The following is a 72,089-nucleotide window of genomic DNA, read 5'->3' as shown; positions in this document are numbered from 1 at the left end:
CAGGGTAGGGAGGGGTGTTTGTTTTCATGAGTCTTCTGGCACTTCTTGTTGTTCCATCTTGCTGAGCGTGTCTGCCAGACCTTTCCTTTCCTGTTCTGATACTTTGTGATCTGGAAAACAAACAGTAATTGCAGAAGCATTTGATTAAAAAAAAAAAAAAAAAAAAAAAAAAAAAGATACTAAATTTTATTTACTTATTTATTTATTTGTTTGCTTTTTTATTTCCAAATTTTTAGTGTTGTTTGGGCTAAATCTGAGAGCTGGCTGATGAACCCCATGCCAGAGTGATATTATTCCTATTTTTTGGCACCAGGTACTTGTTCCAATTGCTTTCAACTATTTCCAGACTTGAAAATAAAATATTTGTGCTGATTTTGGTAATCAGCTTGTTTCTGCACACCTTCTTAACTGTGATATTGCTAAGGGTAACCTTTTTACCCTTTCAAATACCATAAGAGAATGTTACAGTTAGTGACTTTGCATTAAATTGGACAATCTGTCCAGAAACTGTGGAGGTATTCTCTATTGGCTTGTATTTAGTTTATGTTTTTCATATTTTTCCTTGCTTCAGTCCTGATTGTTAACATTAGGAAAATGAGCAATGCTACAATTACAAGGGCTGCTCTGAAATTAATGCCTCCTATTTTATTATGTCAGCCCACAGTATCAGAGGTGGATGTTGGTGGTATGGAAGTAGAGGATGAGATTTTCCACCAATATCCCATTACAAGCTGTTGCCATGTTATAGACGGCAGCAGAGAGGCAGTCTGACAAAATGGCGACTGACATGAAAGTGCATATGAAGCAAAGGTGTAGAACTGAATTCACCCATTGACATTCATCAACACTTGCTGAACTTTTATGGAGATCAGACAGTGGATGTCAGCTCAGGGAGGGATGGGTGGTGTATTTCAGCAGTGGCAGCAGTGACATGAAGGACAAACTACGTTCCAGATGGCAGTGCACATTTTTACAAGCGCATTCTTGTTCATTGCTGTCAAAAATGCATAACTAATAGTGGTGACTATGTTGAGTAATAGCATTTTGTATCTGAGAATTTGCTCTATCAAACAATGTTCTTGTGCTCTTTGTATCTGTTGTAGTTTCCATGGAAAGAAATAGGAGGAATTACTTTGAGAGCAATCTGTGTATCATGTTTAAAGAGTCATTTTAGGCAAAAGTAGTGGTTTAAAGTCATGCTAGCAGGTCATATGGTAATAGGAGTATAACTCATTTTTTAATCGTGTAACACATTTGTACTAAGATCCACTCAAACCCTTTTCTGTAGCTGCCATTCACTTTAATAAGGAGCCTTCCCTTGGTCCATCAGCCAGAGAGGCTGTAGCAATAACAATTTTAATTATTAATACATAATTTCTTTTGTGTAGTTTCTCCTTAACTTTAAGGTTTCTCTGGCACATCTTTCCAAATACAAAATCTGAACAAATGGGACTAATGATTTTCTTAAACTTTGTTTTTTGTTGTGCTGTAAGTAAGGAATGGAAGTCATTCTGAGACTTGAAAAGTCTGGGTACTGTACAGACCTGCAACGTACTAGCTATTGGGTTTTTACTTGGCATGACTGAGGGAAAACACTCTTCCAACATATTCTGTACATTTCTCTGAGTGCCTCATGTCTGAATGCAATTTTTGTTGGATTCATGTCTCCAACATTCATTTGCAGAGATATACAAAGCAATCAGCCTGATGTCTCTGGTCTCTATTTCTCCAATTTCATCGAGGGCATTGAGACTGGTGTATAAGGAAAGGTCTTGGCCTCTTGAAAAGCAATATGAGAAACTTTTTACTAGGGCATGTAGTCATGTAGACAAGGATTAATGACTTTCAACTGAAAGAGAGTAGATTTAGATTAGATACAAGAAAGACATTCTTCACTATCAAAGTGGTGAGCCTCTGAAACAGGTTGCACAGAGAAGCTGTGGGTGCCCCATCCCTGGAAATATTTAAGTCCAGGTGGATAGGGCTTTGGGCAACCTGGTCTAATGGGAGATATTTCTGCCTATGGCAGGGGGATTGTGACTAAATGACCTCTGAGGTCTCTTCCAACATAAGATTCTATTTCTATAATGTTATGATTGCAATGAATACTGTATTAGCATTTTCTTTCAGAGAAATTTTCAACAACCTTAGTCCGAATCTAGTTTTGATCCTGGACAGAGACTTCCTGCATTTTCAGAGAGGAATATGACTGGAGTAAAATAGATAAGCAAGAATCATATGGTGCTGGGCCTCATGCTAATCATACTAGTTCTTAAGTTCTGTTCATCAATTCATTTGTAAAAAATAAAAATAAAAATCCCAAATCTTAATTAAACTGCAGTGTTTTTCCAAAACAGCATGTTGCCATGTAAATCTCCAGACCCAATGACAGTTACACAGGCTATGTAACACTTCCGTGTGAAGACAACCATGGAATTAAAAATGGGATTAACCCTCACATGGTGTACATGACCCTCTCATGTATAATGAATCACATTTGTTTTGCCTGAATGACCGTAACCCCTTGATTCATTATTACTCTTGATATTTCACCTTCTGATACCTTCTGAGTGTATCAGAGTACAAAAATAAGGCTCCTTTACGTACTATGTATAAACAGAATCGATTCAAATGTGCCATTTCACTCTCACAGACCCAAAAAGTCCCTTAAGATTTAGGTTTATCACATCTGTTAACTTTACCCAAGACCAAAGGTGCTGACATCTCTGTATGATTCATAAAGAAACGTTCTGTTTACACATCAGCGTGAGTCTCAAGAAGGAGTTCAGAAGAGGCTTGAAATATAGGACAGAAATTGAATGTCATATAGAAAAGCATTTGATTTTCCCATAATGGTAGCAGATACAAGGTCAGCATGTGAAACATGAATATGTTTATTACTAGCAGTGCCTCAGTCAAGTTCCTAATCCAAGACTTTTCTTTAGAGGCGTGTGACTCATCTACAAAAATTTACTAAGGTGGCAAATTTGGCACGAGAGTGCTTGTACTTTAAAGCGGAAGTTTTTCTATATAATTTATTAGAAGAATAGATGTTCTACCTTTAACTTCTGCAATTATGTAGGAATTTTCTACTCTGAAGTATCCGGATGCCAAAAATCCATACAATATACACAACAAAGCCAAAAAAGGACACTTTTGTATATTATTATTAGTAGTAGTAGTAGTAGTATTACAATCTTTTAGTCAAAACAGATTTCAGAAGAAAAAATAAATGGCTTTCAAATACTTAAGAATAATTAAAGCATAATAATCTTTATTTTTTAGTAAGAAAAAATGTGTTATAATGAATCTTGGAACCATATTTCACTTGTAAACACATTTGAAAGAACCATACATTCTCAGAAGTGTAGTCACATTGGAAGTAGTTCATTAAAATGGTTGTGACTTTTTGCATCATGTTCAGTTTGTGGTATTTGCTCCTGTGAGGTAAAACTGTAGACATTTGATAGTACAGAAGTTACTGATTTACAGTCAGTCTTTTCTGTGCATAAATGATAGGGTGGGGAAGGGTGAAAGGGAAGCCAATATCTATCTTTTCTCTAGGGCTAATTCGAAGGAACATTAACAGATGAATGAGAAAAGATATTTACCTCTTTTAGGGCAGGTCCTCTGAGTTCAGCTGCTAAAGCTTTCTGTTTTTCAAGATGTTTGGTAACATGGACCTCCACTGATGTAAAGCACTATGGAAGATATTGCACTTCATAGAGGCAGCATGCTCCTATACTGAAAAAGAACCCAAGATTTCCAAACCACTTCAGATGCTGTCTGGGGACAGAATCCTGCCTCTCCCCTCTCTGCCTCCCATGTCAACTGCTCAACTGCTCTTGTTCTAGCAATTCTAATGAACACTAATGGACCTTAATGGTAAGAAAGTTCTGCTCAAACCAAAGGTATAAACGGAGCAGAATCACTTCTCTCCACAGCAGGACAACAACCAGAATTGATGCGCAGATAGCCACTGGCAGATGCTTGCTAAAGATGGATGATTTTCCTTTTTTTAACCTTTTCTTGTGTTTTTTATTCTTTTTAATTTTAGTTTTCATTTTTGGCAGTCTTTGGTGAACTTTTAATTTAGATGACAAATTGAAAATAGGAAAATAATCCTCTAATTGTAGGGCTATGTGTCTATAATTCTCACTTAAAAAAAAAAAAAAAAGAGCATGGCCGATAATTCTGAATATCGAAACCACCACTTTGTTTAGGTGTCTCTTTCTGGGAAGCTATTAGAATGTTATTCAATTTATCATGATCTGTACAGCAGAATTCAGGACCTGCTGCAACATTTCAATTCTTTTTTTTTCATCAACACTTTATTATTGAACTGCTGTGGAGCATTTGGTCATATAGTAAGATAATATTTACATTTCAGCAGTGACCTGTCAAGGATTAGGCCAGAATGATATTTTTTTGCAATTTTTTTTTTTTTTTTTTAATTATCAAGAAAAAGACTGTTTTGATCCAGCAAGTTTATAACCAAAGTGTACAAGAGGATATAACAAGGGTCTGAGATAAGTGAATGGGCTGTAAATATGTCAAGAGAAGGAGGAGAAGATAGGAAAAAAAGGAGGAGGGGAAAAAAGATATTTTTTCCATACAAAATAGCAGTTCCCATTCTTTTCTTGCTTGGTCTTTATTTTTTTTCAGGGATATAGATTCCAGAAAAGATTATTTGCAAGTTAATAGACTTTCATCCTGCAAACACACATGCAGGTAGTTAATTTCATACATTTACTTTAGAGAATTGAGGCTCATGGGCTTAAAATTTTTCTGAGTTCAACTCCATGTTTGGTTCTGGTTTGCTTTTTTTATGTGTGTGTGTTTTTTATTACCTTCTTGTCTTATGTCACAATGACAAAATGGCAATCAGACACTTCTGCTTGTATATTTACAGTAACTTTGAGTGATCATATGGGGACTCACACAGGAAAGCATAACTTACTTTGAACCTCCTACCCTTTCCTCATGTATGGCTTAAAATAAGTAGGCACAGTTATCAAACTCTTGTCAGGACTTGTAACTTGTCTGCAATAACAAGGTTAACCAGCAATAGCAGTCTATGCTCTGTGGTTACATGCCAGTAAAACACTGACAAATTGAAAACTGTAATGAGAGTAAACACTTTATGAATGTACCAAGTGTAGTGACACTTTTGCATCTAGAGCTGTGGTCATGCTGAGTGGCCTTGTCCTGACCAGCCCCTATCTTTTGAAATAAAGCCCTATTTATAACTCATCCTGTGTTTTGAACAATGGTAATAAACTTCTACCCTACTTTTCAGGACATGTTTTAAAATGATTTGCTTTTGTGGTGTATTCCTACTTCCCCAGTAAACTAGACTGAAAGTTAATAACCAGAATGGTTTCATAACTGAAAACATAAATTGTCATGGAGCTGAATAGGGTTGTAATTTATAGGCAATCAGAATCTTCAAGCAATAATTGTTCTATTATTTTTGTTTGGGTTTATTTTAGTACTTTTTTTTTTTTTTCCTGCAGATATGATTTGACATGTGTTGATTAATAAAACATTCACTGCAAATCATTTTCCAGCAATGAATTCTCCTAAAATGAGCTCTGTGATGTTTTATAAATCACATAGAGGATTCTACACACAGAAAATTGTGACTTCCTGCTTTCATATACAGCACGTATACACACAGCAAAGATGCAAAAGTGTGGGTTATTTGGAGATACAGGTCTGAATTTGGATGTTTGCACTTAAAAGTGGAGAGAAAGATGTTTGCTTCCCCTCCACCACACGCATTGTTTGGGAGCAGGGAGCAGTTCAGTCGTATGCACGGTGCGGTGGGCAGCCCTGGCACAGGGATGCACAGCTCTCAGCAAGCAGGTGTGTCACAGTCAGGAGCGAGCTGCATTGGCACTGCTGTGCGGGGAAGTTTGCACAGTTACTGCCAGTGCTGGCTGGAGTAGTCATTATCTTTCTGCTTTCCGTGAGTCTTCTTAACATCTGCCTAATTTCCTCATCCTTTCTGCCCCTCTGAAAGGGGATGTTTGGCAGGTACCCATAAGAGACATGTTGGACACGAGAGGGACAGCAGGATAGGCAGAAACCTTTGGACCCTGGCATAATTCAGGTAACCCAGGGTGTTGCTGCTGGTGGCTGGAAATGAAAGCGAGTGATTTTGAGTCTTGAAAGTTGTTTGTGCTGTGAGGTTCTCCTCCCAGTCAAGCCCTGGCATCCACGCAGGACCTGACAGGCTGCCTGGTGGGTGTCCTAGGCAGCTCAAGAACTCCTGCATTCGGCTTTGTTGTCACTCATATTTAGGGAGAAGGATGTCAAAAAGGCAAGTGAAGGAGGTGGGGCCATAGACCTATTATCCTTCCTTATCAGCCCATGGAGCTGGGCCAGTACCTGAGGGAACAGCATGGAGCCTGATTGCTCACCTCCCATGGAGAGAAGGTACATGCCTTGAGAATGTAGCTGGGTGGTTTTACTCTCCTGCCAAAAATTCAGAAATTTCCCTTCTTATATCAGGATGAAACAAGTGTTCTAAGGTAACTCTGGAGAAGCCAATAACCTAGAGGTTATTAGGACACTTTTCTGGAGGATAGAGAGCCATGCTGCAAGATCTGATTCTGCTTCTTTCAAACCAAACCAACCAGATACCATGTATGGCAGGTGTCCCTTTTTTTTAACACCATAGAATTTTTCCAAGAGTGGGAGGTTCTCCACCTCTCTGCACAAATCTCTCTTCCTCCCTGTGTGAATTCTTCAAGTTGTCAGAGAGAGGTCAAGTAGAAGAGTTAAAAGAGATCAAGTTGTCATTGGCCTACTTTAGTCAGTTATGACACTAGTGATGCTTTTAGCAAATGACGATAATGACTTAGGAAGAACGAGTGATAGCAAAGGGAAAAGGACTGCACCATTTCCCAAAAGAAGACTCAATCTGTCTTGGCCTTGATGGCAGGGGTGACAGGTCACTAACACGGAGAAGAATGCATCTATACAAGGGTGAGCAGACAAGGCTGCCTGTCTTTGGAGATACTTTGTGGGCTGCAATCAATCACGCTGTCTTAAGTTCAACACCCTGAATAAACCAATTAAAGTGCTTATTTTTTCCTGTGGGCTATACAGAGAAGTTACGATCTCGTATCAGCTATCGGAATGAAGGAGTTCAGCACCATTTGAGATACTCTTGTATCTCCTGCCTGGCTTGCAGTTTCTGCTTCAGAAGGACAAAGATCTCCTGTGCTTGTGATATACCTGTCAGCCTTTGGCTGGTATCTGGACAATCCAAAATTATTTGATACTTAATTCTGAACAAAGTAATAGAATTCTGGGCTCCCATTCTGAAATAATTTGAATTATAACTGGTCTAGATGCCTGGAGTAAAGTGTGCCTATATAGGCGGTCTGAAAATTCCTTTTCTCTCCTGAGTCTGAACAGATAATTGCAGAGGCATAATTTTGCAGTCTTGGTGCACCCAGAAAGAAAACAAACTCGGTTTGGAAAGCTTATGCAGAAGATCCCATCTATGCTGTGCTTTGCTGGTGGAGATCAGATGGCAGGACTTATTTCGTGTTTCCATCTAATCTCTCTTCACTGTCTTATTTTATTTTCTCTTCTCTCCCTGGTGATTGATGGCTAGACTCATCTGTGATTCTGGGCTGAATCCTACATTAACGCAATTTCTTGGATCACCTTCAGATTTGGCTTCTTCAATAGAAATACAGTATTTGCTCCTTTTCCAATCAACAGACTTAATGCCTTCCATTTCAGTAATTTACAAATTCAGATGGCATTGAACTGTCTGTTGGAAAATACTAAATACAACAGATGAAAGGGTAGAAGTAACAGTATTAACTTATTCATTTTGCCTTCCCAAGAGGTTAAATATAGAAACGATGCTCCAAAATAATTTTCTCTTGAGTGAGCTGATGTTTGAGCTTTTTCCCTAGGAATGACCTTCCTACAGCTGAACTTTAGAAACTTTATAAATAGTTTTAGCTACCTGTTCTGCCAGGTCAACTGCCATGTTGTGTCTGGCATACATGTAATCTTCAGTGGAGCTAAAGGCACATTTTTCAGCAGCTCTCTGCCTTTCTGAAGCACTGACTTTGCCTACTCTTTGTAGCTAAACTCAGGGTAAACCTGTGTTGCATTTAGCAGCATCCCATGGAACTGTGAAATAGAGCAGAGCTTCATGAAGGTTCATATACTCTGCCAAATAGACTTTGGCTGAACTTGCCAATAGCCACCATCTCCTATTGAAATGTATGTGATTTAGTCCAAAACCGACTGTCAGTCACAGTTGGAGCTGTGTTACTAAACTATCAGTGCACTGTCAAGCACAAACTGCTTCAGGTGCACAGCGAAGTGGTACCCACTCAGTGCTTTGCTATAATTATATGGATGTAACTAACGAGGGAAAAGGTGTTGTAAATCTTCTCTTTCATCAAGCCTTTCACTGTCCTCTTGTCTTTCTCCAGACTGTAATAATGGCCACAAAATGCTTGGAACACAAATTAAAAATAACAGGTGTTAAAATGGAACGTTTGAAAAGAACTGGAGTACAACAGAAAACCAAAAGAAAAATCGACCCTGTGTAATTTGTTCCTTTATTTGGTGTTTCCTTCTCAGTGGTTCAGATTATATTAGCATTTTGTAAAGATTTTTCATAGGTATGGATGTGGGAAAGAAATACTGCCAAGGTATCTGCCACTTAGATCCATGTAAGTAATCACACAAGCAGAAGAAATACACTACCTGGCACAGAAGCAGAGAGTTTGCAGAAGATAGGAGTACTCTAATCTTGGTTCAATTTTTTTTTTTTTTTAATTTAAATATTATTTTATTCGTGTTAAATTAGACCTTGAAAGTTACAGCTGAGAACAAGACTAATGAATATGTGTGAGTAAAATGATACACTGAAGAAAAAGTTATATTAGAGCTCAGCAATTTTGAAATGACACTAACATTTTTGAAAGAAAACATTTCTGATCCAGAAAATGATGAACAGTCATAATCTTAAACAGTGAAGTATCTTAGTCATTGTATTGCCTCTTAGAGAAGCTGCTCACCAGTCCTCTTTTCCTCTGAACTCTGACAGACTTATAAAATTTCCTGCAATCTAGAAGGCTTTGATAAATCCAGGCTTTTTTTTTTTTTTTTTTTTTTTTTTTTTTTTTTTTTTTTTTTTCCCTGTCTTTTTCTCTTTTAAAATCTCTCTAGAATATTATGAAGCTTTTCCCACCAATAGTTTTCTGCAGTCAGAGAAGTCTTGAGTACTTACCACATGGAAAGAGGCTCTAAAACATAACGAAGCTACTGCTGCACCATCTGATAGTGCTGCAGCTGAAAGAGATGGTTGGAAATGAACAGGAGGAATGTTGCTTCAACTAGAGCACAGGAGAGAAAGTTGTCCAAACAAGGTAGGTGAAATGAAGAGGCAGATGAGAAAATGATGCTAAATCTTCCTCTCTGCAGGAATCAAAATGAAATTTCCTAAAATAGGTGTTTTGAAACTGAGCTCTATAGTCCAGGAAATGGTGAGAACAAAAACAGAAAGTTGCAACACTCAGGTTAAGGGCCAAAAACTCCTCTGAGACTTCATTTTCTATCAGAGGCACTGATAAAGGCAAACACTTTATGATTTATTCTGCCAACGTCTGATCACTTTGTCTTCTGCAGACAGCTCTTTAACAAAGTGTTTTAGCTCAAACAGCATGATACGCACTTTGTGAAAGTAACAGAGTTACAATACAGTGCATGTTATACAAATACTTTAGCAACCAAAATACCACTGACCTTCCATCTATTCTTTTTTTTTTTTTCCTCAACATTGAGAATTGACTTTCACAGTTATTCTTGCAAAGCACTTAGATAGACATTTGTTAGTAGGTAATCTGCTTATTTCCCTGATGCCCACTTCACGTGTATACAATCAACATTTTCTCATATCTATTATTCAGCAGTTTTTTGAACAATCTATTTAAACTGAGTAGAAATAGCTTTTGCAAGCAGTAGTAATATATAAATTGAATAAACATATCTTTCAAAAACTTACACTTTGTCCTGTGTGTTTTCTTATTGTTAAGGCTCTTTCTCTTTCTGAAATAACCACACTTACATTTTTATATATCTTGCCAATGTAGATGTAAGTTTAGGGGGTCAATTTTTCTTTCACACACAAAATCCAGTTCATTTTCCTCCATGAACTTGAAATCATCTTCATAATGTTTAGTCCCTTTTGACTGAAAAAAAATCTTTGCATTGAGAAAGGCACAATGAACCTCTTTGTAATGTTTGACTACTGTTTTTCTGATAAGACAAACATTTTTGTCTTACTTATTTTAAATAAAATAAGCAGAAAAATTGGTCTCCATGAGATCTACGAGAATAATACTTCAGCTCCAAGACAGTTGGATGGACAGTTTTTACATGGATTATTCCAGGGATCTGGTGGCTTATTTCATAGCCCAACATGTAGCTGAGGGAGGGAAATAGTGAAGTAGGGAATAGGAAGGAGGAAACATTTTTTTCATTGCTGACTTTTTTGTATCATTTAATGATGACTTAATCACATCTCTCTCTACTATCTTTAGGCCAAAAACCCTCTGCTTCAAAACAAGCAGCCCTTTTCACAAGAAGGCCAGCTGGGTTAACCTCGGTGGCAGGTCTGAGCCTGGGCTCTACTCTCATTAACCTTCCTGCAGACAGGATGCAGGCTGTACCACAAGTGGTACGTGCTTTCTCAGAGCTCTCCCCACGCATCCAGAAGGTCAGATAAAGTTTTTCTTTTTTAACTAGAAACAAATCAGAAGGCAGGAGATAGCTAGCTCATCATCATGCTGTAACTCTTTCTCTATGTAACATTTTCCATACAAACACGAAGGAAAGAACGTTTGATTCTGTGTTGTTTTGAGACAAGGTTCTCAGAAAAGCATAGTTTAATCTGAGTTGTTGAGGTATTGGTCACCAAGACTATTTTGATGTGGCCTCAGGGTTTCCACTACTCAAAGGTACTGATTTAATTACTATTTGCCCTTCACAGACATTTGGAGGAGAAATTTCAGAGTAATACACATAAGAATAGTTTAACAAACAACATGTAGGGTACCAGTGATGAGCAGTGTAGAAAAATCTGTGAAACAGATGAAATTATGTGCTAATGGATTCATTCTTTTTGCACATAGTTGGGCACAAACAGCTGGATGTTATACTGCTGGGTTTTTTTGTTTTGTTTTGTTTTGTTTTTTTTTTTGTTCTGTGTTTTTTTTTTGTTTGTTTGTTTTTGGTGGGTTTTTTTTTTTTTTTCCAGTTGTTTTTTTTCTTTTAAATTCCATGACTTAAAAACTTTGGGTATGGAAAAAAAACCTTCTATTACCACTGCTTACATATGAGAAGCTCAGGACAGAAAGATATTTTTACAAAGTGACAACGTATTTCCTGCAGAAGAAAAAGCAAACATTGATATTCAAAGAATCTGCAGGATGGCTCTTAAATGAAGATAAAAAGCACAGGATGAATTTAATTTTATCATTTACTGATGACACTTGCAACTTCTTGTAGCAGGCAGGAAGATGATATGGTCTTTCTGTTTCTCCATGAAAATAATGTATAAATATGCAGATAGTTTATTATTTTTAAGAGGCAGACTTAGATAGTTTAGAAAACTAAGCAGCTCCTCACAAATGCATGAACATTCATGCATTTTCTTAACTTTCTGCAAGTATTCCTGAGTTCATAATTATTTTACAGCCTCTTTAAATAAAAGGAGAGGAGATCTTAACAAGTTTTTTTTTTTTTTTTAAATCCAAGGGCTTTCTTTTGTAAAACATCACCACACTTTTATTTAGAATCAAGTAATTATTAGACTCAACTGTGAATATTTCCTCCTTATTTTTATTACTCATATGTATATTTTTTTATTCTGACCTCAAGGAAATGAATGTTGGTAATTCATTGTTGCAGCTCTGTTACCGACCACTTCAATGCTGAGAAATGCTGGCCAACACGTGGTTCATTGTGAAAATTATTCAGAGACATTTCCCATAACTGTCATAAGCTAGCAATGTCATCACAAAAACAGCTGGGGCTTTTGTAGTTCCTATTGTTACAGTATATATGTGTACCATATACAGATACACTGCCTGATATTTCCAGTGTAGTGTGACATAAATGTTTCAAGCAGATTTATGTTCTTCTATGGAAGGTAATGTACGTTGCACTAAATTATTTTCATTTACTGACAACTGGCAACAAGGGATATGGGCATGTGGCATACCGTGAAAGAATATTCTCTTCTTACATTCCCTGAAGAAAAACATGCCTGGGACCTCCATTCCCCAGTCCACAGGGCAGATCTTTGGGAATGTGAGGTGAACACTGACAAAAACAACTGCAGGCCCTGGATAAGAGGCAGAGTTGAGAAGTGCAGCCTACTCAAGGTAAGACTGCTACCAAGGGCTGCTACCAAGGGCTGCTACCAAGATTACATCATTTGTCCTCATAAAATTAACAAGCTCATCTCTGACACATGCTGTTGAGAACAGCTTTGTAATTCCTTTCAGATTAAAACTATGTGATGTATTTTTGCAAATGGTTATAATTCTTCAGAAACTGTAGTTGAAATTTGATCCTAAACACATATGTGTAGAAATGCTTTTTTGTGGTTTTGCATTGTGCCTTTAATCAAGTTTAGCATGCTATATTAATATTACTTTACTAATGATCAAGTACTTCCCATTCCTGTCTGAAACTGCATATTGATCCACAGTTTACTGAAATCGTGGAATCATAGAATGGCCGGGGTTGAAAAAAACCTCGATCATCTAATTTCTACCCCCCTGCCATGTGCAGGATTGCCAATCACTAGACCAGGCTGCCCAGAGCCACATACAGGTCAGTTAGAGCCTTTCCCTGGCATCAGAGGGCTTTGAATTACTTGTGCCAGTTCCTTAAGACAAAGGCCCTATCCTTGAAATCACTGATTCAGGGGAAACTAAGTGTCTTGCCACGTCAGGGACAAACTGCTCTAAGTTCATAACTACTTTGTTGCTCAGGGGGAGCATGGTTCTAGGAATACTGAGAACAATATGTGAAAATCAAACTTTGAAACTTTGTAATTAATTTTCATTCTGGTGAACTAAGAGAACCCAGAAAAGTGGATTCTCAAGTACTGAGGTGACCAACATTTCTAAAATTCATCAGCAAGCAAGCTTTTGCTGAGTAAACTATAAACTTCCACTCTATTGCAGAATGACTGTTGGTTTCTGCCTCATGAAATCTAAATGTAGCTTTTTTTTTTTTTTTTTTTTTTCAAAGAGTTAATCAAAGTACATCACCAAGAATAAGTCATTTCAAGAGTTATCATCAATGAACTTGTTTGAACCCAGCCCAGCTACTGCGTGTAGCTTCAAACAGATGCTACACTCTCCCTCCCTTGTCCATCACAACTTTCCAGAAAATAGAAGAGTAACTGTTGCAGCTACAGAGAATTCTGCAGAAAAGTTGGCACCAGATGTATATTTGCCATTTTCAATGGGCTTTCTTTTTACTTCTACAGCCAGTGGCATATATACATTCTGGCAGATTTTTTTTTTTTTTTTTTTTTTTTGTATGTTTTACATGGTTTATGCCACTTTTAGACAGTTTCCTCCAAATTTTGAATCACTTGTGATTAAAGGCTGTGGATATTACAATGGAAGAGTTTTCATTTATTTACTACATCTGTTATTGTTTTTTTTTTTTTTTTTTTTTTTTTTTTCTTTGTGCATTAAATGAAAATCTCTACAGTTGAGCTGCAGTTATTTTCAATGGGAAAGTAACTATCTTTAAGTAGTATCTGAAAGTCTTCACTTTAAATTAAACAAATAATAAAAAGTACTGCAAAGCACCCCAGCGCTTGCAATACTCTAAAAAAAAGAAATTGTAATTGATTCATAGAACAGAGTAACAATTTGTTAATATTTGAATTATTCACTAGGAGAATGTTAATGTAACAACACCACATCGCGTAAATCACATCATACCATTATCAGAGTTTTTATAGCAAAATGGATTAAAGGGGGAGGATTCATGTAATAGGGCAAGAATGTAACTCACACATTAGTCAAAGACTGTGAATCAAAAGTGATTAATTAAGTCTGAATGTGCTTAAGTACATCAAAAGAAAACAAAGACAGTATAAAATAACCTGAGGTTAAAGAAAGCAAAAATCACTAGAATTTGACCCAGTGACTTTTAAGGGACAGTACCATGTAAATCCATAAAGTCATCTATAACAGGCTCTCAGTTTGTTGAATGTTTTAATTAAGGAGATTCTATCACGGTATTCTTACTATTAAGAAAATATTGTGTGCAAAAAACTTGGGATGGTGAACTCAACTTATTTCATCATAAGCATATTCAAAGATTGTTTCTAATCCTGAAATTTTATTGCCATCTTTTTCTTTTTAGAAGACCATCACAAACAGTAATATCAAATGATAAGGAATGTAGCAAGGAAGAAAGTGGCATGGGAAAAGAGATATGAATGTAATGTGAAGAATGGATTAGATAATGCAGACAGAAGTTCTGAAAGGGATACTAGTATTACCTTCAACACGTGGTCCAAGAAAATGTTCAGCGCATTAGGTAGTTGTGTGTTTTCTCCTGCCTGCTGAATTACAGTACAGTTCTAATTCTTACTTGAAAAAACAAAAAGTTTAAATTACATCAAAGTCTGCAGAGTCAATCAAGCTCTGAAAAATCTGTGGACCATAAAAAAATGTAAGATGTTCACAGGCATTGAGTTTGCTCAAGCCTAATGATAATCCCTTGTGAAATGCAAACTGAAATTTGTTTGCCTACCAAAACAAGGCCTTTTTCTTATCCCTTTTCCCATTTAGAGACTCAGGCATGTGTAGGCTTGTTACTGTACTTTATGAATGTTGGCCTTTATTTCTGTGAAATTAGTGTTATCAACTTAATTTGACAAAATGTAAATTCATATGTAAAGCTGACAGACTTGGAAAAAGTAATAGAAATTGAAAGAAGATAAACATAGCATTATGAGGCTGTGTTCTTTTAAATAGTTCTTTCAATCTGAAGGGCTACATAATTATACCAAGCCATATGTGTGTCTTTTTTTTCCTTAATATATATTCTCAAAACTGGACAAGTGCTAATAGCACTGCTAAGGAGAATGACATCTATCATCCAAAAAATTCTCATTATAGCTTACTTTATCAGTTTGATGATGAAAAAAAAAAAAATCAGCTATAAATTAGAATAAATAAATTATAATATTTTAGTTGAACTTAAAATAATATTCTAAAATCTGATCATAAAAGCATGAAATCAGCCAAAATCCAGCCACATTAGATTTCACTTCCATCTCTACCTCAAGGCCAACATGATGAATCAAGTTTTTCACACATGACAGGACAGGTATAATTTGAAAAATACATTCTATAACACATAAATGATATAGTATAAACTAAACACTCCATAGGTCATGGTTTTTAGTGTTCTGGAATCAGGATTTCTTACGTCAGTTGCGACATTTTTAATGTTCCTCATTGGTGCTTTAATAACAAGCTATTTGATCTATCTAATTGCTCTCACGTTAATAATTACATAGGGCTGGGAAAGCTCTAATTCTTTACTGTGCATATGGGAGGATGTATAGTTATGACATCCCTGTAAAATCTTCATGAGAAAGATGTGACCCAGGGCATTGAGGAAACTCTCTCGGAAGAGCTTATGAGCTGGGCACCGTGCCATGCTGACGTGGCTGCCCTGTGCCAGCTTGCTGTGCCGGCCTGGGTGGCCGCCGTCCCTCAGAGCCAGAAATTCTCCCCAGAGCCATTTGCCTGAGGGTGTCAGGTGAATTTCTGTCTCCTATGTTTTTAAGCACTCTGTCTTAACTATGTCAGAGTGTGTCATGGATTTTGGCCGTGTTCTGTCTCAAACAGAGAAACTGGTTTTGGGAGGTGGAGGGGAGTGTTCAGGACTGCCTAGGAGTCACTATAACAGGGATTTGAAACCCATATCTGCACTGCATACAAGAATAATAGCAACATCTTCCTATTTACTGTGGTACTGATGATATCACAGAGTGGAGACAAGCCAACACATTATCAAGGGATAGCTGGCTGCAAAGTGCTGTGTCTCATGAGAGGCAGTCCTGAAGGAGAAGTTTGTCCAGAGAGGCTAGACATTCCTCAAGAAGGAAATGCTAAAGGCACAGGAGCAGTCTGTCACCATGTGCCATAAGACGAGCCATCAGGGAAGAAGGCCTGGCTGAACTTTTGTGGGGAACTCTGGGGAAAAAAAAGCATTCGGAAGAAGGGGCAGGCAACTCAGTAAGAGTATAAGGATGTTGCTAGGATATGCAGAGAGAAAATTAGAAAGGCAGAAGTCCATCTAGAACTTAATCTGACCACTGTTGGAAAAGATAGCAAAAAGTGTTTTTACCAATACATTAACAAAAGGAATGAGATCACACGGTGTTGTGCGGGATAACTGGGGAATCAGGTCTAGCCCATATGGATTCATGAAAGGCAGGTCCTGCTAGACCAACCTGATCTCCTTCTATGACCATGTGACCTGCCTAGTGGATGAGGGAAAGGCTGTAGTCTACTTAGACTTCAGTAAAGCTTTTGATACTGTTTCCCACAGTATTCTCTCAAGGTCTGGTGGCTTAGGTACTTGTACTCTCTGCTGGATAAAAAGCTGGCTGGAGGACTGGGACCACGAAGTTGTGGTGGATGGAGTTAAATCCAGTCACTGGTGGTGTTTCCAAGGGTTAAGTATTAGGGCCAGTCCTGTTAAATGTTTTTATTGATGATTTGGACAAGGAGATTGAGTTCACCGTCAATAAATTTGCAGATCACACCAAACTGGGAGGAAGTGTTCATCAGCCTGAGGTTAGAAAGGCTCTACAGAAAGTCTTGGGCAGGCTGGGTTGATGGTCTGAGGCCAATTTGTATGAGGTTCGACAATACCAAGTGCTGGGTCCTGCATTTTGATCACAATAACCCAAGGGAATGCTGCAGGCTTGAAGCAGAGTGGCTGGAAAACTGCAGCAGAAAAAGATCTGGATGTGCTAGTCAACAGCCAGCTGAACATGAGACAGTGGTTTGCCCAGATGGCCAAGAAGGCCAATGGCATCTTGGCTTGTATCAGAAGTAGTGTAGTTGTAGTCAGCAGGACTAGGAACATCTTTGTCCCAGTGTACTCATCATTGATAAGGCTCATCTTAAGTACTGCATTCAGTTTTGGTTGTAGTGAGGGGAGTCAGCCTCTTCTCCCAGGTAACAGTGATAGGATAAGGAATAATAGCCTAAAGTTGTGCTGGGGAGGTTCAGTTTGGATATTAGGAGAAATTTATTCTCTGAAAGATTGGTGAGGCATTCAAACAAGCTGCCTAGAGGAGTGGAATCGCTGTCTCTGGAGGTGTTCAAGAAATGTGTAGATGTGGCACAAATAATTTAGTGGGCAGTGGTGATAGATTAATGATTGGACTAGATGACTTAGAGATCTTTTCAAACCTTAAAGATTGTGGATACTATGATACTGTTTCTATGATTCCTTTGCTCTCTTAATTTCCTTCTGCTTATTCCAGCAACTCCATGTGGTACTGCAGTGGATACAAGTGTTTTGTGGGTCTTTATTCTTTGTGTTTGAAGCATTTTTTCAGTCTGGACTGTTTCTCTTTCTCTCATCCCCTCCACACACCCACTGCTTGAGTCATATTAATGACTTATTTCCTTAAATTCCTGATGGGGTAAAAAAAAAAAAAAAAAAAAAAAAAAAAAGCCAAACATTTCCAGCAGATTGAACTCCTTTTGATTAAAGCTTATCATTCTTGAGCTGATATTCCCCTTGCAGTTAATGCTTGTCAGCGTGATGGCTACTAACTCTCCCAGACCAGTGCTCTTGTCTGAGAGAAGTTTAAATCAGGGGACATACAGGTGTGTGGATCTGTGTAAGTGCAGAAAAGACAGCACTGGATTGAATTATCATGTCTCCTTGAGAAGGTGAGAGAGAGTAGATGGCAAGTGTAAGGTGCAAGTGCATGAGGGAGCGTACAGATGTGAATATTGATGACGTGGCCCTGCTGCTTACCAGTCTAATTGTGGACCATGAGACAACACAGGTGACCCAGCACCCACCAAACCCCAGAAGCCACACCAGGTGAGAAAGCAAATCCAACAAATCCACATTTCTTGTTCTGTCACATTTTAAAGACACTTGCTCATCTCCAGGTCTGCCTGAGGACAGGCACACCCCTTCATGTACTTGGGAAAGGGAAAGGCAGCCTTGGCATCCCCAGGAAGATGGAGGCTTGAGAGCAGCCTGAAAGCACCTGATCCCTGGGGGGACATGAAATGATGCCAGCTTCCACTCACCTGTGTGTCAGGCAGCGGCTGGGCAGCTGATTTTCCATGGAGAATGTACTTACATCCTAGTCAGAAATGTAAATGGTTTTTATGTAGGAAATGGGTGGGGTGACTAAGTAGGTAAGGGTGAGACTGAAATTTCAAAGACTTCTTGGGCTTTAAAGTTGGAACAGAAGTTTTTTTTTGCCTTCCTTACTCCTCTGAGGTAGGCTATTTCTATGAAGAAAATTCTGCTCACATTACAAAAAGGGGATGTCAGGGGGTTTGACTGTCATTGAGGTTGAAATGAACTTTGTCACCCTGTTTAAATATTTAAGTCTCCTGATACAGGCAAATACATCATGAAGTGCTAAAAAATATATTTAAAAATACAGCTGCCTTTGAGATTAAGCATTCCTATTCCCACTGTATCAGTTCACTTTGCTAAAGCAACCCTGATGTATAGAGTACAGCAAGAAATTTTGGGCCAGAGGAGCAACTCCTTTATCACAGTCTGCCTATTTGCACATTGGAAATGACAACACTTTTGGTTAGGCTGATAGTTTCAGACACTCTGTTGATTTTACTGATTTCTGAGAGGTTAAACATTGTATTGATATGCATGTGCTAGTTTTCTTTCTGCATGTAGTCATACTAATGTCCTGTTCCCTTAAATAGCTCTGTTTTTATTATGGTTTCATAGCATTTTGAATACTAGTGTTTTCAGGGGATTTGTTTTGGCTTTTGTCTTACCAGTTTTACTTTTTCTGCAAAAGTATAGAGTTTCCACTGCCACCTTGCAACTTTAGTTGCATTAAAAAGGGCTAATTTTGCATATTAGAGAGAAAATGGCTGTCTAAATCTACTCTGTAACACCGTCACTGGTTTCGAAAAAAACATTAAGAAAAGTACTGTATGCCCTTTTTTTTTTTATTTCTTCCAAATAAAAAAATTGGGGAAGTAACTGCAATGAGGTTTATGGCAGAAACTAGTTTTATGTCACTACATTTTGATCAAGATGATTTCAAAGGACAATAACCTCTTGGGCAACTCTAAATATGAAAGGCTGAAGGTGGAGGTGTGTGGGTAAGAGCCATGAAATATAGTCATTATGTAAAGCCTTACTCCAAGTATGAACTCCAGGCTCTGTATCAACAACCAAGGTAGGCTTTCTGTTTAGATTCACCTCAATCCATAGAGGTGTAGGGACTTGGGCTCATCACACTGTTTTCCTCTCTTTTGGGCCTCACAAACTTCCCTTTTGAGACTGAGACTGGGAGCTGGAGTGATAAAGTGATAAAGAACTGAGTGAGTCCTTACCTCAGACACAATGCTGGAAAAGATATGGAAAAGGTAACACAGCCCAGTGTGAGCAGCAAACTGTCATCTTGCTGATGGTTTTTCAACCTCCAGCTCTGACTCCGTGTAGGCTTGATTGTAGTGGACTTAATCAGTAATAGCTTCCAAAATTTGAATGCATGGAGGATGCCTCAGAATCCCACAGCTGATGAGAAACAAGTTATTTATTTATACATCTTTGTAGATTGCTTTGTTCATTTCTTGAAGGCAGAAAACATGTTGGGTGTTTTGTTCGCAAATATGTCCTGTAAATCCTTCAATATCCAAAGAAGGAAACTTCTCAGGTTGTTTATGGCCTCACAGGATCAGTGATAGGAGTTTGATTCTGAAAAGTGTGCACACATACAGTTCTGCTGAGAATAAAGGGGGCTGAAATGTCTCAAAGGTATTGAAGATATAATCACTCAGTTTTTCCTGAAGTGCTTTTTTTGGATCTGTGACTCTATCAAACCATATATCACATATTGGCATTTATGTCCTTCAGCTGTATGACATCATTTATGAGTTAATATGAATTTCATTAATGTGGTTCAAGCTAGACTAAAGCCAAAGCAGGTCCTGTGTCTGAAATCTGAGCTCCTAGTTACAAAGGAACAAACTCTTACTGACTGACTCAGTTTTTTTTTTTCCTTTTATGCTCAAGTTAGTGAAAAGAAAAAAAAAAAGAATATGAGACCAGGAATTAGGAGTTGTGGAGCAGTTAGCAGTGGAAACTCTATACTTTTGCAGAAAAAGTAAAACTGGTAAGACAAAAAGCCAAAACAGAACAAGTTAAAACCTGTGTAAGAGAAATAGAAAACAAACTGCAAATTTAAGTCCAGATCCCACCACTTTCAGTCACAGAAGTGATCAGTGTGTAAATATGCACTGTCAATGAGCACAAAGGAATGGGGACACCTTCACCGTGTCACTGACATATTTCACCTCTGATTGGCCTCTTATTTTCCCATTTGTGGGCAGTGTTGAGTACTGCCTGAATGACAAAGCACATGCATGACAAACATTTTGGGCCAACGGTTTAAGCAACATAGCAATATGGTTTGGGTCTGTGTGTTTGTTAAAGCCTTATCCTTTGTGAATAAAACAACTTACGTTTATAGTCTGCCATTTATACTTGCAAAGATGTTTGGACTTCTACCTGTCCATCCATTTTCTGGCTGGCTTTGGTTTCACATTGCTTTCTTATGAGGTGTTGCTGTAGCAATGTGTGGTGAGATGTATGCGGTGGGATATGTGCTGTGCTGGAGGTGATGAGTCTGTGGTCCTCCTGTGCATACTGGATATGAATTCCTTTCCAGCTATGTGGACCAGCTGCCAGCCAAGTTCTGTCTCCTGCACTAACAAGTTTCTGCACTGAGAGAGACACTTTTTTCACATCTGGAGAATAACTGATGCAAAGTGTGATGATCACAGAGGATGAAGCAATCCAAACATAAATCAGACTGGTCATATACTTATCAGAGTAGTCATATTCATGAATTTGAAAATACAGGCTAAAATCTTGAATGACCTATGGTTGCAAGGAAACACAATTATGGCTTTCCTGACTTCTGTCTGAGACTAATTTCTTGGTTAAATTACTGCACACTATCATGATATTTTATATTTAATTTTGATTTTAAAATAAAAAAAGGAAAAGATCTGAAAATGTTTTCTAAAGAATGTGTTTGGATTAAATCACATCCCTAGAGAATGTAAATTACTACTGAGAACAGTCATAGAAACATAGAATGGCTTAGGTTGAAAAGGACCATAATTATCATCTAGTTTCAAACTTCCTGCTATGTGCAGCGACACCAACATCTAGATCAGGCTGCCCAGAGCCACATCTAGCCTGGCTTTGAATGCCTCCAGGAATGGGGCATCCACAACCTCCTTGGGCAACCTGTTCCAGTGTGTCACCCACCTCTAAGTGAAAAACTTCCTCCTAATATCTAACCTAAACCTCCCCTGTCTTAGTTTAAAATCATTACCCCTTGAGAAATGCTTAAATTCCTGATGATCCAAATGGTTAAAATTTTGCAAATTTCTGCAAGTGTCCCTTGGAACCCCCAGAGGTCGGAACTGGTACCAGTACTCTTCAACATCTTCATCAATGACATAGGCGATGGCATCAAGTGCACCTTCAGCAAGTGTGCAGATGACACCAAGCTGAGTGGTGCAGTCAACACATTTGAGGAAACGGAAGGCATCCAGAGGGACCTGGACAGGCAGGAGAAGTGGGCCCATGAGAACCTAATGAGGTTCAGCAAGGCCAAATGCAAGGTGCTGCACTTGGACCGTGGCAATCCCAGTTATTTATACAGACTGGGAGAAGATGAGAAGAACCCCTTGAGAGCAGCCCTACTGAGAATCCCCACTGCAGAAACAGGCTGAATGTCGGAAACCATCAGAGAAACGTAAGTATAAAACAAAACATTTGAAAGTGCAGGGGAGGAGAAAGAGGTCATTCCTGACAACGGACAACCCCTTTGACATTGAAAATACCAAAGATATGGTCGCAATACCGAGGAAGGTGATGAAACAAACTTTGCACTGTGGCTCCTTGCCTACCAAAACTCTACAAGCAGAAGTTGCACAAGCAGCTGCAGCAGCCTCCCTTGCTACTGACCCCACAGCTTGCCATACAGCAGGTGGAGAGTGGGGGACCAGCCCATGCCACCCAAGGCCTGCTCCATCCCATCTAACAAGAACCTGGGCAAGAGTCTGCCTGGGGTGCGAGTAGGGGTTCTGCATTGCCCTGCACTTTAAGATGTCCTGCCTTGCTAAAACAAAGTGTGTCTCTCTCAGCAAACGCAAAACTGTCTCTTGCTCTCAGACGTGGTGAGGAGACTGTTATGCAACTTCCCCTATGTGGAAGCCATCACCATCATAGATGCAGAGTTTTACAAACAGGCTTCTCTCAGCCAATTGCTCTCTTGTACTATGGACCTTGAAGTGTTTAACACAGAAAGCAAAACGTTTTTGGACTTGGTAGAGCTTACAAGTGAACTTCAGACTTTGCTGGGCTCCTCACTTCGCTGCTGGCATCCACATGAGGACCTTCCCTGTTTAAGCTGTTTAAGGCTTTTAGATGTTAATGTTAATAGTTTAATGTTGTTTCGTTATAGTAATGTTTGTACTTACAGAGTTACTTCTTTGGGTATATGTGTTCCAATGCAAGCATTTCTGTAAATAAAAGACACTATTATATATGAAAATATCTTTCCTTTAGATAATAAATCTGAAATTCAGTTGGATGGATTCTCTTTTTCCAGTCAGTTTTTACAAAATTGCTATGTGTTTCTTTAAATGCACACAGGCTTTAGTATAAGTTTGTGATTACTTGAATTAATTAATTAATTAATTAATTAATTTAGTAGAACACATCCACATCTACACATGGACTTTGTTTCATACAAAGCACAGGTTACACAGAACATACTTTTTGTAGGTGATGGAAACAAAGCCACATGGTTTATTTGAGAGTTAGGATTTGGTGAGGCACTTGATTATATTATTACTGTTCTCAGTAAAATAAAATAATTAAAAATAAGATGGTTGGATCAGATGTTCTCAGTGGTCTTTTCCTACCTTAATAAGTCTATGATTCTTAATGATTATACAATCAACAAGAAGTGTCCAAAGAAGCCTCTCAGATGTGGGAGATGATGCTTTTAAGAAAAGATGAAAGAGAGCTTCCTGGGAAAAGATTAGGATAAAAAATGACCGATGATGAACATATAGGACTTCAGAGTAAAATCCAGAAACAAATCCAGGAAGCTGCAAAGCTGCAGAGCTGTGACAGGACATACGCTGAGATCACATGTCTGCACTCACACTGTGTGGCCACATTGGAAGACATCACTCATGTCTAGGTAGGCACGAATAAATGTCATCTTTGCCAGGAGAAAGTAAGAGGGAACTCTTTACAGAGTTTCTACTCAGCCCTCCTATATTCTAAATATCCTCTGAACTGGCATGCTGCTAACTGCCTCTTCTGGCCAGTATTTTGTTTTGCTGAAAAGCTTTAAAAATTTTAAAATATTAATTGTTACACGTTTGCTTTACAAGTTGTTAAGATTCAGCCTTTCTGACTTTGTTGAAAACTTCGCCTAAATTAAAAATAAAAATAAAAAAAAGGAAAAAAAATCATCTGTCTGATATTCAGAGACCTAAGCAACTTTTCTGGATCAATAAGAAGCAATGAACCATCCCTCAGTCCTTTCTGGGACTTCTCCCTTGTGGCAGATCCAGAGCTTTAACACTCCAGGTGGAGTGGATCTGGCTGCAGGTAGAGTCTGTCAGTATTTTTATCAGAGTATGTATCTTTCATAAACATGAAAAAGACAGGTTTAGAAGTACCCACGAACTCTTATAATCAGATTTCATTTTATCAAGTTCTTTGCCTAAACCAACAAAACAAGCTTTCCTTAAACTCCTGAAAATACACTGGGAAACACTTTTATTTCTCTGTTGTAATGCTCTACAAGAAATTGTATTATTTTCCGTTTTTTAAATACTGTATGTGTGCCATTTCCCTTGAAATGTAGTTAAAAAAAATTAAAGAAACTTAAAATCACAATGAAATTTCTGTTTCAGGTTGCATTAAATATTTTGTATAGTTCAAGTGTTCAAAAATGATTTATTGGCTGAATTTTTTTATTTTTGTCACATCATCCTGTGACTGGAACCATTAGCATTCATTCAGCTTTAGTCACTGTTTAATTTAAATCTCTACCTGGAAAAAATTGTTTTCAGTGCAGGGTAACCCCTGGGCTCCTCCCACAGTGCCCCTGCACCTCTGACCTGCTACCAAAACCTTGCCAAAAACACCAATTGCAATGGGTTCCCCAATGGGCTCATCCTTTCCTGTTCCTTTGTTTATTGCAGACTGTCAGAACACTGAAATGAAGACTAGTAGAGCTTGCAATGATGTCAGCAACATATATAGAGAGAGAAGTGGGGAGAGACATTCATTTTACATGGCCAAAACTTAAAAGGTGTCTGTCCAGGTCTAAGAAAGTTATAAGATGCCCAAATCACCTCATATTGAAAAAATCTTGTTCACTAACGGCAGTAACAACTGTGTCATGTTCTTTATGCGCAAGGACGCTTCTAGTATATTGAAAGAGAAAAGACCAGAAATGTATTATTGCTGGATGGATAAAATATTTAATGCTTATAGACAGATGAACTACAGAAGTAGTAATCTAATATGTATACATACACTGTGCATTTTTATACTGGAGTATAAATGACCCTATTAAATCCTGTTATTTTCCTAGTGCTTAATCTCATTGCAAGCATTCGTTCTTTACTATGAGAGTGGTGAGGTGCTGGAACAGGCTGCTCAGAGAGGTTGTGGATGCCCCGCCACTGGAGGTGTTCAAGGCCAGATTGTATGAGGCCCTGGGCAGCCTGGTCTAGTACTAAATGTGGAGGTTGGTGGTGCTGCCTGTGGCAGGAGGATTGGAGCTTGGTAAGGTCTCTTCCAACCCAGGCCATTCCATGATTCATTGGAAATAATTATTCATTTATACACTTGTTTTTGCCACAGTCCTTGATGTCAACAAGGAGTGTGCCTTTGAGTAATCAGTTGAAACAGCTGGTGGATAAAGTAGTGAAAGAGAATCAATAATGTGCTTTTCCAAGGAAGTTTGGTGAATTTTGTTTGGTCTGAGATGTTATTGTTTCTGTAAAGAAGAATAAGGAAAGAGAAAACCTTTTGTAGAATAGGCTCTACTCTCTGTTGATAACAACTAGAAGGAGGGTGAATAGTAAAAATATTTGTGGTTCTTAGACTTCCCCAGTCTGATACCCTACTTGCCTCTAAGTGCAATTTTACCTGTGGATAGGTGGTAGGATTCTGCTCTTTTTCAGCTCATTCTTATTTTGAGTCCCTCCCCAGTGTCTGTCATAATGAAATGAGCAAAGGAGGCTATGTAAAAGCCAGATACATCAGTTTTGCTGGTTGACAACTCCCTTCCAAAAGAGGAAACTATCATAAACAATAGTGTAAAGAGAACCTTGTTCTTTTGTGCACCCGCATAAGCTTAAGTAGACAGATTAAGTCTGTCCTACTCTCCAAGCACCTTTTGATGATCAAATATCTCTAAATTTATTCAGCTCAGTTCTTCTCCACTGTTGTCCAGGCAATTCCTTCAGAACCCTGGTTTACATGTTGCTGCCTGATAAACTTGAACACATTCAGCCTCACAAAGTTGTGCCAGACTTGCTCCACTGTTACTGTGGGAAAGATTTCTCTCCCCCAGCTCTCTCCTTACAGGAGGTGTATGAGAAACTGAGGCAAAGATCTTGTTGAGTACTTCAGCATTCTCCATATCTGTTATCCCTTCTCATCTGTCAGACATTATCTGATGTCATGGGCCAACATAATAAAGCAGGATGCATTACTTTCAGAGCAATCCTCGTAGATGCAACTGTTTCTCGCTGTATAGAGATGTTATTCTTTTTTAGAAGAAAAAGAGAAAAATATGCTTTTACTGAGACAGTCGTGGTCTGGAACATAATGCAAGTATTAAAGCATCAAGGCAAGAAAGGAAACATTTTAAAGGTTAAGGAATACCTCATAGTGAATAAGCTTGAAGTTATTTTTAACACAGGTGTTTCTGTAATGGTGCCATATCATATGAGGAAACTTCACAGCTCTCCATGACACTCACACTATGTGTTACACCTTTGCAGAGTGTTGGCTTAGTAACTTTGGCTGTAACACAATAGGATGAGGAACACCTGCAAAATCTACTCCTGCTGAAGATATTTCCTTCTTCACAATCTGTGCTTTGCACATAGGTGTTCATTACTGTATTTGAGTTTAAAACCTCTCTTATAAAAGGGATATACTAAATTTGAGACTTTGAGGAGCTCCCTGCCTCTTCTCAAATAGCTCCACTGAAAATGTTAAGAATAGAAAATCAATATGTTCATTGTAAATAATGTGTTCAAAGATATGTTCGTTAAGGCAAAATAGCTGCAAGACTTCCTACTGAATCAGTTCCATCATGTCTAACCAAGATGTATAAGAAAAGATTTAAACCTTATCTAACATCTAGAAATATTACTACCATCAATGACTATGTTAGAAGTGTTGTTGACAGAAAGACACTCATAGCTGTCAAGATCAATAGTGACAGTAGAATACAGGTAATTATGAGAAAAGCTGATGAAAATTTCAATAAATGCTAGCAGAATTTCAGTAAAAATTAACAGAGTTCTTTCGTCTTTGAGTAGGAAAGCTGTTCTTATTGATTCTATAGAGTATTCCACCATGTTTAAATAATGTTTCTAGAATGAATGCTGAGCAAAATGATAGATTGTCTTATTCCCCTGCCTTCTGCCCATTTTAATGCATCATCAGAAAAGGAAAAAGTAATGACTGTGACCCTTCCTAGAATTTATAATTTGTTGTAGACTTTCTTCTTACAAATCAGTAAAATGACAGAATGCATAACAAAGGCTACATCTCCAGAAAAAAGTTGATTGCACTGAAAACTAGGGAAATGCTTTGTTGAATTGCACATGCTCTGTGTGCACAAGTATCTGTTGCCAGAATGCAACAGATACTGTTGTTGTCACAGAAGAATATTGAAGTAACATCGCAAACTGTTGAAAGATTTTGCCCAAACCTTAATATTTTCAAGTGTTTGAAAAATGTCTTTGTTTACTTTGTAGCCATGAGTGATGTGTTTAGTCAGAATAAGCAAATAGAGGACCAGTTTGGGGTCTTGGACTGGTGAAAAAATGAGAAATTTGATCTTAGCTTGTCCAGAGTGAATCCTCTCTCAGTGGTTTAATCAAGATTATTGGACTTTGTGTCAGGCAGTATTAAAATGCAAAATTGGAAAAGTATTTGTTTGATTGTTTAATCTACTGAACAACACTGCCTCACATTAGTAAGGTTGGTATCCTGAGTGTGGCCTCAGAAAACTAAGTCTCTGTTTCCAACCCTGACTTTCATCTGCTGGATGACTTTGAATGTGCGGCATTGCCCAGTGTTTGGGGTTTTCCATTAAAAATGACAGTAATATTTCCTCACCTTTGCAAAACTTCACTAAAATCAATGATCTGTAGCTGCAGAACAGTCTAAGGTTGGATTAGCAATAGCTATTGATTTTCACAAGTCTTAAAAGCTGCTTCTGGATGACAGTAGCAAGAAAGACCATGAATATACCAAGGAAAAATTGGTGTCACACTTTCCACATAATTGGTTTGCATCAGGCAGAACATCTGTGAAACACAAAGGTCAGGCAACTTATTTAAAAACACCCTATGTGAATCTAAGATTAGCCTTGACATTTTCAAAACCTCAGAAAATTAGGGGAAGGGCTACAGCCCTGAGGATTGTGGTCCCTTAGGCTGACTGGAGGAGAGATTATATTAAACATTTTGAGACCTGAATGATCCGTTCTGTATTAAAGAGGATTTACAAGATCCTCAGAGTATGCTTGAAACATCTGACTGAGACAGAGTCTGTGGACTTTCTGCTTTCTTGGTAGGAATTCTCAAGGGCACTATTAAAGAATCAACTGTGGTGATTGATGGAAAAATAAAGAAATTGAAGAAGAAATGAAGACAAACTATAATGTGGACTTTTTCCTGCAGTCCCATGATATCTTCAACATTAAGTGATTTTGGCAGATAATTTCTACTATGAAGCATGTGGATAGCCAGAAGGCTATTAAGAGAGAATGATGCTATAATATAAGCATGGAGGATTCTTATAAAGTGTATCTTTCTCTCATTCAAAGTACATGATGAAAAATGATGTGTCCAGAGTGCTAACAAATTATAACAAAGTATGAACTCTCCCTATATATATATAATACGAAACCATCTTTATTATTATAAGCCACTATTCTACCCTACCCGCCCTGCTATTTATTTCCTATTTCTAAAAATAATTTCAATGGTATCTTTTAGCTAATCATGGCTAGCTCCTTATGCAGGATCATAATATGCCTGGGGTGATAATGTGTCTGGACAGTTAGACCAGTGTGTGGTAGATGTAAAATGCTCAAATTGGAAAGCAGAATTCTGGTGGAGAATCCTGTGGTCACTTTGCATGGATGAAAATGATTTCATCATGTGCAAGATGATGAGGGATATGACTCCTCCTTTCTTCCAGGTGCAGATTAGGGTTGAGTGACATAATGAATATATCCATGCAGCTAGAGGAAATCTTTCTTTCCCACCCATGTGTATGGTTTATGGATTCTTATTATTAGTTGGCCTTTCCCTTATTCTACAAATTATTTGTGAGTAGATTAATCAATTATTTTAAATTAACAATTGTGTGTGATTAAACCTTTCTGAAGAATGATTGCAAGCCCTTGGATTACTTGTTGGGCTGTTATCGGTCACTACAGAGAAGTGGTACTGGTTCTATTTTCAGCCTGAACAACTGTGCAAGTGTAATGTAAAACTTAGAGCTTCTATTTCTGTATTAAAAGGGGTTTGTACACACAAAACAGTTTTTTATTTCAATACTATCATAGGTTTAATGAAAGACTCTTCTTTCTGTTAACTGTGTTGAGTTTCTACACATTGACTGTGATCATTATGAGAATATATCGTACTCAAAACTGTGTTCATTTTCCACTTCTTTGTTTTGCCCAGGAAAAGAATACAAGAGTAGTCTGTGCAGCTAGATGGTGCAGAATGGCATTCAAAATGCCATTTTATTTGTGCTTATTTTAACGTTGTTCTTCCTGGGCCAAATCGGCTAGACTTCAGTCTGTAAGCAGTTCCTTTCAAGGTGTATCTGCTTGCATCTCTGCCAGTACTGGGCAGGAGGATTATATGGTGCTAGCTGCAGTAATGTCAATACTGGTGCCAATATTTTTATCTCAGTAATGCCAACACTTTGGCCTTATATTTATAAAGCAAAAACCAAAACCCAAATCTTCCTCATGGCAGAGATGACGTCAAGAAATCTGTAGGAATATTTTGAGTGCCTTTTACTGAGTCTACTGGTACAGTTTTTGATTCTGTCACCATTGTAGTACACATACTGAGGACATACATATATTACCATCAATGAACAAATACCTAATGTGTATATTTGGGACTCCTGCATAGTAAGTAAAGGTATGTGTAAGACCCACTAATTGTGAGCAAACAGGGAATCTGGGTGAATATGAGGGAATATTATTTCAGTTATCCCTGTGTTTAAATCAACCTTGTCTGCTTTATTCTGTGTATCTTGCTTTTCTTGACAACTATACACACAAGAAAAGTACAAGTTTAAAGGAGAAAAAGAAAAAACACACCTCTATTTGCTTTCACAGAAGGAAGATGTTAAGTGCACACATAGCTGGGATAGGTTCCTATCGTGACAGAATAAAACTGGCATTTCAGCTGGTGCCTTACCATTGCAATCTGCTTCAAAGGAACAACTGTCATTTTTGATAAGGATAGTGAGAATTACTGTCATCTGGAGAGATCGCTATGCCTCTGGGTTGTATAGTACATTATAACAGAAGGATTTATTCCTTAAAAGAGGAATAATTATTCAACTTCCAGTGCAGCATTTTGTTGCTGTTTTAGTGAAGGTATAGTTTGTGCTCTACAAGATTTTTATGTGGCGTTTTAGTTAGCTGTTTTTGTATATAACCTTGTAATATATTTTTTTTTTCTTTCTTTTCCTATTTTCTGTCTTTTTTTTTTTTCTAGTGTATAGTACAACAGAAAATATAGTGAACTACTGGAATCCTTCATATGACAAATGGATTTAAGGTGTGCACTTGCATGTGTTCATTCGTGTTTGTGCGCATGCGCATGTCTTGTCTCAGCCAAGACCCAAGGCAGAACCTCGTAGAAGCTGCAAGTTATTATGGAGAGTTTCTCTGTGATTGAGCCAGTAAGAGATGGGTGCTAAACTTGTTTCCGCTTGAAGCTGCTCTTTGCATACTTGTTAAGGCAGAATGTTCTACCTTTTCACCTCTGCAGTACTGGGTGTGAAACATGAGCCTCTAGGTGTTTCCTGGCTGGCAAGAATTCAATGGTAATAAAATTACTAGTAGAATAAATGTTTCAGAGGCAGTTATCCTCTCTCACCTGTTTGTAATTTTTTATTAATTATTACAAATGTGTTTAAGTACACTACCTGATTTTAATCTGCTGTATTCCCAGGATTTACATATAAAGGTCTTTTTCCCACAGAATAATGAATAATCACTTATGTCAGGGTGTGGTGTTAAAATACTGAAGGTTGGTGATACACCTATTAGCAATCGTTCATTTTGTAAAAGGCTGGATTCTGAAAGGAATTTGCTTTTTATGGCCCTGATCCAAAACTCTGTTGAAATCAGACTACTATTGAGTTTAAAAAGCTACAGATCTAGTCCCAAGTGTTCTTTTATGGGAGGTGTTTGTGGTGCCATTGTTAACAATATATGCAGCATTGGGTGTGTGAACTGTATAAGTGGAAATTTTACTTTCCCCAAAGCTCTTGCTCACTTTTATGCGTTCTTTACTCAAGCAAACAGCAGGTTGCTAACATGAATAGAGGGGTTAATGAGACTACTTAAGTGAGCAACTCTTTATCAGAGCAAGAGTGAAAAAAATCACAAACTGGTCCTCAATATTGGAGAATTTAGGACTTGTCAGATAGCACTGAGAACTATAAAGAATTAATACCATTAAATAGTGAAAGAAAACTAGACTGGGACAGTAGTGGCAGAGGGGAGGAGGGATTGTTTTTCCAAGAGCAGTAGAGCTAATGAGATCTAATGCTTTTGTTTCTTAATCCCTGAACTGAATTAATCTCTCTCTCTTCCCATGTGACATCGTCCCTTAGGTGCAGGAGAGCCCCAGGGCAAGATACATGCTACCTGGCCAGCCAAGAGAAGGAGAAGTAAGCTGAATGGCACTTTCTGTTAGTAGAGACAGTAACCTTGTTCCTGTTCTCCTTTAAGTGTCATTAGTTATAGAGGAACTTATCTGTCTTCAACATTACAGGTTAGATTGAGATAGGACTATTTGTTCCGAAATTATCTGAGATAAGGGAAGGAAAAATAATCCTGAACTCCGCTTGGAAAGAGAGGAACTATTACCTTATAGTTCTCCATTTGAACCCAAATCAACATGTATTCCTCACCAGTTTTTCTACATTTTACTTTCAGAATAATTTAACCAAAGAATAAATAGCCTTAGTAAGATAATAAACTAAGAATAATTTGTATTAGGAAGTGGTCATACAGATTATTTTAGCAATATCTCATTATGTCAATTAGCGTGTTACTTTGGCTACTGTCAAACTGAGAGACTGAAAATGGAATATTTTGTATGGTTTTATGGCTTGCTCTTCATTTTACTTTCATCCTTCCATTTTTACATTACAGACTTGACAAAAAAAACCACAAACAGAAATACCAAAGTAATGTAAGAGATACTTTACACTAGCTATATAGTTCTGGTGAAGGAAAGATTTTGCACTAACCAAAGTCTCAACAAACTTTGAAAAGATTGATCCAGTGCTTGACTATTTATATAGTTAGAAGAGAAAAGTGCCTGCTCTAATGCAGTCCTTGTAGTATTATTCGCTGGTGGAGAGAACTTTTCTGTATGTCATTTTACTGATGTTTTGAATTTTGAATGTTGATGGATTTCAAACTGCAGCTACACAGCTGGGCACTTGTGTTATCTGGGCAAGTGTCAGGAAGGATTTCACATCATAATAGCTACCCAAGAAATACCTATCACTTGTCTAGGAGACAAGATTTATAAATATTAGCAGTTGGTGTTTGAAAGATAAGGAACTCACAAAGACTTAGCAACAAAGAAATCCAACACAAGATTCTTCTTCTCACTTTCAAACTCAAAAAATGATTTCTCTGAAGCAAAAGTGACATCAAATGCTTTTTTTTTTTAGATAAAAGAAACTACAAATAAGAAAGATCCTCCAGGAGAGACTTTAAAGAGTCTTTCAAAATTAGCAAGCACAAAAAGCCCATAGGTCAAGAATCAAGTCCTCTCCTGTAATCCGTATTCACTCAGCATTTCAAACTTAGGCTCCTGGAATTGACCTTTAAAAAGTCATTTCTTCATGATATGTGTGTTATACCATTGACACTATTCATCCCCCTCTAAATACCCGGAATCAGCTGAAGTTCAAAGGAATCAAACAATGAACTGACCCCTTGAGGGAAAAAAAGTAACAGCAGAGCTGGGGCCAGTCTGAGTGCTGGAAAATGGGCAGTGATATATGAGGCAAGCAGTATTGTGTAGTCAGTGATCTTGACAATTTTAATGTAGGAAATAAACTGTATTATAGAAATTAAATTAATAGAATGTGTAATATATATATAAGACTAAACATTCTCTTGCTGATTTGTCTTGCACATTTCTAGAAATTAAGTGATATAGGAATTAGGAGAAATTTCATCTGTAACAGTGTTGCCTTCCAATTTTGTTCTTGAAATATACAATACAAATAACTTGTAAAAATTACTGACTTTCAGAAGAGAACACATAACAGGGTTGATTTCTGACTTTTATTTCTTGCATCTTTGCAATGTGAATTACTGTTTCCTCTTACTGAGACTTTTCTGACGCACAACAATGGAATCTCAAGTAATGTGAGCCTGGTGAAGTCCTGACAACATTTTCTGAAAATCTCACAGGCTTTCTAGCTTCAGTTAACAATGATGACAGCTCTGATCTTCCCTACAATAGTATACTTAAATGTTTGGTAGCTGTTAATGTGAAATTGATAAGATGCTAGTTACTGAAATTGTCATACATGCAGGGTTTGAAAGTTTTGGGTCAGGATGAATAAAGATGGCAAGGGAGTTGCGATAAACTCCAGAAACAAATAAAAATTGTCATGGGAGCAATTTTATTTTCTTTGCAACTGAAAACTTGTAGAAATCAAATTCATGAGCATTCAAAGACACGAAGGGCGGAAATTAGACTTTACTTCAAGGCTATTAAGATGCTGAAGATGGATAATCCTGAGCTCCTTGATGGGCACTGAGCCTTAGGAAGAAGTGCAGTCAGTTAAAATCAGAGCAACGTGTTGTTTGTGTGGCTCTTCAAACAGGCATAGAAATTACAATTTAACTTATGGACTTTTGAGATACAGTAACAGTTACAACCATGATTTATGCTGTGTTTAGAAGAAGCTTTTCACACCATTGGACTTGTGAACTTGTGAACTTATGGACCTAGAAGAAAGGATCCCATTTTAAACCATATCCCTTTTATGCCCAACCACCACAAGAACTGACTTTCCTAGAGGGGAGTTACCTGTTAACGTAAAAATAACTGGTATCTCCTGTATTGACGACTCTCCTACAGAAGGACTGCACTGAGGATAACATTGGTGTGTTAGAATGGTGGAACATGCAACTTATAGGATGCTATGGCAGATTAGAGTTCTGCTGTATTTTCACTCTGCTGGCAAAGCCTTTGGTAAGCATCTGTGCAAGGAGCCAAATAAAAACAGCTAATTGGCTGCTCTCCATCTTGCCTGGCATGGGGTAGGTGGATCCAAAGACAGGAGGCTTATGTGTTCTTACAGTCTTACTCATCAAAAGCATACCTGGAGCTGCAGAATAGAATGTAACTTGGAATATTAAAATAAGTTGCTGGCTGCCAGATTTGTCTTCCCCTAACTACACACTTGATGTCCTTTATAGGAACGTCTACAGAACCAATCTGTTAATAAAAAGAGTCCTGTTAGGCTTTCAAAAAAAATCTTATGCTTACTAATTTATCTCAAGAAGGATTTAAAGGAGATTTTTTTTCAGTGGTGTAAATGGCATTTTGGTGCCTATACACCCCACTGAGTAATGTATCTGGATTTCCTATCATTTATTGAGAAATTAATGGCTTCAAAGTGTTGAAGTAGTAAATGTGTCAAAACAATGAAGTTGAACAGAGATCAATAACTTTTATGGACATCAGGTATCTTCAGATACAGACTGTGCATTACTGTAACCCCATGAAGTGTGAGTTAGGTGATTTCACTCAAACTGATCTGTGAAAAACAACAAGGAAAGTACACAGAAAAAGAAAATAACCAGAAGTAGAATTTTGGATACAGATTTACACACAGGTTGAAACTGCCATGCTCAGTGAAGTTGCTGAAGATTCATTTGGATGTAAGTGGAATCAGAGTCTGTCTCTAAGAGTGACTTAACAGTGACTCAACATGCTGAATTGTTGCTCCAAATAGTAGCTATCAAAGACATCTTGCCTTTGCGTAAATGACTAATATAATTAGCTTATAACATCACCATAGGCATTGGCAAAAGTAATCATCATTACTATCCATTGTGTTCACAACATCTGAACCATTCATTTGGAAGCCTGTGAAACAGAAAGTTCTCTCCATCTCAGGAGAACTTTATTTTCACCCTCACACATTTTCTGCAGGGGCCTGTTTTCCATGCCTCCCCATCCTCCTGCTCGTTCTTAAACTGCTTATAAAATGTAATTAGCATTGTTCCTTCTTTCTTCATCTTTTTTTTTTTTTTTTTTTTTTTTTTTAAAGGATCAAGACGGAGATGGGAAAAAATGTGTATTTACAATTAAAAAAAATTCTTTGTACACAAAACCTTGTCTTGCTTGGCTAGCTCAATTAAACACATGCAGAAATAGGCTCACAAAGTAAGTCTTATTTCACAGTTAGTTTCATTCATACAATTCTGAAGTTATATGGGTGTAACCAAGTGCACAATTTAGTCCATTGTATGCTTAGAAAGAAAAAGAAAGTATAGAGAGAATTTAATGCTTCACTTTTCCAACAAAGCGGATGTTATTCCATAACCATGAAAATAAGAACATGACTTGAATGGGTTATCAGCACTGTGATACTAAGATAACATATGTGACACCAAATGATTCTCTCTCTCAAAATAATAATAATAATAGTAATAGTAATAATAATAATAGCATCATGGTAGCACTATTATTTTGCTATGCAATATTCTTTTTATATGAGTACATGTTTGTGAAATTACAATTAAAATTTGTCTTTATTTGATAATATTCTCTTTTCTCTAGTTAAGGAAGTCTTGTTTTCAAAATTTGCCTCTTTTTTGAACAGGTTCAAATGTGGTGTTTAGAAAAAGAGGCTCCTGTTTCTAAGCCACTAAAAAGTGGAAGTTACATCTGATCTAAGACCAAATTGCTCAGCACCTTGAAGGATTAAGCATAGTCACACTGTCTTGTTTCAAGTTTCAGTAACATGCAGTGAAATAACTGCAGTAATAACTGAAAAAAGTGTTTCTTCAAATATCCAGGTTGTAATTCAGGTCTGTCAACTCTGCCAGGGTTGACAGCAGAACTACTGCCACTGGCTTTCTGCAGTTACATTCTGCCTACTGCGTTGGGTGGTGATCTTTCATTCTGCTTGCATTCAGTTCAGGCTGTGGGCAGTACAGAAAACTATCTACTGTCTTTGCGTAGGTCACACAAAGTAGATCTGATTGAGCAATTTAACTGAGTAGTTTGTAGATCAGTCTTTGTGTGTGGGTGTGTTTGGGATATTCTTGGGTAGTTATTAATGAACAGTGTTGTCTGATATATCTTGTTAGACTACCTGTAAGCATCTGTGAAGTTGGTCCTAGTTGTCTTCTCTCAGACCCACTTTTACAGATTTGTGAAGTCCTATCTGCTCTGTACTCTCTTTTCAACAGCAGGTCTGGCTCCCTTCTGTCCTGTTTCATCATTTTTTTGTGCCTTCCAGGAAAGGAAGGTGTGATGGATTTCTATGACACAAGAAACTCCTCTCAGATTTGCCTCTTTCCCTAGCATTGATTAATCAGCCACAGTAAACTCTGCATGTATTTTCCTGTCTTTCAGTAGACTCCATCAGTTAGAAAGTAAGCTTTATTTGAGGTCAGGAGATGTCCTTCTTTCCATTATTTATAGTACATATGTTTTGATTAGACAAACAACCACTGAGGTGATGCTTCTTTTATTAATAATGCAAACTGTACAAACTTATTGTTTTGTTCATAATCTGATATATTTTTTAAAAAGTGAAATAAAAAAAAAGAAAAAAACCAGTTTTGATAAGTTTCTGAAAGTTCAGAATGATAAGTAAAAGGCAGATATCAAATGTCAGGTTCAGTTTTACAGAGTCATCAAGAAACCTCCACTCCCCTCTTCCCTCAAGCCCTCTACACTCAAAAGACTACAGTAAGTACCTGGTGCTTTTATAACACAGATACTTAAAAGAAAGACTTTACTTCTAGATTTACACAAAAATGTTAAGAATCCACAGTTTGAGTAATTCTGAAAATAGCTCAGCAGTCTTTAGAAACCCTACAAAACCTGAAAAATTAAAAAATTGTTTTTTGCATATACACAATAGAAGCTTTGGACGCAGAGCTTCCTATACTCTTGTTTTGGTGTTCCATCCACATTTCCATTAACTCATGGTCAAGATTTTAAAATAGTATTTAATTTTTCATCATGCAGCTAAGCTCATATATATGATCTGATGGTGGTCAGCCAGCAAAACCAATTCTGGGAGATCCCACCATTTTCAGGCTTGCTTGGTGGTGAGAATTGTTGCACCTGTTTTCTCAACCAGCGCATTCCTCTGACAAACAATTGAATTTAAAGCAACCTGAGATAACGGTACAGAGATATTGGTGTGGCTCTCAGTTGAAGTCAGGAAGTGGCGCTGGAGAAGGATATACACAGAAGAGGTACATTTTTAATCTTGCTATTCTGCTGAATTTTTGAATGCAGAATTTTATCCTACATATAAAATTGACTGTGCAAGTGCAACATAGTAGCATTTAAAAAAAGGTGACCACCAAGAAGCAAGTTAACACAGAGGAAAACTGTTTGGAAGTGTTTGGTAATGCTTCTCAGCAGGCAGGACACGCACAGTTTTCATATACAGTAGCCTAGCATTTCCAAAGGGCAGAGAGAGATGAAGGATAAAGGATAATCTTTTGTACCTTCAAGGCATGTGAGCTCTATGGATGTTCATCCGCAGTTGGGATGCCCAAGAAATTTCAGTCAGGTTTTGCTTTACTGAGAGTTTTCTTTAAAGTGTCATGGCAGAAAATTGACAGCATTAAGAACATTCCTATTTATGTGCTTCTTTTAAAAGAAAGAAATTAAAATCTCATTTCATATTAAGATTTTGTAACGCTGTTTATGGCTTTGTCAAATATTGCAATAACTTGAAACATGCCCAAAACATGTTTGAGAGCTGCACTGCTATATATTAATGTATTTGTAACATATTTTATTTGGATTTATCTCTGCTCATATGGAATGATGTATTTTTCCCCAAGAACAATATAGATAAAAGCTAAAGATTACAGTTTGTGTTAGAGTGGGTAAGAGCAGATAAGGGCATTTCTCTTTGTGGAAGATTAAACAACTAGAAGAAGAGCTGAAGAACAACAAAGACGTTCTTTCACAGCAGGGGATACATTTGATGACCTACAGTAAATATTATAAATGCCTGAAAGTGCTTTTATATACAAGTACTACTTTGTAGTAGGCACTTTGTAGTATGTATTTGCTATTCTCTTCCAACACAAATAAATATCAGGCTAGAAGAGAGTTATATAAGTGCAAGATTAGGAAGATGATGAAAATGTAGCATTGTCATTAGTTACTATCAAAGAAAGCAGACACCATTTGTCTTGCAGGGGGCTGCAAACTCTTCACTGATTTATTTCTTACACTTCTGTTTAGGATTAACATAAATATTGTAATAGGTAGGTTGATTTGAGCAGAAAATTTTAATTACTGGGTATATGTTACTGTGGAAAAGAAAGCCACACAGCAATGCTGTATTTTACAGCCATCCCATTTAAAACACAAGTGGGAGCTCAAAAGTAAACCACGAAATATGGAATAAGCTTCTACATCTGAAGTCATATAGAAAGTTAAGATTAGAACCAATAATTCAGGATTCTATCATTAGTTTTGAAGTCTATTGGCCATTTCTAGGGACCAGCTTGAAGACATTTAACCTTTGGCCTGAACAAGAAGTAAAAGCCAACAGTATCATTTTGAAGCTCTTAGAGTGCATTCAAGCACCTTCCTCTGTGAGGTAGGATAGGCTTGCAGATGAAAAAGAGCCTCTTAGTAATTTCACCTCCAGGACACCCCATGTCTCAGCTGTGTGACAAAACAAGCTTACTCCTGAATTCACTGCAGAGATACTGTTCACAGGTGAGATACTTCAAGCAATCTAGAAAAAGGGAGCAGGGCAAGGTGTGTAGACATCAAAGGGGGTGTTGATTTATCACACTCAGGGAGCTCTTCCTTTCAACCAATAGATCCTATACCTTCATTGGGAACTGCACAACTGTATGGATCAAAGTCTTAATAAAAAAATCACAAAGTTCTCAAAGACCTGGGATACTCTATTTTTCAGATTCCCAGCTGTAGTAGGAAACCCATTATCAGGGCTCCAACCTGGTAGTTCTAGATAGATGTTGAAATCCTGGCAAATGAGCACGACAGGGAATTGAGTCATTTCTATTGGCATGTATTTTTTTTTATCTGATTCACCTATGACCTTTTATCCTGCTTCTCAGATAGTGATGCTGTGCTCATCATATCCAGACATGCTTCAAGTGATAGGGAACCTTGTGTTCAGAATCTCAGTGCATTCTCCCCTAGCATCCTGGGAAGAAGTCAGAGGTCAGCTTCCTTTCTATCCCCTAGGACAGGGTGGGAAACAAGTTGAAAGCAGTGAGAAGATGGCAGGATGAAAGTGTGAGGAAATGGGAATAAGTGCCCAGTGCTTGGAGCCTTTACACTTGTGGTTTCTCTTCCCAGAAATCAGCAACAACCCATTCTGTCTGTCTTCTGAGGCAGTGGCAGCAATTTGTGTGTTGCTTTTATATTTCTCTCCCCAAAACAGAAGGTGAATCATTCCCCAGAAGGCCTTCATTGGTTATAGTACTGTGAACAAATACAGCTGTGAACAAATGGGGAAACAGCCAAGGAAACTCTTCTCAGGTTGGGGAATCAGAACCAAAAACTCAGTAGGAATTTTGGATGCCTCCATGGGACTTGCTCCAGCAAGCAGACTCTGGTGAAGGAACTTCACAGAAGTCTAGAAGTAGTTGCCCATGAATATAATAGAGGTGCCACAAATTAATCTGCTGCTTAATTTGTCTTCTGAAATTAGCATCACAGTACAGAACATAATGTGGTATTAGACCTGTATGAAAGATATTTAAAAATGTAGTAAATCTTAATTATAGACTGAACTCTCTCTCTCTCTCTCTCTCTTTCTCTCTCTCTCTCTTTTTTAATTGATTGGCTTGAAGTATAGGAATAAATGTGACTTTTGCTGGTAGTCTGAAAAAGCTTGCAGTTTGTTTTCTAAATTTTAATGAGATCTAAATGGGCAACAGCCAAAAAATTTCATTTTAACAGTTTTTAATTTTTGCTTTAAAAGTTGCATTTCTTATTGAACTAAACCTGATCAATGTACACAGTGCTTTTTGCCAAACTTAAAAACCAATATTTCATTTAAAGTTGTCAAGATTTTCATTCAAATAATTTGGAAAAAAAGTGTATTTGGCTTTTCCTCAGATTCAGGAAGGTTTTTCTCCATTTTCTCACTTCTCTTTTTTCTTCTTTTATTCCCGTTCTTCTGATGCATCCTGACTCCAGCTCTCCATTTAAATGCTCAGAGCATCTCAGAGAGCTGGAAGCACACTGGGTCTGCTGCAGCGCAGCACAGTGCACAGCTCTGCAACTGTTTCCTTCTCCACCCACCCATTGCACACCACAGGCTCGTGGCCTTCTCCTGAAAAGCACTGAGACCCTGCCAGCTCCAGCCTGGGAGATGGGTCTATTTAGTACCTCTGAATACTAACTAGGTTGTTTTTACCCAACAGTAATATGTGACAAATTAAACAATATAAATTTTATCTTGATCTTAATTAAGGCAACAGCAATATTCCCATTAACTTCAGTGGGACCAGGATTATATCAAATATTATTTAAACATTTATAATAGCATTAGATAATGGATTTAGAATAATTAAGAGTCTATTGAAGAAATTTAGCTTGATAGTGGAAAGGCAAATTATGTCAAATGAACGGGAACTGTCGTTTATGGAGGCCTATTGAGATAGTCTTGTTTATTGAGAGAAGGAAACGAAGCTCATAGGAATCTTTCAGGGGCAGAGTCTGGAGGTCTTTCTGGGACCAAGGAAGAGGAGTGGGAATACTAAACAGATGCGTGAGGTGGAAACAGTGCTTTTCACTGTCACACGAACACAGCAGTCAGGAGTATCCAAAAATTAAATTTCGATTGGTAAAATGAGATATTAGATTCAGTGTAGGCTGTTTCAATTAGGTCTGTGCAGATATGCAGAATTAATGGGTCAAATAAGTAATTAATGGTGTTAATATATCAATCACTTTTCTAATAAAAGTGTCTGAAACGAGTCAAGGGAAAAATCTAATAATTAATTTGAAAACTGCTATGATGCTTCAATTGATTTGGGACTGGGAAAAAAAAAAAAGATAATAATTAGTAAGAATCAAAAAACAGTATCACTTTTTGTCCTCCAAATGGAGAAGAAAATTAAACAGAGATGTGATTGAAATATCATTTTTTATCCTTGTAAAGCAAATGGAAATGTCAACCAGGAGCCTATTTTTAATTATAAAAATCTACATTTGCTCCATCCTTTTTCACATTTATTCATGTGCACAGTCCTTCAGTTCTTATTTCTGTGGAACGTCATGCCAACTCTGTAAGGGAGCAAGTGACTGTTCCAGATTTATTCATTAATCGAGAACTTTAGCATTGTAAGCAACACCTTTCTCAGTGTACTGCTGTATTATAGTGTGATGCTGAAATAATAAATGACATCCATATTTTTTTTATTATTTTTTTAACAAAGCATGTGTATTTCAACACAAAATGAAGGTATTAATCAAATTGATTTCTGCTAGACTGCTTACTGGAGAGCAAATGAAATAAAAGGGGCACTGCATGAAACAGTCTATTACTCAAACATAGCTTGTGTGGTTCTTTAATTTTTGATGGAAATTGTTGAAATTTGTGTGTTCATTTTTCAAATAAAATGCACTGAAGGAATACATTGGTAGAGACACAAAAAATGTGAATTTGAAGGTACAAATTGCAGCATTTCCTTTTAGAATCCCTTTGAAGGACTGCAGTGCTTTTGGGCTTTGCCTGATCAACCTCTGCCTTACTGTACTAAGGTGCAATGCCATTGTCATGAAAGACAATTCACCACCATTATTTAACCTTCTTGTTCCTGCCTTTTCCCTTTCATTGTCAATACGCAAATCAGCAAATAAAAAGCACCCCAAAACTATTAACATAACTTGGCTTGCTTCGGCTGTTATCATAAATACATTCATGAAAGGAAGATGTTGAAATTACTTAAGGTAAAAGGAAATTTAAATCACATATGAGCAAAATAAATTTCAAAATATGATTCTTAGATAGAATGTGACTAAATCCATTACAAAGGCTGCTCCAAAAGTAATGTCTTCCATATTATTATGTTGGCCCATGTCATCAGAGACAGATATTGGTGGTACAGCAGTAGAGGTTGAACCTTCCTGACAATATTCTGTAACATTTTGCCACTGTGTAACAGATGGCAGCAAAGGGGCAGTCTGACAAAAAAGCGTCTGACATAGGAGTGCATGAAGTAAAGGTATGTCACTAAACTCCTCCCCATGTGGAAAAAAATGGCACCGCTGACTTTAATCAACGCTTATTGAACATTTCTGGAGACCAACAATGGATGTGAGGACAGTGGGGTGGTGAGTGGCATGTTCTAGCAGTGGCAACAGGAGCATGAAAGAAAAGCCACAGTCTGAATAGCCATGCACAGGTGTTACACCGTGAAATGAAGAATATTATCATCACTTCCTCCATGTAAACTGGTGAATTATAACCAGGGAACTGGGTACAGAGCTGAATATCTGCTTCAATGCATTGGAAACAAAGGTGGTGATGTTGAAATATGGGAAAGTTTGTACCGTGTGAGTCCTCACAAATGCTCACTCAGAAAGAGAGAGAGAACAACATAAACAAGTTTGTCAAGAACTATTGAGTCAATACGAAACTGAAAGTGATCGTTACCTTGATTGCATCATTAGTGGTGATGAGTTGTGGTGTCACTGCTACGAGCCAGAGTAAAAACAGCAGTTCATGGAGTGGTAACATATGCATTCCTCACTGAACAAAAAATTCAAGGTGCAACCCTCAGCAGGTAAAGGGATGTGTACTGTCATTTGGGATAGGAAAGGGGTGATTCTTCTGGATTTCCTGGTACTCAAACAACCAACAACTCAAACAACTCTGACCTCTACATCACAATGCTGACTAAGCTGAAGGCTCAAACTCTCTGAGCCAAAGGATAAAACAACCTTTCTCTTGCCATAACACCAGCCCCCATACCAACGTAAAGACTGGAGCAGATGGCCAGTCTTGGTTCGATTGTCATACCACACCACTGTGTAGTCCGGATTTGACACCTTCTGACTTCCATATGTTTAGGCTGATGAAAGATGGACCATGTGGGCAACATTTTCCAATGATATCATCATAGCAGCTGTGAAATAATTGGTCAGCTCCGCTGGTGTATAAATGTGGCATGCAGGCTCTTGTTTATCACTGGCAAAAATGCATAGCTAATAGTGATGATTATGTTGAAAAATAGTTCTGTAGCTGAGAATTTACTCTAAAAGGTGTCACTTGGAAAGGTGAGTTGTAGACATTGGTGTAAAAAATATTAAATAACTAGGAAATGTTCAAAGAATGGAACATAAAACATCAGATAACTGCAGATTCAAATTATGGTTGCTCAACAAGCTTCTGAGGGATTCAGTTCTGAAAAAGCTTTTTAACTTTTCCTTGCATTAGAAGTAGCTGTCCTCTCTATATTTTACTTGCAGCCATTTTTTTTTCTCCCCTCTTCCTGAAAATTTTTATTTTAATGAAACGTGCACCTATATTGATGATGTTTCTGGTTTCTATTGTATCAAAATTTTCCTCATCTTTGTTCCAGGCCACGTTGCTGGATATGATATGACAAGCATACTAGTTACAAGGTCATTTTAGATGTGAAAGAATGATTTTATTCAAACAAGTTGTTAGTTAGGCATTTTATTAAGAATGTAGATACTTGTTGCTGTCTGACATTTTAAAATTCATAAAGTACCTCTAAGACTACATCCAGAAAGGTGAACCAATAAATTGGAAAATACATTTTCATGCCTTAGTAAAAATGTACTAAACAAGCCGGAATGGAAAAAAAGTCCATAAGATTTCAAATAACATGTTAGTGTGACGTTTAATAATTTACCATTTTTGAACCATGTATTTATCACTAAGCTTTCTTATTCTCTTCTGTATGTATACATGACTTAAAAAAAATATATAAATATCTTCTCAGGCTTGACAGTGTTTTTTGTAGAACCTTCCCACAGTAACACTAGTTTGTGTTCTTTTGCAGTCCTGTGGATAGCAAATAGTGAAGAGCTTTCACTTTATGTTGTGGTGACATCCATCAGTATCAGTACGTAAACAGACATGCTTTAGCACGATTATGTACTTCACAAGCTGAATTTCTAGTTGTTAAGCAAATATGGCTGTGGTCATTTCAACTCCATTTAACACACATTGGAAAATATTGATGTCAGGCCTAAGAGGAAGTGCTACAAAAAAGTGTAGGAAAAAAAAACTTGAAAAAGAAAGCAATGAAACTTTAGACCATTCTTTTTTGCAGCTCAGTGAAGTTTTCTTTAATGGTTCACTAAATTTTGCCAAATACAAACTCAGCTCTTGCTGCAATATTCAAGGTGTACGACAAGCTTCTATGGCCAGCTTTGTAAACCATGATGTAATATATCACAACTACTTGTGTAGAAACAGCCAAGATGGCTCATTCAACATGACTACATCTAACATCTAACATCTAACCTCTAGGTCTCTGTTACCCCTATTCAGCAGTATGATGTTTTGCAGGCATGTTCATATGCAGCTCCTCAACTCAGTGTATATCTCATCTTTGTGGCTGAGTTGCACTAGGACATCTGAAAGTCCAAGTAGTAACTTGATTTTTGGCATAAAGTAAGGACCATTATACAGTCCTTTATCTAAAATGGATTATAGACAAATATGACCTACAATCTATAATGTTCAAAAATGAAAGAAAATAGAAAAGCCCTGTAGGACAGAAGAGTGGCTCATCTAGTCCAAGACTGTTTCCAGCAATGGCAGTAGATGTTGTGCAGAGAAGTATGTGTGCCTGATCTCTCTCTGCAATCTGTTGATTTTACTAGTAACTGTGATCAAGGATTTGAGGGAAAATGTCCTCTGTTGTATCTGCTGATGGACTTGTTAGCCATGAATTTCATACCAGTGCTGAAATCTGCCTCCTGTAGCAACAAATTCAAGAAGTTAATCACCCACACTGTAAGAAAATATTTCTTTATTTCTTTTCACCTGTTTCAAGCTCATTTGCTACTATTTTCACTCTGTGCTTTCTGTTGCTAGTACTGCAGGTCTTGGAGAAGGAAAACTATATATTAACCCTCATCTACTAGTTTAATGATTTTGTGAATCTCAATAATATCCTTTAAGCCATATTGTCTCAAACTGCAATGATATTTAGTTTTATAACATTTACAAATGTTTTAACTTCAAAGTTAATCTCATTGAAACACAACTGTTTTTCTGTGAAAAACTACCTATTTCTTCCCCAGGTCCCAGTGTTATCAAACCGACTAAGGAAAGATTTGCAAATTTGCAAACAAAATTTGACTTTAGTACAAAGTGAAACAGCAAGCATCTGTCTCCTTGTGTCTCAGACTGTGCATAGTGTGACATTGCCTTGTCATAGCAACAGGAGAAATATCAAAGAGATTCATTTGAGAGTGCCCCTATTGCCTGGAGTAAAGAGAGCACCTGTCCAGTATGTTACTTGTTGATTGTCATTATTCTACGATTATATCAAACACTCTCTTGGATCCATTCTTCCTTGGAAAATGGCAGTCTGTTAATGATATTTCCAGAGCATACCTGAGCCCAGTGATTTAGTGAAGAAATATCCAAATAAGGTCATTTAACTATGTGTTTACACATTAGGTGATACCATCCAAAGAGGAGGAAATCTGAGTTGCTGCTTAGTTGTGTAATAAAAGGTATGTCAAGACACAAGATGCTCTTGAACCACAAAGCATGTTTGCCTCCAGGTATACTAACATCTTTGCACCTTCCTTCACAAGCAGGTTAGTGTGCTGAATAGGCCTCCATACCTGGTCACTAAGGTCTCGGTCTCCTTGACAACTAAACTTTTCAAAGATTACATGAAAAATGTCTTCTTCAGCCCTCAAGCTGTTTTAATGCTTTAAAATGTCAGAGAAAAGATCCTTTAGTCTCAAGAGTAAGGAAGAGAATGTTTAAAAACATGTTTACAGAGTTATTCAGCACTACAAGACAGCCCAGTAAGGATACTCCCCCCTTCCCCCCCCCCCCCCCCAAAAAAAAAAAAAAAAGGTGGGGTGGATCTGAATTCAAAGTTATTAATAAGTATTGCTTCAGAATATATTGGAATTTGATCTGAAAAAATAAAGCATTCCACCACTAATTTATCTTCCCTGAATCCAACTAAGTTTGATGAATGAAATGGCATTTTAGGATGATTTTTGGCTGCTACTAAAAGATGAAATTCACAGGTACTGTGCTTCTGCTTTGTTTTCTTCTAGACATTTTTTTATTAGAAACTTGTGATTGCGTTAGTTGGGAAGTGGAATCCCTATTTGTGTCTGGGTTAAGGGTACATTTGGCTCTGAGATATACTAATTTAGGTATTACTCAAATGATGATATAATTGTAATGTCAGTCTCTGTGTTTCATAATAAGCTAAATAGCCCTACACTCACTGTTTGGAGTAAGGATTTTGCATTCAGAAGCAGCTCTGCCTTCAAGAAGTGGCCCTTTCCTTCAGACCATTTTTCTCACCAAAGAAGACATTTGCAATGATGCAGAAGGAGACAAAAAAAGCAAAATGTCACTTGAAGTGAAGCAACAAAGCTGTTTAGAAAGTGAAAATAAACAGAGGTATAAACAGAGGTGACTGAAGGAACTGGGGCTGTTTAGTCTGGGGAAAAGGAGGCTGAGGGGAGACATTATTGCTCTTTCCAATATTTGAAAGGTACTTAAAGCGAGAATGAGGTTGATCTCTTCTTACTGGTGACAGATGACAGGACAAGGGGAAGTGGCCTTAAATTGCACCAGGGTAAATTTAGATTGCATGTCAGGAAAAATGTATTTACAGAAAGGTTTGTTAAGCGCTGGAATAGGCTCCCAAGGGAGGTGGTTGAGTCACCGTCACTGAATGTGTTTAAAAACCGTTTGGATGTGGTGTTCAGGGACATGATTTAGTGGAGGGTTGTTAGTTAGGATAATGTGATTAGGTTGTGGCTGGATTTGATGATCTTTAAAGTCTTTTCCAACCCGAGCAATTCTATGATTCTATGAGGTACGTCCTGGTCTGAAGTTGGAAGCATGGAGCATTTCTTCTGATAGGCAGTGGATCCTTCAGTAAGTATATATATTCAGTGGATCCTTTCCAGTAAGTATAACCATCCTGAGCGGTGACATGTAGAAGTGGAAAGAAAGGTCATGGCTTTTTCCTATGGTTCAAAGACAGAAGAAACAAAAGTGCAGTCTACAAAGGAAGCTGCACAGAGGGAATAATGCGCACATGAGCTCTGGGCTTCTTTTTCATCAGGGCTTGCATACTGTCAAGGGATGTTTCTGGTAGCCTCTGTTTAATATGTGCTGCTGCCTCCAGTGGCCTTCACCTATACTTGTATTTACAGAAGTAATTGAAGAGAAGGTGGGGAAGAAAACAGCTGAAGAAAAATCTTTGCCATGGGAGGAGTATTTACAGATTGAGAATAAGATTCATCTATAACCAACAGAAATTTCATTTGTGGGAGCAGTACATCATCTCCCTGTTACTTTTCTATATTTACTTCTAAACTGGTTTATCTCGCAGTGTTATTAAAATTTTTCTTTGTTTTTGCTCATTTTCAAATATTCTGAAAGAAATGTAATTATTTCTTACATTTTTAAATTAAAACAAAGCTCTGAGCTCAGAATATCTGGGAATAGGAAGGCAGGTGGATATAAATTTCTGTAATTATTGTGAATTTGCTCACAAATCCCTTTTTCAGTTGCTTTTTTTCTTCTCACATGTGTTACAGACTAGCATAATTTCACTGACAGTTGCAGTCAACCCTCTGAAAGCAGTTTACTGTAATTTTAGACTGGTTTATTGGCTCCCTAACTCACCCAGCTTCCATGATTCAGATTTATGGAGTGCCACCCACTGGGTAAACAGTAAAGTCATGTAGTAATGTGTCATATTACTCAGCATTTGTGATTGACTGATGGCAACTAATTCATTTATGAGAGAATGGGTGGATTTTCAATCACGGTATCCTTTGTTGATAATTCTTCATTTAGAAAACCTTACTCTGACCAGACACCTAGTCTTGGTTGGGGACAATGCATAGCATAATCATGAATTTTATGAATCTCAGTTGAATTCTGGATTTCACTTGCCTAACTTGTGCAACTTTGTACTCAATTCAAATGACAATAGATTCAAGTAATGGGTCTCCAGTCTTGCACCTATTAAAGTTGAAATCTGTATTTCTTCATTCACCATTCACTGCCATAATAAATCATTACATTTTGAATTGTTGCATTCTGGATATTATCTCATAATGCCCAGCAATGGTGGGTTGATCCACTGGTCTTTCTACAGAATATCATTCAGTTGAGTTTATTGTTGTTGGGTTTAGCTTGAACATCATATTTGTGAGAGTCCATCATGACCACAGATGCCCCAAACTAGAGCCACAAGCTGATTACAGACTTAATGCCTGTGAAATATTAGAGTATTTGTGATGCCTTTCACAAGGGAGCACGGATGATCTGCCTGTTACTCTCTGCCCTAAATCAATGTTTGCTTTGGCTCTAGAAGATATTTGTTCCCTGTCTCAGAACCTGGGTATGTATGGAACTACCTCAGTGAAAGAATTTCCAAATAATTTTCACCTATTGATATCTTAAGTGGATGGCTGTGACTTACCAAATAAAACTCTTGTCTCCTGCAGCTTTGAGTCTAACCACACTTGGGAACTATTAGCCTCTGCATTGTTAATAAACTATTTAAAATGCTTAAACAAATGTGCCTTTTCAGGGAGTATAAACTCATCTGACAGTGCTGAGCACAGATCTACAGATCTCTTTCTGCAGCTAATACAGGTAAATCCTGTCCTATTCCTTCCCTCTTTAAAGCTCTAGTAACATTCCAGCATTTTATTTACAACATTTACAGGAAGATGTTAGATGAAGATGTAGCAGCATGTCTGATTGACACCCACATTTATTTTGGGAACCCAGAAACAACACAGTTGGCATGTTCAACTTGTCCTCAGATGCCTCCACCATAATAACCTGTTTGCTAAGCTGGAAAAATGCAAATGTGATCAGATGGTTGTGGAATCTGTGGGCTATGAAATTGCCTTTGGGGATGAACTGGGGAAGGTTCTTTGTGAGGTTGCTGCTGTGGTCAGCTGAGCTTCCCCGAGGAATATGTGGAGGATATCATGACTGTGGTTCAAGGCCTTAGATAAATTTCACACACATTCACCCAAAATGCAAATATTTCAGGAGTATTACATTCACTGAGAATACAGAGACTGGATACTAGTCTTATTAGTTCCCCTGTTTAGGGTGGGGCAAACATTTTTATTTTTAATTTTTAAAGATAATTTCAAGATTCAAATCCGTAGAGAACAAAAAATAATGATTTTTGTCTTCCATCGAACCGCTTATTTTTTCAATGCTTTCCACATCTTCCTCTGTGCCGTAGAAGATAAAGACAAAAATTGTGATGGGGTCCACAGAGGAAAAGTAGTAGCAGAGATGCTGTTGTCTCATGTGCTTTCCTTGTGGTGGAAATACAGAGCATCAAGTTTTTGGGCATTCTGGCTCAACATATAAAACACCTATAATATCTGAATGGTCAGAGAGTTCAATATATGAGAGATTCTAGAACAAGCAATGAGTAGTGAGGAAAATTCAGAATTAGACTTCCTTATTTTCCTTCATCGTGATTCTTGCTCCACTACTTATTTTTCAGAATATTTCCTCCATTTCATCTTTCATTTGAAAGCCAAAGGAGATGAATGCACACACATTTTACCAGTATTTTGTCTCCTTCTTAGCAGCGCTTCATTGAAAAATGTTGCCATTCTCTATCTTTTAGGGCATCGTGCCTCTCACAGGTACAAGTTTCTTCTCATCTTCTCTTTCCACCTGTACAAGAACCATCAGACTGTGCAACTGGAAGCATGGGAAGATAATATTTTTATGTTGTTTTTATTACTATTTTTGAGAGCTTTGATATTCTGAGTGGAAGAAGGCTGAGAACCCCTGAAGGAGAGGAAGTATGCTTGCATTAGGAGTTGCTCATGCTTCACATCAATTTACATCTAGTTTAAAGTCCTCTGAAAGGGTTATGGAGTTTATCTGATAGAGACAGAGGGTAAAAGTCTTCTGTGTCTGAATTGCTGATTGATTGCATACAGTAGTACAACAAATAATTCTTATTATGACTCATAATTCACCTATGGGGTTTCCCATGAGGCTTGACAATAGATTTATGTGGGTTGCTTGGCTTTCCTTTTTACCTCTGGTTAGGGAGAGGAAAAAAATTCCCATCTATACTATCGTTTTCACAGAGATACTTCTTGTACAGAATTACTTTTGAAAACATGTTTCCAGTTTATAAAAACCATCTGTTTTGTTTTGCTGTGACACAGGAAGCTATTACTCCGTCCTGTGTATCTCCCTCAGTATATGCTCTGCAGAAAGGGACCATGCCTGAGCTACAGAAAACCTGTAAAACAAGGCATATTGCTGCTTATCTATAAGCACTTCATGTCACAAAGAAATTCTCTGTCTGATTAGCACCCAACTATTAACTCTTTCACTGCTACTGGTACTAGAAACAGAACTGGCTGTAGCAATTAAGTAATTTTGTGGTTCTGGCATTTTACACCTCAATAAAGACATTGTTCTCCTTGGAATTCTCTTTCTTATTAATTTTCTTGACACACCTTAAGCTTTTCATTAGCTCAAACATCATTGTTGTCTTTTGGTGAAGTGATAATAAAATTACAGATTAAATGGTAGCAAAATGACTCAGCTAAAATGCAATTATTGTTTCTTGTGTGCCTTTAATCAATAGCATTTATGTCTGAAATATAATCATGTAATGGACTCTATTTGTAACTAGTGGACAGGCATGTCTCCTTTTAATGTCAATGGGTGTTCTGAAAGGTGTCAAGAGTAGAATAATACCCATTGAAGATGACATCAAAAAGCTAGGAAGATACTTGTATTCCTCTCTTTCAGTCTGTCTTTTTGTCTAATTACTACACTGATCGTTCATTGTAGATTAGATTATATCTTGTTGCCATGTTGGAGGTACTGGAGTGGTAATATTACAAAAACCTGCAGGAGACATTTCCTCTTGGTCCTCACTTTCACTGGGAAAATTGTCCAATGTGTACTTTGCTGGCCAGTTTTGATAATCACCTTATAGCAGTAGCCTACAATCTGCTATATATATTTTTGCTTTTATATTGAGGACAAAACCTGAAGGAAATTGTAAACTCTCTTTCCAAAACTTGTGCACTAGGAGGAAAAAATGAGAACCTCCTTCTTTATAAACACGGTGAAACCTCAAAGGCAACACCAGGCTTGCCCTAAGTCAGGGCAGGCTTAGAGTTCAGGGCTATGCTTGGTGCTGAGCGAGAAGGATGGATCTACAACATAAATATGAGACAATCCTACAGCTCTGAACAAATCTGTTTCCCTATCTGTTTCCCTCATGCATTCAGAAAAGAAATCCAGTGCATTGATACACAGAGTATGATACACAGCTCATTCCTCAGCTAAGTGTCTCTGTTTTTGAAGCTCATCTTAAGAGTGTGATAGGAGTTGGAAAAAAAGAAAAAATCCTTCCCACTCAATTCTACAGAATGCTTAAGGCAATATATTGGAAATCTGGAATGTTTGCCTGAGAGCAATGTTTTGATTAGAACAAAAGACATTCTTAACGAAAGGTTAAAATCCACCAGGTCCCAAAAATTTAGTCACTCACAGATCAGTTTTTAGCTGTTTATGATGTTTAAGGTCAAAGTGATTATAAATGATTTAGCCACTATAAGGTTTGCTTCTTTTGTTCATGTGTCTCAGCAAACTCTGAGAAGCTGTTAACTGCTGGAAGAGATCTTTATCTTCTTTCAGAATTCTCCATAAATACAGCCCACAAAATTTCGTAATAACCTAAGGCTTTTTTATGTTAATAAAATTCATAGGTTTTCAAAGGCAGTTGAAATGGAAAAGGTAATTACTGCTGAAACTCTACAACTACAGAGAGAGATCTGTGATCCCACCCTGGCAGGTGCATGCTCTGTCCACATGAAATTGCCACCTTCTATCTTCAGAGATCTGTAGCGTCAAAAGACTTTTTCTTAACTTAATTGCAATTATTCAGATTTGCCTGTGATGTCACATCTACAAATAATAAACAGAAAGATAATTAACCTTTCATAATAGAAGGATCTTTCCCTCCTTGGTGTGAGAGCATCCCAGCAAAGACTTCACATTCCCATTAAACAACAGAAAGCAGTGAAGCATGATGATGGGGAAGAGAGGGGATTTTGCTACCTCCCTGTTTTGTTTTCTAGTTCATAGTACACATCAGTGGCTCAAACCTGAAATCGAATTCTACTCCCTCAACCTTTACCTACTTGCTCAAAACAGGACATAGAGGTCTCCAAAATTCATAACTGGAATGTGGCCAGTGAAGATATTTTTTACCACAAATATACAGCCAGTATTAAGATAATGAGAGTACTACTGTTTTCTCCTAAGTTTACTGTAAATGACCCCTTCCTTTATCCCCTGAGTCAGTTGCACTGTTGGACACATGTGGAAAACATGAAAAGTTTACATGAGCACCTTTCTTCCATTTTAGCTTCCTTCCTCTGGTCCTTTTATATCCTGTTTTTCCTTCAGCACAATGTGCTCCCAGGTCTGATACTGACTCCATTAGCTGTGCTTTCTGACAGCTGTTCTCTCTGTGACCCCAGTCATCCTTGTCTGACTGCCTGTTGCCTCTGCTTCTGAGTTTGTAGAAGTTTTTAGACATAACTTGTTTCCAGCAGGTCATTTAGGCACTCATCGCATGCTTGAAAATATTGCAAATACTCACATACTTTGTGTGTCTGTGAGAGATACATTTTTTGAAAGAGAAATAAGCATTTTCTAAATTTTTAAAAAGTTATTGTAATGCCCAACTTATCTTCTGTGGACAACACATGAACCACTGTCAACTGATAATTAAGTCATGCTTTAATTCTGGGTTAACAAAGGTAATAGTTACCACCTCCCTTACTTGTCACAGCATTCAGAGCTATGAAGAAGTATCCCACAAAGCGATGTGGAGACACAAAGACCAACAGGAATGCCTTCTTGTTGCTGATGCATTCATTTACAGCTCATCACAGCTCTGCAGACCACAGCAAGGAGACCTTTGGGAAGAGACGCAGGCAATGTCCACAGGGCAATGAAGAGGTTAAAGTGGTTCTTCAAGCTCAGGGTGCGACCCATGAGGTGTCATATTAACACATCTGATACCTGTGCATTAGTATGAGCAGAGCAAGTTAAAACCTGCTCTGGAGAAATTAAATTAAGCAGTTGAAGGAAAGAGTCGTTTGAATAACGAGCCTCTATATAAAACAAATCCTAATACTTCATTATCTATTTATTCCTTTCAGTCATTCAATCTTATTTTATCCTTCATAATTAAAAAGAAGACAAAATCTTTAAGAATGATCTGATGCTACATTTTTGTGTAAAAGATATTGATGGAATGTAGGACTGGCTGCCTGTTCTCATCTCTGATAATATTTTAGCTTTCTCTTAATTCAACTCAAAATGCTTTAAGCTGCCTAAGAGATGCCTGTTAAGCATTGTGTGGTGATACAACAGCGTGTTTTCTGAGGTAAGTAACAAGCTTGTCTGCATATCTGTAAATGATTCAAAACAATGTAAATAGAAACATGTTAAAATAACACAAAAGGTCCATCTCCCCTGCTGAATGGTATGTTACTGGATTGTGGTCCCTTTTTGAAGAGACCTGAGCCTCTCCTGTATGTACTGGAACTATAAATGCAGGGTAGAAAGTGAGTTGACAGTGGAAGGAGCACGCAGGGAGACACAGCAACAGGAGAAGCTGATTGGGGCAAGACTTGATGGAAATTCAACCCCTCCAAACTAAGTAATTATGAAGATACATCAGTTCACAGGAGCTGAAATTCTGACCCAGGTGGTTAGTTGTCTTCTTTCAAGGCTAGAAGTGCAATATCAGTCACAAGGAACCAAACTGAACATCCTTTCCTCTACCCGAAGGGTCATCTGGCAATGGTCCACATGCAAGAGTCCTCAAAGCTGGGGAGACTCCCGTTGTTGATCTGCTATGCCCACAACACTGATGCAGAAAGGGCACAGAGTGCCTTTGGCTTTGGCCTTGCAGAGCTCCATTTGATTTTTTCAGGAGCGAGATTGTTCTATTTTGTAAAGTTAATATTCATCAAATGTTAATGAAAACACATAACAAATAATTATGACAAACATACCATCTGATTAAGATGAAAGAGGATGACAATTCTTGTAAATTTTTAATCTGAAAAAAATAAAGAACATTACATTAATAAGACTTAATTATATCATTAAATATTTAACTTTACTTTCCATAGTCAATTTTATTTTTATTTAACATATCTTGCTTTTAAATATTGCTAACATTTTTATGAGATTTGTTTGTAAAACACGTCAATAGATATGTTTTTGTGAGGCAAGAGAAATTTTAATCTAATGTATTCCTTATATTGATAATGATTTCAATTTTATTTATCTTTTAAAAAAGTTAATAGGACACTTTTACAGTTTATTATAAGTCACAGTATTTCCATCTATAGATAAATATTTAATAGTGTTACTAATGCATCATGCACAGAATATTTATTAATTAGAAAATATGAATTACTAGTTATACATTTCAATAATTTACATTTAAAATTAATGCTACATTTTTCCAGGAAACCATGATTAAGTTCCTGTATCTGATTTCAGCTGACTTAAGCCAAAGAATTAGAAGTGCAGGCTGCAAACTTCGCCATTACCCCACAGCATCATAAGTAACTAATGGATAAGACTCCAGGCAAGAGGTAGTGATGCATGACAGATACTGATATATCCTACAATACAATGTCCATAGCATGACTTCAGAGAAAAGGAGATGCAAAGGCATGTTTCAACATTCCCTGACTTTCATTGATATGGTCAGCATGATTCTGCCTTGTGTTCCTCTGGGAATAAAACTCTCTTAGGTATCTTGATGTACCAAACAGTCCTAAGGAACAGGTATTGCTCAGCTTTCCTGAGTGGAACAGAGGCCAGGAAAGACCTAAGAGGACAAAGACAGGACCAAGGAATTGGAGGAGGGATCAGAGCTGAGTGCCAAAAGGTGGTTTTGCTGGTGATCCAAAAAATCAATGATAAAGATTGAGTTGGACTTTTCCATTTTGTCACTGTGAAAATTATGCTAGTTATCATGAGTATTGCTCCTGAGAGACATTTGTTTAATATGTAACAAGATATTAATATGGACTGTTACATCAGCTGTGACTTCACTTTTGCTGCAAAACTACAATATCTGCCTAAGCTTTGTTTTCTGTAAAGCTGGACCTCTCATCAAACTAAATTACTATTTCTGTTTCTGAATTTTTCTTTTTGTGAATTTATTCTTTTTATCTGAAGTTTCTAGAAACTAAATTAAATTTAGAAATAAATCTTTTTTTTTTTTTTCTAAATGAAGAAATTTGCGGCACGAAGAATAACTTCTCAGTAAGGTCTGTTGAATGTGAATAAACTTCCTGGAACTGTTTGCCAGGCAGTTGTACACATGACAGACCAACCAAAACCCTTCCTTTGAGATATCAGTCTGTTAGGTTAAACAGAAATATAGGTATGTATTTTACAGAGTTATAAAACAACAGCAGGCTTAAATTTCTCTTTTAAGGGACAGGTTGGCTATTTTTGAATCTGATGGCTCAGTAAATGATGAGGTTAGAAACAATATCAACTCTTCATAGTATATAAATCTTTCTCTAAAAAAAAAATTATATATGCTCTAAAATGTTAGTGTTTTTACAGTAACTTTACCTACCAAGCACTGGATTGTATCTTTTGATAAAGCCACTAACATGATCATGTAAAGGTTTATTTATTTAGCTTTTGGCATGCAATTTTGGAATAATATTCAGTACAGTCTACCACAAATTGCTGTATAACCACATCAAGCTTTTTTACTGCCACCAGGGCTGTACCACAGTGTATTTCTGTGTGCACATTGCTCTGTGTATGTATATACACGCACACGGTTGCACCACAGTGCTATAATCTATGTGTACAGATGTGTGTGGGACATTTACACTGATATATACTCATGTACATGAAAAAGTACTATGTACTTTGTGTTAATATTTCTGTGAAAGATGGTCAACATGCTATTCCTTCCATAATTTCATAATTGCAGTAATAAAATAAAAAAAGTTTACACAGCCAAGAAGCAAAAGAGAAAAACCTCGGATTGGTTATCAATTCAATTCGGCCATGACTGTATGTTCGCACATACATGCATACACATGTAGTTTCTGATAAAATGAGTTGTTTCTCAACAAAGAGAGGGAGAAAAAAGAGAGGCCTGATGAAACCCTCAAGTTGTTCTTGAAATTACACCTATACCTGTTGTCATTTTCAGGAAATCCACTTTGTTTAGTTGATAAACTTGTTTTGACTTTTCAGTGGAAACAGTTTGCTGGCACTATTTCCTTAACCGAGGTCAAATTCTTACCTCAGTTTCATGTAACTCCCGCTGCAGCCAATGCACATTGCCTGTGTAAGGCAGGATAGAGCCTTTCTGTTTACAATTTCAAGAGCGTTGAAAGGCATTTTGTTGTCATTACTGCTTGCAGTACTAGAACAGCATTTGGAGATGTCTATTTTAGGCAGTGTTCAGACCGCATATATGGTTAACCTAAAATTCTCAGAAATACTCAAGTATGCACACAGAAAAACAGAGAAGAAGAAATCAACAAAAGGGATTTCATTTTAGCTGAATACACTGTATGGCATCTTGATTTTATACCGATGCTCCAAAATATTGACAAGTAACGATTTTGGTGTAAATCACATGATTTGATGTACAGAAAAGTTATGGAGCATTTTATATGAAGTAATAATATTAAATAATTCTATTGAAGTAATTACCAGATAATCTGACATTTAATGAAATAAGTAACACTAAATGTGATATGAGGGCAGCTTTTATGGACTTAAACTTTAATCAATTGTATGGGAGTCAAAGGTGTCATTTTTGCTGATGGTGGTGAACAGAGGCAGATGGCATTTACTAAAGAGTTTCTTGTCTTCATTATTCTAGGCTGCAAGATTGCTCCTGGGCAGACTAGGAAAAGCTGCATATGTTCTAAATGATAAGGAAAAGCTATGAGATTCATGAAAAATATATCCTTTTTCTTTTTTTTTTTTTTAATTGCAACTCCTTGGTATTCCTAAATATATGCCTCTTTTATAGGGTTCTGAATATCTGCCCCAGAACAGGCACTGTGGTTTGGCTTTTGCATTAACCTAAGGTTGAGACATATGCTTGTTACTGAATTCTTTGCCTGTTCACAATGTCTACTTTTGCTCCAGTACGATTTGAGATAGGAGAGAGGCAAAAGCTCCACAGGCAATTCAGGTACAGATTTAAAGCTGGTTTGCCTTGAAGGCAGTATGGTTGTAACTGACAGACTGATTGGCTCCACAAACACAAGGCCAAAGGCAGTATGGATCTATGACTCACATTACATCCCCTTGATTTTGCATCAGCAGTAAGATTGTTACCTTAAGGGCCAGTTGATTTACACAGGACTTTCCTTCTTTCTTTTCTTCTTGAAAATAGTATTTCTGTGCAATACACTACCTGCTGAATATAATTCTAATGTCCCTTCTTCAATTCCTGTCATCACTCAAAACTTCACTGCTCTACATTTATGTACCCTGAATATTTCGAAATGCTGTGACTTAAACTCATAAAATGTTCATAGCTTGTATAGTATAGCAACATATGTATGTTGTAGCTTAGAGTGTGTAGCTGGATCAGCATCAGTTCATACTATTTAACATTCCATATTCAGAAGTTAGTGGAAATCATCCCACTACTCACATTAGAATCAGCTTTGCTATATAATGGGTGATGAAGTGGGAGAATAAAATTGGAATAACGATTTCAGTAGGTAAAAGGAATAGTTTTGGTTTTTTTTGTTGTTATTTTTTTATTTTTTTGAAAAGTGAGATGAATTCTTAGTTAGTGTTATGTTACAGATCATTGGCACAGTAGAGAAGCTTGCATGAAAACTGTCTGCACAAGCCCAACCCAACTCACTGCTAAAAGTTATTAATTCTTTTACAGTTTTTTTAGAAAGAAAATTAATAACTTGCTTATACATGTCCTTTCTGCTGTATTTGGAATGTTCTGTACCACAGATGTGGCCAGGAACAATCTTTGAGTTACGTCATGTAAGACTATTCCCAAATCAGGCTGCACTGGGCTCTCAATTACATGAGAGCCCACGTGATTTCAACAAGCATTGAACAGCAAGCATTCTAAGGCTCAATCATTACAGAAGGACATACATTAATAATACTGATAAGTCCCTTTTTGCAGCCAGTTTGTAAATTTGGTTCCAACATTACCAGGTCGATGGAATTGTTCTTAATGGAGCGATTGTGCTGAACTTGGTTGTGTAACACAGCATTCTTGTTCCATTCCATTCCTTCAGTAGAATTTAGTTGCTGACAGCCAAGATCATGCCTGTAGAGAATGAGATGCCAGCCCTTCTTGACACTGGTTTAGAGATTATGATAAAAGAGAAGGAAAACATACCAACAGAGCACATGGGTTAATGGCTGCAATTTTAGTCTCTTGAGGCCGTTGCCAGCTGCCATTAAACCAAAGTAGCCCTCAGGCTCTACTTGGTTTAGTGATGAATAATTTAGACTTTCCTGGTGAAAAGCCAGGTTGTATTGGGTTTGTATGATAGACTGAGCAGATCTCAACTATGAGCACGGAGTGTAAATACATGGTGGCACATACTGGTGCCTTGGATCAACCTTCCCTCTCTTTATAAAACAGGGATTCTTCATATCCTTAGAGAGTTCCTCTTTCAGATATGGATACACTTTGAGTATTGTGGAACCACTTATCAACATGTGGTCAAAATCTTCCTTGGTATCCATTTATTTTGTGGAGTTAACTACAGGATTGGATATTTTCTACATACTGAAAAAATAGAGAGTGTCTGAATAAATAACAACATATCTTCTCACTGTTCAGGAAGTACAATCAATTTGAAAGTAGGATTATGGAAACATCTGTGAATATTCAAGTATCATCTCAATTTGGGCACATTCAGATCTTTATTTTTTTCTACTGCCCAATCAGTGCATTTAAAATCTAATCCTAATTAACACACAGTTTAATTATGGCTAATAAAATATTCTCCTAAAATTGTGCACACTGGTTTGGGGGTTAGGTTGAGAGGGAGGATGTGAGGGGGAAAATAAACAAATGTTCACTGATTGTAAAAATCCTTTGTTTCATTAATACAAACCTCTAAAGACTCTAAACATACATTTAAGTTTTTCTCTCATGAATCACAATGGCAGAAAAAAAGCATGAAGCAGGCACAGAAGTCCAGCTCCCTTTTTTCCCTTGCTCATTTTTGGCAGTTTGAAACTAACAAAGAAACTCTGCACTGGAATATAAAACTTTCCTTTTTGAATGGAATTTTCAATAAATTTCCAATAAAATATACAATACTGCTGCAGGTAAAAACAAATAAATCATGGTTGTCATGGACAGACCTTGAGAATGTTTTGAAACGTGAGTGAAACTTTAGAAAAGCTAGGATGATCTGCTGCTATATACTTCATTGTGTATCAGAACTCTTTATCTATATGGGATGGTTTGGAAGTCTTATGAGGTTTTCAGTACTTCTGTCTTTTATTCCAGCATGACAAATGTTGAGAAAAAAACATGATGTTTGGTTTTTTTTAGAATGCTTTAATTCCTGACTCTGTCTTCACAATGGAAAGTCTCCTAGCTTAGTGGTACTGTATATTTGCATGGGCATCACTCAGCATCTCATGACATTTTGTTGCCTGTTTCTGGTTAGAAAGATTTCTAATCTTGGACTCTAGAACTTTAACCTAGAATCAGACTTCTTGACTGCTCCATGAGAGTACTTGCACTCCGCAGTCCAGCTACTTATTTCCTCAGAGCAATGTTTAATGGCTGGCAGTACTGCTGTGATGTCACATAAATGTGAAAGTTGGTGGCCCTGCCTTTGGCAGGGAGGCGGGAGATTCATGATCTTTGTGGTTCCTTCCAACACGGGCCATACTGTTATTCTGTGATTCTGTGAATCTCTCAGAGTTCTGTTTGTATTTCAAGTAAAATTTTCTTTCTAGGCAGCCTGGGAAGAGGTTTTTGGAATAAAGTGGTAGAGCATCAAGAACTATAGGCATAACACTGTGCTGGAGACTCTGCCTGGTTATTAACTTCCTCCAAGCCATTCAATTTAGGTTTTGGTTTGGTTTGGTTTGAGGCTCAGATCTTGTATAATTGACAGAGTTCTTCATGCCAGATTGATCCTGTGAAGTTCTCAGTATTCTGATGACATATGTCCTGACTTTTGTCAAGAGGAGAGCCACTTCTTATGCATCTCTTGCCAAGTAAATTTGGTCATGAGCTTGCTCTGGAGGTTGTTTAATAGTATACAATAGTTGATGGATCTACATTTCTTCTTGACAGGTTTCCAAGAGGTTTCAAGACCAGCATTTTTTCCTAAAATACAGCATGTTTTTCCTTGGCTTGACAAGGTCAGATATTTTATTATTTCATTTTTAAAAATGGACTTGGTAACATCAAGTTAACATTTACTTTTCTCTGTCACATGCCAGTGGGATCAAGGAGTACCCAAAATTTTGCTGCAGATTTAGCTCTGCTTTCAGCAAAAACAGGTTAATTTGGGGATCATCTCTCTCTGATCTCCATTTAAACACTTTTTTTTTTCAGAGTGACAACTGAGATTAGGAAATGTAATACTTCCAGAAATGAGTTAAATTCAACTTACTGTCCCATTAGTAAGACTAAGAACCCAATCAAAATTTGGTCCAGAAAATTAAAATAAGAAAGTGTTACCTCTAAAACAGATCTGCTCCTTGCCTGTTTCCAGTATGTCTTTGCACCATATCCACTGACTTGATTGGATGTAGCAAGTTTTCCTGCTGTTTCATCTACTTTGCTGTGGTTGTGGCAGTCATGAAAGACTGAATCACAATCTCTTTCTCCTCAAGTCCCACATCCCATTGTTGAAGTGGTTCTCAGGGCAGATGCTTTATTACCAGTGCTGATGGAAAAGGCAGAAAGGCCGGTTTGATTTTCAGATCTCAAATGGATTTTACAGAACAGAGAGTGACTAAAATCATCTTTTGATTTCTGAGCTGAGCAAATGTATTTCTGAAGTCACTTAGGCAGAAGAAATATGGCTTTTCACATTTCAACCGTTCTTTGCCTATGTTTGTATGGACAACAGTTTCTTAATCTGGGGGTCAAACACCATAAGGTTTTGTCATAAGTGTGCATTTTATCATGCATTCAAAGAGTAAGTTACACAGTACCAGTGATAGCTTTCCTTCTCTTTCTGTCCCCTCAATGAATTTTAAGAGACTCCTCTGGCGGTCTGTTAACAACAGAATGACTTAGGATGGAGCTTGCAATCCTATTTTCTGAATTACTCTGTTACTTGAAAACACATTTCTGCTCATCACATTGTAGATCCTGGGTTAAAAGAGAGGTAAGAAGAATAACATCCAAAAGGGCTCTGCCATTGCTTCTGAAAACAAAAACCATCAAACCCACCAGACATTGCTACTTAGATATGGAATTAAATTGTTTGTATACTACACTGTTTCAGTCTCATTCTCTCTGTCTCATCATGCTGGGGATGGAATGGGACTGGAGGTGACTTAAGGTGCTTTTAAATAAGTGCAGAGATCTCAAACATTTGCTGTTTAGTCTAAATTAGGAATAGTCCTAGATGGAAGCCAGTCCCTTGCCCTCTAGAAGATCAGTGCAGTGGCAGTTACACATCTATCCATAGAGAGGTATTGGGGTAAATTACACTTCCAATTCTGAAATGTCAAACCTCAGAAACTTCTGTCAACCCAAAGGAGAGTAGCTAGTTTATTTTTCAAGACCAGTGAAAGTGCAATCTTCTGGCCTTTTTTTTTTTTTTTTTTTTTTTTTTTTTTTTCAGAGATATCAAAAAGATCATGGATTTGGTCTTTGTTTTTAAGCCTTACATAGGGTCTGATCAAGGACTGCTCAATCCTCCCTGATCAAAGATGTTCAGCAGAAGAGTAGCAGAGATCTAGGAATACCTGAAAACTGAATCAAAGCCAGCACTTTCAGACATCTTGGTGACAGACTGAAAAAAGAACATAGATACAAAGGTTTATGTAATTGTGCATAGCAAGAGAGTGTGACTAAAGGACCTGGGACTGTGAACACATTTTTAGTATTGCTACTCTGACCAGAATATTTAAGGGAGCTGTGAAGCAGCTATGACTTTCTCAAAGCTGTCTTAAGAACAATGTTTCCTTCCCTACACATGTTGCATAATGATGTGATTCTTTACAGTGCTTCATGAACTTGCTGGGCCTTAAACTGACCCTCTGAGCTTTTCTGAGTTGATAGCTATGCAGAGAAATACTAAAGTTAGAGTTACTCTCAACTGTCAGTGGAACACCGTATCTGCTCTTCACCGTGTATGACATGAATTAAAAACTGTGCTTGAGATCTATTCTCTAGCAAATTGTTAAAACCCAAGGGGAAAAAAAAAAAAAAACAATAAAAAAAACAAAAAACAAAAAACCCCCAAAACAACAAAATAAATATCATAGCTACACATGTGAAGAGTTTAAGTCATATGATATTTATGTATTCAGAAATGTGAATGCATTTAAACGTACTAAAACTTAAGTGGGTTAAATTTATCACCTTCCATTTTAATTTAAAAAATGTAGGAGAATGTGTAGCTGAGAATTTTCTAAAAGAAGAGATTTGAGAGTGTTGGGGGTGGTATTGAAATTGCTTGTATCTTGTAGTTTTATTCATTTAGGCATATCTTATCACTCCTCCTTTTCTTCCTTCTTGGAGGGCAATGAGAGAACCCAGATGCCAAGCTGTGGAACATGTTCTTCTGACACTAGCATCTGGCTCCTTGGCAGAATCCTCCAACTGTCATGCTGACAGCTTTCCTGTTGTGTCCTCATATATTTTTATATAAGAAAACTGCAGATGGGTTCTCTTCTCAAACTAATACGCTATTCTGTTGACCCTTATCATGCAGAAATGTGTTGGTTTTATCTGTTTGTGAATGAGACCTTGGCCAAATATACTTCAAAAAGGATACTTCTCTGTTCGTCTCTGAATTTGTCTGCAAGCTGTCTGGGAAGATGCCAGAATCCTATTACACACCCTTTTTGTGCCTTTAAGCAGTAAGTCCTTCATTTTCTCTGCTGTACAAATAGATTGCACTTTTTGCAGCAAGCACACTTGTAAAATACAAGCATATTTATTTAATAATTTCACTGGAAAAAAAAAAAGAAAAAATTCTCTCTTGAAATGAGGAGAAATGTGTTTTCATTTGCTGTGTTTTATTTTGTTTGTTTGTTTTGTGTTTTCTTTTTAAACTGAATGATTTTGTTTGTTTATTTTTACTTTGACATCACCTAGTTTGGGGCTACCTTGAATGATATTTTTTTCCCAGAGGTTTGATAGAGATCTGCTATCCTAAAGATTGTGTCACAAAAGCAGCACAGCAACTTCATTAAAAAAAAAAAAAACCAAAAAAACAACAACAAAAAAAAAACAACAAAGATTTCATTTATTAACATCCTTCAAAATCTCCTGATATTTGTAAATGAAATTTTCATAGTCCTACATTGCATTTAGATACACGCCTAATTTATGTGGATCATGATGGCTTTGCAGTGAAGCACAATTGTACTCCCATTTAAGACTGGCTCAGAGAGAGTTCCTGAATTCAGGTTTGATAATACCCATGTAGTCAGGATTACAACAGAGAAAACCAAAGGTTTCTATCCTAAATCCTCATGTTCTCTTACCTTATATAGACTTCTTCTTATATATATTGTGTATTTGTCTATTTGTCTCTTCCAAAACTAACCTAAACTGAAGATACCTCCTCTGTCTCCTAAAGGATCTCTTTAAATATGTGACTTTGCTTGCATGAGTTAAACACAGATAAGCACATACTTAAAACACATAAACTAGAATTTGCATGCAGTTCTGCTCAGTAGAGGCTTCAGCTCAGTGGATGCTGGCTGTGGAATCGTGGAAAAGCTCTTAAAAGATGGCACACAGTGAGGTTATTTAGCTATGATTCATGAGCCCATGGCTCACGGCCTCATGGCTCTGATCTTCTACCCCTTCCCCACCCCCTCCTCAACTTGAATAGCAAAAACTCAGATCTGAATGTCTCCTTGATGGAGATATGACAAATTGCCATCTCTGATGAAGCAAGGTGGATTCCACTGACCATGATCCCTATGCCCACACCAGGGGAATGTCCTTGAAGCTTCACTGCTTCTCCTGATTTTCCTAGCAAAAGATAATGAGACTTGACGGACACTGGATCCTTGTTTGTTGCTTTTGCAAGAAATGAAACCACAGTGAGTAATTTTATTGTTTTCCTATTTTGGTTGTTCATTTTGTAGCTATTCCAATAAGTTAAAAAAATCAGCAGTAAAAGAAGAAGTAAGTTTCTACAGTTTTTTTATTCCTATTATCACAAACAAGAATCTTCATAAATTTCCAACAAATGCAAATGCAAGCAAACAGGTACATACATGACTGTTATGTCAATTGATGCATTGTCCCATATCATTTTCTCATCTCAAATTTTGTCATAAATGAGATAAATGACATTAGAACTACTCAGAAAGGATCATAAATATCAGGAATGATTCTCTGCATTAAGCATTAATTTTGAAGGGGCTGAGATTTCAATCCAGCTTTCCAGCCATACAGTGCAAGTTATTTCCTGCTGTTTTCTTGTTTCTGTTTCAAACATTCTGATTCACAATTGGGTTAATCATCTACTAAACACTGTCTCCAGGTGGTTTGGGTTTGCTGTTGTTATCTCCATGGCCCGAAGGGACTATACCTTCCAAAGAACTGAAGGGAGCCCAGGCACTCATATTATGCAATAAATAGAGACAGAAATAAAATACATCAGCAACTGTATCAGCATGCTTTCATTTATACCACATTCTGATTTGAACATGCGTGCTTTTTCAAGCAATTCACACACACCCTGAAGTCTTTAGTTGCTTCAGATTGCATAAATAGGCAAAAATTATTTTTAGTTAGCAAGGTGTAGAGAACCAAGAAAAAAAAAAAAAAAAAAACCTTGCACTAATGGGTGGAGTACAATTTAGAGAAACTGTATAGGTTAAGTCTTATATTTCATATTTCGGTGACTATTATTACTCTCAGTGCGTGCATTCATTACATATTAACAAGAAATGTGAAGGAGACATATTACACATATGATGATTTGAAGTATGTTTTGTTCTTTAGCTATGGATCCTCTAGGCGAATCACTTGTTTTATCTTTTTCTTCTAAAACAATAATAATACTTTCCTGTGTTACAGAGGAATTCCAAACATAAATTTATCAGTGATTTGAGATGTTTATCCACTATAATGATATAGGTTATAACCAAATCCTAGGATTTTAGAAATGTGAATTTGGAATTACAGAATTGCAGGAGCCAGAAGGGATCTCTGGCAATCATTGAGTCCAACCTCCCTGCTAAAGCAGGTTTCCTACAGCAGATGACACGAGTAGGCATCCAGACAGATCTTGAATATCTCCAGAGAAGGAGAATTCACTACTTCTCTGGGCATCCTGTTCCAGTGTTCCATCATTCTCACAGTAAAGAAATTCTTCCATGTGTTAATATGGAACTTGCTGCGTTCCAGTTTCTGCCTGGTGTCCCTTGTTCTGTTGATGCTTCCTACCAAAAAGATTCCACCCCCATTGACTTGACTCCCATCCTTTAGATATTTTTAAACAATTATATGCACCTCTTAGTCTTCTTTTCTCCAGACTGAAGAGTCCTGAGTCTCTCAGCCTTTCCTTGTACAGATGTTTTAGGTCCCTAATCATCTTTGTGGCTCTCCACTGGACTCTTTCTAGGAAATCCCTGTCTTTTTTGAACTGGAGATCTCAGAACTGGGCACAGTACTCCAGATTTGACCTCAGCAGGACAGAATACAGCAGGAGGATCGCCTTCCTCAACCTGCTGGCCACACTTTTTAATGCACCCAAGGATACCATTGGGTTTCTTGGCCACAGGGGCTCACTGGTGGCTCAGGGCCAACCTGTTGTCCACTAGGGCAATAGAATCAGGAGTTAGATCCAGGTCTTGAGAAGTTGAATACTGAGGATCACTATTAGACACAGATTTATTTTAATTCAAATGGATAAAGTTGAGGTTAATTATGAGGAAAAACTAGAAAGGAGAGTATAGAACCCTTGGGATTATACTGTAAACTGTTCACACTTTAGAATGCTTATTCATCTTCAAAGTATCAGCCTTAGTAGAAATTGAATTAAATTTTTCTCAAGTCTTCCTGAATTACCACAGAAAATAAATGGCTGAAGTATGTTAATCGTATAAGCAAAAAAATGAAGTGACAATCTGGTTCTTCTATACACTAATTGTAAGTGGTAAAGGAAAAAAGTAAAGCTAACCAAGGTCTGAATCAAGTTTTGAACAAATATTTTGCAACACTTCAGTAAAGGTGATGAATAAAGGGAACAGTGATAAATCCATACATATCCAGCGCAACCAGTCTTCTTTTCCAGGCAGTCACAGACTTAAGCTGCTGCCCTGTGTAGATACTTGTATTTGGTGGTTCCTTTAAGGTCATGCAGACAAGGAAGTACTCCATCATCTGATTTTTTTTTTTTCCCTCCAGATTTATAAGTCTCTGTATTCTTACACTAGACTTAGTTCTGCAGGCTGCAGAAAGAAAAATTTTCTTTTTCTTTCCTTACTTTAAGAAGTAAGGACATGGCTCTGAGTTTTCCATGTTCCCTCCCATCATTCTGAATATGAAACATATTCATATATGACATATGTGAATATATATGTATATATATATATGACATATATATATATGACATATATAACAAAACTTGAATGATACACTCCAGAAAGCCTCTGAAGTTTGTAGAATTTCCAGAGCTGAACATGTTTTAAATAATTTCAATCTACAGCAATGAAACTTGTCTTAAAAAAAAAGAAATGGTGATAGATAAATGCAAGTTCTATCTAAGTAAAGGAAAAAAGTAGATGTACTGCAGAAGCAGGGAATCTGGGCAACATTTATTCTTAATACTGACAACATATAGAAACTTACTACAAAGAGTACTTAAATAATATGCTTATTATCTAATGCAAATATTAAGAACAGCCAATGTAGTAAGTACATATACTGAAAAAATTAAGCAATAAGGTGAAGAGGGCAACTGCAGACTTGTAAATATGATTTCAGCAGTCTACAGTCTTAGAACAGATTTTAAAAGAAAGAGCATGAAGACAGATTGAGTACAAGTTAATTACAACATTGGTTTAACAATGGTAGATCATCTTAGATAAACCTAGTATCGTTTTTAATGAGATAATAGATTTTTCAGACAATGTCAGTGGACTAGACTTCATTCTCATAGATGGTAATTATTCTTAGAGAAGAACTGTCAGAAGAATAAAGAACAGCTAAAAAGAGAATTTATCAAATGTTCTAATGTCTGGTCTCTAGTATGACTCCATTTAACATATCGATTTGTGATATAAGAGATTCAGGAGTAGGAATTACAAGGGTATTTGTGGGACATACAGGGAGCATAAAATGGAGAACTAGATGATTTTGTTGATTAGAATGATGACAGTAGATGAAATTTAATAGCACAGACTGCAAAGCTAGGAATTTAAGGACCAGTAACTATATATATATTTCTTGAATATAATATATATTTATCACTTGTACGTAGTGGAAAAAAATATGAACACAGTAGTTTTCTTGGAGGATAAATATCAGTTGCTATTTAAAGCAGCTTTGGAAAGGCTAATGTAATTGTAAAGTCTATTATAATTGTAAGATGCATTATCTTAGGCATTTTGAATAAGGAAAATGTTATTTCATTGTTCAAAGCATTTGTAAGGTCTCATTTCAAATATAATATAAAGTTTTGGACATCTGTGTTCAAGAAAGATGACCTTAAAACAGGCACAGAGAAAGACTGCCAGTATGCTTACAAGAATATAGAATCAATCTTATGAAGAGAGATTAAAATACCTTGTTTGTTAATTCTAGGCAAATGAAGGTTGAGGGGAGATAGGATACTTCTTCAGAAATATAATCAGAAAAATGTGTTAAAGAGAGAGAACAACTATTTAACTGCAAATGTAGTAGTGATGCAAGAACTATTGTTCTGAAATGATTTTGAATAAATGTTGACAGGATATGAGCACGTTTGTAACTGGCCTTGGAGTGAGATTTTTTTGCATGGTAGCAAAATAAGAACTGAAATTTCTTGGAAACAATAACTCATAGAAGATTTACTGGGTTTAAATGGTTGAATTTTTAGATCAGGAAAGTTGCAATACAAGTTTTGTATGTCTAGTGTGTTATTGTAAATGAGGGAGCCTGACAAAAAAGTGTACTGCAGTTCATGTGTTTCCTCCTTACACTGCAAGCTCATCATAGTTCAGAGTTTCTATCGGTTTCTCAGCTGACCAGGAAGCATGTTCCTTAGTTCCCTTCCTACTTAGGTAGACATTTCCCCCTTATCTCCTGCACCATCAGCCCAGTCGGGTTGGCAGGAATACACTGCAATTCTATTGACTTTCTCTGAAGTTTGGGTTTAATTCACTTGGTAGAATCACTGGGTGACTTAGTTATTACGTTTCAGCAAACTACTATTGCAGAAAGCCTCTCTTGTTCTCTTCTTTCATGACTTAACCCATCAGTAAATTGTTTTTTGATTAAAAGTGTGTTAGAATATTAATAGAAGCTTATGGAGTCTAGTGATATGTGACACAGGGCATATGTGAACTCTTCCAAATGTGGCCTTTAGTGTGTTTGTGTCTGATCACAGAACTGGACTTCTACAAAGTGGTAGCAGCTCAGGTTTCATCTGCCTGGAAAAGCCTCACTGTTGTGCTGCTGCAGACGGTTTCTTCGGAATCAGCATATCAACATATAAACAATATGTAGTTGATTATAAGGACAGGTTTAAAACTAAATAAATATAGGAAAGAAAAGAAAAATAAGCTTTACAAAGTGTTTGTGAATTTAGTCTGAAGTTGTACTCTCTCTCTCTCTGTAGTAGAAATCAAAACTAAACTGATTGAGGTTTCACACATATTGGAAAAACCACTAAAGATGTATGAAAATTTTCATGGTAATTTTTTTTTTGTTTCTCTGATTTCCAATATAATTTTTACCCGAAGACAGTTAGAATTTCACAACTCAGAACTGGCCACTCTCAGAGTGATTCATTTGTAAATTAGTGGTTTTACAATGGATTTGAGATAACTCTAAGTTTCAAACTGAATTTTGGCTTCTCACGGACTCAAAAGGAGATTGGCAAATGATGAGAAACAAATCTACCTCACAGATTCACTCACAGACTGAAAGCAGTGGATTTTATGTATAGAAACTCATAATGATCTGCCTGGTCATATTTAACAGAAATGTTTTAAATCTCTTATTCCAGTAATAAAATGACATAACATTAATGAATATTGATATTTTAGGATAGAAAAAGACAGACTTAAGCTCCTTTCAATTGCAACATTGTGGAACGAATTGTTCAAATCTATGTGATTATGTTAAAGACGATACAATTCATTTTCGGTCCCTTGTCAATACTGTACTGTCTCATAAATACCAGATCCATGTCTTGAAAATGACTTTCCTAATAAAGCCCTTCAGACGCTGAAGGCAGTAGCCTTCAATAGCTATCTCCAAAGTACTGCACTATAGCCTTCATCAGGTTTTGTTCAATTTGAACATTTTACTGGTTCTAAATACAGAAGGGTTGGATGCCTTTTTTTTTTTTCCTTCTTTAATTTATGAAGTATAATACATGCAGATAAAATGTTTTAAAACCCCAAAATCCTATTAGATATATCAAATCAAACCTATTTCAAAGAAAACAGCGTTGTACATTATGTATATATATTTGTCTAGTTGTGGACATGGCTATTAATAAAGAAATAAAACCTTATAAACTTTATAAAGAAGAAATCAGTCACAACAAGCTAAATTTTCAAGCAGAGAAGAGGCTAATGAAAGCAGCTGTGTCTGGAGGACAAAAATTATTTTCAGAAAAACTTCAAAGATCTACTAAATTTGACCATTGCAGACCAGTGATCCAGTACTTCCTTCAAAGCTTTACAAGTGTATTTGCTTGAAGTTACTTCCTATGAATATATTGCTGAAAAGAATTGTCTTCTCTATATTTTTAGTGAACACATGACAGACACTATGATGCTATAGATGAAAATCGAATGTATTTTAAGATTTTCTGGTATATAAAATACTTACCAGTAGAAAAATCTCCCAAGAAATGGTTACATACTCAAATGCTGTAAAATGTTAGGCTAAAAATACCACAGATGCACACTATTAATTATTAAAATGTATGTATCACATTACTTCATTTAAGCATGATTTTTGCTTAAATAATAAAATAGCGGTAAGTTTAAAGAGCTCTGCTCATTGCCTTTTGAATTAGGGCAGAGTCCAGGAGGTTTTTTTTTGGACATAATTGAGAATAACTTCAACAGTGACACAGACACTAAAATTCTTAAAACTGAAAGTACAAATTCTTCCCAACCCTGAAAGTATCTGGATTTACCAGGCAGCAAACTTTGAACTCTTGAATTTGTAGTTGCATCTAAATTTTATGCCATGAATGACTGTGTAAACACACCTTACTTAGAACTTAATCTCCAGAAGTGTCAGGAAGCCAAACCTGATAGTGAAGCTCATATTCATTTTCGAGTATTTCTTTCAGCGGCTGTGATTATCTTGTTAGTTTCCACGAATCCTATTCATAGGTTCCACCTTTCCTGATCAAGTAAGACAAGGCAGACTGAATTACACTCTGACAGTGTCTAAAAGTTCAGCACTGGAATACTTGCAACATTTAGTATTTGTCAAATCCATTCGCAGATCCATCCCCAGCTCTTTAGGAATTTGTCCTGCAGTATTCTTTTCAATTGCAGATGTATTAGGCAACAAATCAGTGCACACAGTCCCCCAGACAGAATCACTTTTAGGTATTGAAACTAGAGGTCTTCATGAAATCATGGATCAGTAATTTTAAGCTGGCTGATTTTTCAGGAGAAAAGCTGAAAGCTTTTTAATAATTGCAGGACATTACACTAGATGAAATTGTTAATCAGCAATGTGATGGATGCTTAAAATTACACCTGATTAACTTTTTGGTGGCACAGATAAGTAAGGCAGAGAGGTGGCTCAATTTACTAACAGCTTTACATTCCAACACATGGTCAGAAACAAGATTTGAGTTGCTTCAGCACAGTATGTCTGGCTAGCCAGCAATTGGGACCATCTTAGCAGTTCCCAAGGTAACACACAGTGTGTCACTGCCCGTTTATGTAGAGCAAGCATATTTTTCCTTAACGTGGTTGTTACACATTATTTAAATATCCTGTTGTGTCCTGCTTTTACTCACCCTGTTTTACCCAAAAGTCTGTTTCTGTAGAATTCTTACTCAGAACGATGATAAGCAGGAACAACCGCAGTATTGAAGAAGCTAGGGAGAATAAATAAACAGCTGGGAGGCTGCAGGAGTTGAAGAAAGCTGGGCTGTGGAGTTCCATGCTGAATGGTAAAGTGGCTGACTTGGTGTTCACAACTGAGAGTATGTTTAAAAGAACAGTCTTCTTCAATGAGGCATAGCTCTGTTTCAACCGAAGGAGTTTAAGGACAGTAGACACTTCTACTCTGTCATCTTTGCTTA

This window comes from Tetrao urogallus, assembly GCF_951394365.1.
Source record: "Tetrao urogallus genome assembly, chromosome: 7".
Taxonomy (NCBI): domain Eukaryota; kingdom Metazoa; phylum Chordata; class Aves; order Galliformes; family Phasianidae; genus Tetrao; species Tetrao urogallus.
The sequence above is the reverse complement of the archived record's forward strand: the minus strand, read 5'-3'. Positions refer to the sequence as shown.